General features: G+C 44.0%; 3 protein-coding genes across 3 annotated transcripts in view; 1 reads left to right on the forward strand and 2 right to left on the reverse strand.

Annotated features, from left to right (window-relative positions):
• Positions 1-6,163: 6,163 nt before the first annotated feature.
• Positions 6,164-8,447, reverse strand: slc61a1 (solute carrier family 61 member 1). The gene is made up of 2 exons (XM_076275694.1): positions 8,311-8,447; positions 6,164-7,901 (listed from the first exon to the last, which is right to left on the reverse strand). The coding sequence occupies exon 2, from the start codon at positions 7,785-7,787 to the stop codon at positions 6,327-6,329; it is 1,461 nt and encodes a 486-aa protein (XP_076131809.1). The 5' UTR covers positions 7,788-7,901; positions 8,311-8,447; the 3' UTR covers positions 6,164-6,326.
• A 3,108-nt stretch (positions 8,448-11,555) lies between these two features.
• On the reverse strand, positions 11,556-24,146 carry nr1d4a (nuclear receptor subfamily 1, group D, member 4a). Its single transcript, XM_076276678.1, has 8 exons — positions 23,484-24,146; positions 18,338-18,643; positions 17,620-17,708; positions 17,262-17,406; positions 14,542-15,155; positions 14,252-14,437; positions 13,920-14,130; positions 11,556-13,476 (listed from the first exon to the last, which is right to left on the reverse strand). Exons 1-8 carry the CDS (start codon positions 23,497-23,499, stop codon positions 13,280-13,282), a joined length of 1,764 nt encoding a protein of 587 aa, XP_076132793.1. The 5' UTR covers positions 23,500-24,146; the 3' UTR covers positions 11,556-13,279.
• Positions 24,147-41,744: 17,598 nt separating this feature from the next.
• Positions 41,745-56,805, forward strand: part of rarga (retinoic acid receptor gamma a) — a 49,899-nt gene continuing 34,838 nt past the window's right edge. Inside the window, exon 1 of the mRNA XM_076276679.1 lies at positions 41,745-41,983. The gene's annotated coding sequence lies outside the window, so the exon portion shown is untranslated. The remainder of the gene's footprint in view (positions 41,984-56,805) is intronic.

Here is a 56,805-nt window from a genome sequence, read left to right on the forward strand (position 1 = left end):
GGGGTATCGGAAATGTGCTACGGTCTGTGAATCAGTGACGCAACACTCAGTCGAGAGAGATCTAGAATTATTGTACTGCAGCAAGGCTGAGCAGCGTAGGGATGCTCGCAGAAGAGTTTGCATAGATCCTTGGATTATCCTTACAATCTCAAACCTTCTTATTGACCTTTCTGACTGGAACGGTCTCTGAAAATCATACTCATACTGAGTTAGTAACTGCTAATCTAAATAGCTGATTTTCTGTTATGATTATAATGAAAAAATGTTGTGCTATGTTTAGAATAAAAGGTATTTTTTATGTTCAAGGGTTTATAATAAATAATAAATATATGAGTAAATGAAAATATAGACTAGACAGATTGTAGATAGATAAATGAAAGTGCACATAACTATACACAGAAGCCATTTGTTTTTCAATGTTATCCAATGGCAAATCATTCAATTAGTTTCATATTATATAATAATAGCATCTTTTTTGTTTTAACTGGGGGGGGGGGGGGGGTGTTATTTCATGAAAATGTTCAGATTCAACTTTAGCCCAGATTTTCTAATGCTCCCATGTCTTGGGAATACATTGATGTGAAAACATTTCAAATCAAGCCCGAAACCCCCCCCCCCCTGAAAATTACTTTTTCAACCCTGAAAATGTGTGTTTTTTGCCAACTTTCAAAGTACATAGTGGATTTATGTTCATGCTGGGTCCTTTAAAGGTATTTCATGTGGCATGCAATGCTGTAAGAGTACTTTGCACTACAAAAGGTATAGTGTCAAGGTCATATTTTAGGTAAAAAAAAAAATGGCTCAAAATGCCTATTTTTTGCAAAAAAACACAATATTTTAACATTTTGTTAAGTTCAATGTAGAGAAATGTTCATTATGGGCCTTTTGATGGTCTATCATGTGATATGTCATGCCAGGAGAATAGTTTTCATTATAAAATATCCTATTTCAAGGTCATATTAAAGGTCAAAGGTCACCCAAAATGATCCAGAATTACATTCAATAAGAAACATTAAGCAGAGATCATTACAATGCACAATGTAAAACAAAGTTGACCTCAGTCATAATGTTCTGCATGGTTCACTTCAGCTTGAGCAGTGGAGATGTTTTACGAGCAGATATACGCAAATGCTGATAACTTCTCTATCACTGTCATTGCTGTCAGTGTCCGTGGCAACGCATACTTTTCTCCTTTTGGACTGGAGTTGCTCAGTTGCAGGATTGTATGTATCATCAAAGTCCTTTTAGGCAAGTCCCTCCACTCGGCGGCCATATTGCAATGCTTTTTGGGCACTCATTGGGCATCCTATTCGGCAGAAATGCGTGTGCGCAAGGCTTCACGACACCAACCTTGCTCCAGCGGCGAGTTCACAACACATGATTGGCACGATATCTTCACAACACACCATATGATTGGCTCAATGTATTCACATCACACCACATGATTGGCTCAATGTATTCACATGTTGACGTTTTGCCGAGGAAGGGGTGGGATATCTAGACAACGGCCATGTTGGCGTTACAAACTAACTCCATGCATTTCTATGGAGGATTTTTTGAGTGCTGTGTCTCCTCATTAGAAAGTCTCTGGTATCATCTGCTGTATTTACCTGCTCTACTATCAGTAGATGCAGTGGTGGTCTCTATGGTTGCCTCCCCCATAGATTCTTTGTATGTTGACCCAACCAATGCTGTATCAGCCCTCTTCTGTTCCTCTTCCTTGTTCTGCATGGCCTGCAGGGCCTTCTCCCTCGCATTCTTTCGTTCCATTGTTCGCTCCCACCTTCTATGAACCTGCTCCTCACAGTAACCTTTGCGGTCATTACGCATGAAATGCAAGAACTGCCATTTCTCATCCCCCATCTTGACCCCAAAAAGGTTTTTCTTGGGACTCTCGTGCCGATTTGTTCTCACAAAAAATGTCAACAGATTTTCCATATCCCCATTGTACTCCTTCATGTCAGTTTTCCATTTCTCACTTTGTTTGGACTGTGGCCAATTCATATTGGCGAGGAAGCCGGTATAACGGCTTCTACACACAGTTGCGTTCCATCAAGTGGGTGTTCCCGGCGGTAGCTATGCAAATTACTTGAAGTATAACCGTAATTTGATTGGTTGGTGCCGTCCGTCGATTGGCTTGATTGGCCGGTGCCGTCTGTCGGTGCAGCAACAGAAGTTCTCAACGCGAGCGATGGGAGAAACGCGACGCAATGGACCCTCAATTCAGTTCGGCAACGGATGACGTAAGCCCATGTAAAGTGAATGGGATGCGTCTCCAGCACTGCAACGCACGCAACTGTGTGTAGGAGCCGTAAAGGGCTTCAATTCTGCTGGCAATGTATTGCTCCCCATATATGTTGCAGAACAACCAGTGGTCTTTTAAAGCAGAGGCGAGAATCTTTGCCGCCATAGACCTGGTTCGCAAGACTTTACCGGCCCTTGCAGGGCGAAGAAGATACATCATGCATTCAATGATATCCTTCTTACGGGGCAAGACACCATGAGGGAGGTCAGATGCTTCCATATAGGCCACATCTTCAAGTTCCTTCTTGGATTTTGACCTTGCTCCATGAATACAAATCGCCATTGTTAATTTGTTTGTCAGTATTGGACATGCCCTTCAATTATGGTGAATGTGGGTTTTGTCACTGAATAAAAGCCACATCACATGAGACTGTTTTTTAAAAAACAAAATATCTTAAGTTGTATGACACTTAGATTTTCTGCCAGTACTGTGACACATTTCGACGAGAATCATGATTTGATAAAGTGTGGGAATGTTATTGATTTTTTGGGGAAAAAAGGCATTTCGGTGACCTTTCACCAGACCTTGACATTAGACTTTTCATTGTGCAAAGTACTCTTACGATATAACATGACACATGTGAGATCATTAAATGGTCCAACATGAAAATATTTATATGTTGTAATAGGCCAAAAGTGGAAAAGCTGTGAAATATGGCAAAAAAACACACATTTTCAGGGTTAAAAAAAAGTAATTTTAGGGGTGGGTTTGGAAGAAAATAAAAAAAAAAATTACACAGGAGTGCTTAAAACATCTTGTTGCATCAGGAAATCAGGGCTATTGTGGTATTTGGTATTAATCCCCCCCCCCCCCCATTTTAACAAATATAATGGCTAAATCCCCTGAATGGTATATTTGTAGGGTACAATATACTGACCAAATACTTCAGAGCAGCTGTGTAGCATTCAAGAATCTTTTACTTTTTCAGAGCGGGAGATGAATAAATGGGCATTGAATAATGGGCTAATCACAACTACTCAGGCAAGCAGTAAAGCTAATAACCACACAGATTCTGTGTGGAAATATATTTATATTAATGTATATTGGCAAGTAAATCTTAAACTTCCATGACTTTGCCCCCAAAATGATCAAATTCCCTGACTTTCCATGCCTGATATTCCAGAAATCCTATGAGCCGTGGGAACCCTGATTTTAACATCATTCATTTAGGCTAAAAGACAATAAGGGTGAAGGAAAAATAGCCTTGTCTACAATTGGGGTTCTTGATGCAATCAATTATGAAACGTCAAATTGACTAAAACTTAATTCAGCTTACAAATGCCATATTACTAATTACTTTTGAGCCACAAAATGGGGTGATAATGTATAAAAATGTCTGTAATTCCTAAACAGATAATGCAGTATTTTTGTTCAACCCCATTAATTAACACTTAAAGGTTCAGTCAGCGATGTACAGGAAGTCGCGTTTGCTTATGTTTATATTTAAAATTATTAGCAGATGCTTTTGTCCAAAACAACGCACATAATATTTTAACCAAGGACCCAACGAAACACACCAGAAAGGTAGCTCACCCCTCCCATCAGTATTCCCAGAGAAACTGCACACAGGTTTCGTTTTTGTTTGGGGGACAGGCTGCCCCTACTTTTTTGTCTCTAGAGCCTGGGCTGCTTCCAGAGACCGTTTTTTACAGTCTACTCACGGAATGGTCAGCTAGTGGATCGTTAGGAGATGATTGCTGAAAGTGGCAAAAAATGTTATGGGCTCGATATAGCGACGGTCGCTAACTATACCTTTAAGGGCCAAGGTGTCTTAAATTTGTGGTCTTGGGTCCCCTACAGGAGACAGAATAGACTGCTTCCTCTATTCCAGAAATATCCACTTGCCAAATGTTCTGCCAATTAAGACCTTTTGGGTTTAGAGAGGCAGCTGTCACCTGCCTCTCCTGTTGCTAGCTTAAAATGACTGACTTATAAAATTCTCTGTAGACAATGGTAAATGTGTGGTGAAACATTCATTGGTATTTAAATCCTTCTAAAGGTAGACAAAAACATTGCAAGATTTCCATTACAATCAATTGCTTTTAAGAGTGTGTCCATGAGAGGACCAGACGGGGGTGATACATGCTACGTCACCGATTTTGATGAAACTTGGACAGTTTGAAGGGTCCACCTAAAAACTCAAAAAGCCAAAATAGTACAAAATTTGAAACAACCTAGGGGGAGTTAGGCCCCCGTCCTTGTTTTAGGCCAAAAAAACTAAAAAAATTGCATAAAATGTTGACATCCCTCCTGCTGTCAGATTTAAACAAAGTAACAATTCAATTCATCAAAGGTGCATCCAAGGTTAGTTTAAAACTGGAGTTACAAGACGTAAGGTGTGACTGGTGTCAGTCCAGGACTGCACGTATCCACTATGTCACATGCCTTTTGGTGAATACCCCAAAAATAGCTATATTCAGACCTGAATATCTCCGATGAGCAACCTCCTTTTTTCAAAATTCTTTCTTCACATGAAAGTACTAGCTGTGTACTTTATAAATCAAAAGAAAAATGCTCGGCCTTTTTATTATTTTTGTCGCTGTAACCGCCTAAATAGTGTGATCCAGCCAGTGATTTCAAATACATATCTATTTCAATGATTGGTTGAAACATAATGTTTAGGTCATTTATGGTGGACAAATGGAGATATATTATCATTAATCATGTCTACTGATCAAATCCAAGCTAGATTTAATGTCCTGAGTGCAATATATTCCTTAAGGTAGCTCAAAATGACATCATTGGGTGACATACACCAGTATACCCGTAGGTCCAATATTTGCAAATGTAATATCTCCAACATATCTCAGGGCTAGAAACAGTCACTTGGATTCAAATAATAACTTGTAACATTTTGGTAGCCAAAGGTCAAGGTCACTGTGACCTTATGTATATCCCTTTGTGGTGGATAAATCTCAAAAAATCCCTGACATAATTTCATATGTGATACAAACATTCACACTGGCCCTTTCTGAAACCAATCTCTACCCACTCCCCTAAGTTATGGTGTGCACTCAGGTGGGAATCACCCTTACAGCTAAATCGAGTTCCCCATGTAAATGGGAAAATGTTGGAGTTCTTTTATCACTTTTGGGTGCTATAGGCAAGTTGGAACTGCTCACCTTAATGAACTATGCTAACAGTGGGTGCTTCAGACTGAGGTACTGCACGCACAGAGATGAGAAGGGTATGTATTATCTTAAGTCCACAGATGGCCCTGTGAATTTTGAAAAAAGGAGGTTGCTCATCGGAGATATTCAGGTCTGAATATTGCTATTTTTGGGGTATTCGCCAAAAAGCATGTGACATAGTGGACATGTGCAGTCCTGGACTGGCACCCGTCACACCTTACGCCTTGTAACTCCAGTTTTAAACTAACCTTGGATGGACCTTTGATGCCATGGATTGTTACTTTGCTGTGTTTAAATCTGACAGCAGGAGGGATGTCAACATTTTATGCAATTTTGGGCCTTTTTTTGAGTTTTTTTGGCCTTAAACAATGACGGGGGCCTAACTCCCCCTGGGTTGTTTCAAATTTTGTACTATTTTTGCTTTTTGAGTTTTTAGGTCGACCCAAGTTTCATCAAAATCGGTGACGTAGCATGTATCACCCCCGCCTGGTCCTCTCATGGACACACTCTTAAAAGTATATGCCCTGAGGACAATGCATGAACTATAATAAGCGATTATGCAACACTGTGTATTACTCTAGCTGTGTATCCAAATGTTATCTGAGTTACATTATTTGTTTGAAATCGCTCAGCGGGACTCTCACTGACATCATCTGTATATAAATGGAAATATATGGCATAACACTTGAGCTTGTAGAATAAAACAAAGACGGCTTTTCTGTAAGATAACAAAAAAGAAAAATCTTTAATGTGTGTACCACTGGCTAACAGAGGGAAACTCAGATGCAAAAATGTGTGACACCAATAATTAGCCGAAGTTCATGGTCCTCATCATCTTCCGCCCAGCAGTTCCTGCTTATCATAATGAGTGTAAGATCTGCTCATCATAATCAGATCTCTCCCTCCCCATGAGTGCCCTCCAGGCGAAGGTTTGCATCGTTCCTCCCTAGAGTGAAGAGGCTCACCACGGCCAGCAGGGCGGCTAGCATCATGCCAGCGCAGCCTGCAAACATGTGCCGGGTGCCCCCTCCTGCCTCCCCCCCTCCGGCTCCCGACACCTCCCCGTGCAGCGCCAGGAGCCCCAGGCAAGCCAGAAGGTGCAGGGGCAGCCGGAACCAGGCCAGCACGCCAGCGCGCAGCTCCACGGGAATCACGCGGCCCTGGAGGAAGCTGACCGCCGGGAAGTAGAGGCCGCAGGCCAGCTCCAGCAGGAGGAAGGCCAGCAGGGACTCGTGGGGCCGCGGCTGCCCAGGAGCCGTGGAGAAGGTGAGCATGAAGAAGGAGAAGAAGGCCAGCAGCACGGCCAGGCACAGCAGGTGAGCAGGCTGCAGCCGGTAGCGGGTGGACGTGGCCAGCCGGAAGAGGATGGAGCCCGCCAGGCCGGCCGCCATCAGACAAGAGAAGACGATGCCCAGCGGCGGGCCGTGCGGGTCCAGCACAGGCGTCCACAGGAACACGAAGATGTACAGCACGCTCTCGAAGAGCGCCTGCACGCCGCCCAGCAGCAACACGCGCCGGTCGGACAGCAGGCAGCGCAGGCCCTCCAGGCAGCTGCGCCAGAAGCGTGCCCGAGCCGACGAGCGTCCAGCGGCAGAGGACAGTCCGGCGTGGGGGGCGCCGAGCAGGGGCCCATTCTTATCTCGGCCCTCAACGCCCTCCGATTTCTCCTCCTGGCCCCAGTCAGTCAGCACCACCCAGCCGCAGGCTGCCAGGGCTGGGATGGCTAGCAGGAAGGGCGCCACCGGACCCAGGTCCAGCCACTCCGCAAACAGGTTGGCCACCAGCCCGGCACAGACAGCGAGGCCGTGGTTCCAGTTAGCCGCCTTGCCGAAGGTGGCCGGGATCCACTCCTTAGGGAAGTCATGAACATCCACGTGCCGGTGGATGTACCAAGACTCAAAGGAAGTGGTCAGCAGGGAGGTGGACAGGCCGCCTAGGACACGTCCGAGGATGAGCACAAAGTAGTCCCGTGACAGTTTGGTAATGCAGCAGGCCGAGTACACCAGGCAAAAAATCAGGCAGGTGCGTCTGCGGCCAAGGGCTTGTGGGAGCCAGCCGGCCACAGGGGCAAAAAGTACGCAGGAAGCAAGCCCACACACATACAGTATGGCTATTTGAGACTCCAGGAAGCTGTAGTGGCGGTAGAGCTTGTACAGGTAGGGGCCCTGGAGCCAGTCTGCCCACAGGGCCAGCAGGTAGCCCCGCAGGAAGAGAGACTGGAAGCGGCAGAATGCAGGGTTGGCGACGGTGGTTGTGGCTGCTTGTTGTGGTGACAGTCGACGAGAAGCAAGCTCTAGACCAATGCAGAGGCCAGCCAAAACCACAAGTGCCAAATAGGCAGTTACAAACATGCTGCCAGTCAGTGTCAGTCACTCAAAGAAAAAGGGATTCCTCAGATCGTCAGTCAGTTGTCTGTGTTAATCTTCTCATTGTCTCAATCTTGTTCGATGGGGCTCCATTGGGAACTGTGGAAGGACAAAACAAAACAGTTCTTCAGACAAGTGATATGAAAGTAATGTGAACAACATATCAATACTTTCTTAAAACTAATATAAAGGCATTATTCAGCCATGAGGGTCCAAGTTATCTATAACAAGGCAGCTAGTAGTAGCCTAATATCATGCGATGGTCGACAACGTAACGTTAGCCTACGTTACTCCACATTATGCCCTTTAGCCATCAAGTTTGCAAACGACTATGGGTTCTACTGACTACATACCACAACACCAAGCTTAGCCTAACTACATAAATGCTACATAAGCGAATGCTTGCTAGTAGTACTATATTACACAGCTACGTGGTCCTTGTGTTGTTGGCATGCAGGTCACTTCCTATCCTGATAACCTTATATTATCTGGGAGGAAACTGCCTTACCAGAAGATCTATCGCGAGCAGCATTTTTGCAGAGAACTGTAAAGAAAATCTTGCTTTTAAAACCCCATGTCAGGAACTACTGGTTAGAACAAAAAACGACCAACGGGTAAGACATTTGTGCATCCAGCAAGCTGACTTCCTGGAACGAGCTATTGCGTGATGACGTAGGCTATGGTTGGTCAAGAAGACGTGAATAAAAGTTGCTAGTTTTCGAGGGTGATTTTTTGGGGTCATTTTTGTTATGTGTTTTTCCTTATTATTGTTTACGTTCTTACATGTTCATGACGATAATAATCACTATAAAAAAAATTATTAACCAAATTTATTTACGACCATGTCTACATTTCACCACAGGGTGGCATCCTAACATCGTTGACTGCAGAGCCGGCTCTGGTTGACTGCAGAGCAGAGCCGTAGGCTCTTTTAAGGCTCTGGCTGGTTGGGTCAGTTTCTTGTTAGAGTATATGTTGAAGCTTTAAATCTGGTGATGGGATTGTAAGAGTAGCCGTTTAATGGTTTATTTTTCTGCTATCTTCACCTCAAGATAAAAGACGTGTTGATCAAGCAGTTTAGTGACAGGTTGGCATTTGTTTTCCAATTCAACTCTATAAATTATAAACAACACAATGACAAAATTCACTTGTTTCAGTTTACTTCCGGAAGTCAGGGGACCAATTCAACTCTAACATATTTTGAAAGGCTTACTGTAATATAGGAGTGGGATAATCTCCCAATATCTATCTATCTATCTATCTATCTATCTATCTATCTATCTATCTATCTTTAATTCTTGTCCCACTCCTATATTAAGCCTTTTAAAATATGTTATAGAGTTGAATTGGTCCCCTGACTTCTAAACTGAAACAAGTGAATTTTGTCATTGTGTTGTTTATATAATTTATATTTCTGCCATTTCCAAAGACTTTTTCTAGACCTTTGACTGTCTGCAGGCCAATTCCCCCCTTTCAGAAGCAAGATTACAGTAAATGCATTTATACTGACTTTTGACATATGTTTATGGGGCAAATAGCTTGGGTATCATCAAAATTAATTTGGATGACTATGTGAAGTACATGTTACACCTGGTTTCCACTGGCTATCTATCACCATATGAAAGGATGCTAGGTTGTCAGTATTGAATAACTTTTTTTGCATACTTTTAAGGTCAGCTTTTTGTTTTAGACCTGTTATGGGACAAAAACTGCAGTTATACTGCAGCTTTCCTGAAGTATAATGCAGTGTCATGTCTAAAATACAGCATCTCTGCAGTAAAGCACAGTGCAATGCATTTTTTTCATGTCCAAAATACTGCATTTCTGCATATGACCTGACCCCATGTTAACGTACTGCCAAATTTGCGATGGACTGTTTTAAGAGCACAATGTTCAGATGTTCACTGAGAGTCACCAATTTGCAATGCCCATGTATTTTTTCTGTATGTTTTGTAATTTGTGATTTTCCCCCCCAATAATTATTATTATTATTATTATTATTATTATTATTATCATTATTCATTATAATTATTTAAAATAAGTGTGCTGGGTTATGGGTAGGCTGGCGAGTCACATCGCTCCCTCCAGCACTTTCTTTTTGTTAGACTTTGTTTGTAAACTCAGGGCATTACTGTAAAAGAGCTTAATGTTCAGTCAATTTTCCCCTGAATAAACAATGCTTGATATGAGTTGCAAGCTGCAATTTTATAAAAAAACGCAGTTTAACCACTGCAGATATTTTTTGTAATGGTTTCTGCTTTACAGTATTTTAGGATGTGGGTTAATATAGAAAGCATAAAAGGCCCTTTTATTCCTCTGTGTATTAAGAACCCCCCCCCCCCCCCCCCCCCATTTCTTATCCGTTTCCTGTCACACCACCATTGGTGTCTGCATAATTCGTCATGTTCGGCACCATCTGATGTTTGTCATCAAGTTGCTTCTCTATCAGTCTCCTGCCCATTTCTCTCAATTTTATAAATTCAAATTTTGTTAAACTGATTATACTGTAGTTCAGTGGCTGACGTAGAAAGAAGAGGTTTGATGTTTTATTGCACTAGATTCTAGCTGAGCTGTGGGAGCTAATGTATGCTGGTATGGCAGCTCACTGGAACTCTCCACTATAAAGAAAAAGAGACAACCGATCTTTGCCTTTTTAATAAATGTAAAAATGTAAATCAGGTTTCTAGGCCAAGTATACTTGCGTATACAAGGAATTTGGTCTGTGCATTTATCCCATCTGTGAATTAGTGAACACACAGTGAGGTGAAGCACACACTAACCCAGAGCAGTGAGCTGCCTTGCTACAGCGGCGCTTGAGGAACAGTGAGGGGTTAAGTACCTTGCGTAAGTGCCACTTCCCTCACCCACATTTTTCCTACTGGCCGGGGATCAAACCAGTAACCCTTTGGTTACAAGCCCGAAGCCTTAACCAGTAGGTCATGCCTGCCCCCATATCAGTTATGGTGTATGTTGTCTGGTGTCATGTGTATTATTCCATATTTGAGTGGCCAGTCACACTGGGCTATTATAGGCTTCGCAGAACCTTTCTGTCAGATGACCTCTTGTTTTTTCAGCATTTTATCTGTCCCCAGCCTCTACCCAAGTTTAAACAGACCTGTATTCTAAAAATAAATGTGGACACTAAGTGTCTGTTAGTGTCCCATTTTTCTCAAAAATGGCCTTGGGAATGGCGGTTGACGACCTTCCAACACGTGCATGTGCATCCATCACTTCCTTCCCTTTACTGCTTGTCCACCTGTGTAAAGAGACTGTATTGGAGGGAAAGAGATTGTATTACAGGGACACTTTCCTAATATTTGATGATGATGCCATGATAATGATGTTGACCACTGAGTGTGCAGCAAGGTCCTTGGGGCAGCCGTGGCCTACTGGTTAGCACTTCGGACCTGTAACCGAAGGGTTGCTGGTTCGGACCCCGACCAGTAGGCACGGCTGAAGTGCCCTTGAGCAAGGCACCTAACCCCTCACTGCTCCCCGAGCGCCGCTGTTGAGGCAGACAGCTCACTGTGCCGGGATTAGTGTGTGCTTCACCTCACTGTGTGTACACTGTGTGTGTTTCACTATTTCACGGATTGGGATAAATGCAGAGACCAAATTTCCCTCACGGGATCAAGAGTATATATACTTATACTTATACTCCTCTTAAATGTGCCTGACTCTTAACTTCAGTTCCCACTCAACAGTATCATGTGAAATACCAATATATATAGGAAGAAACAATGATGCAATGGATAAGATAAAATTTCATCTTTATATGGTTTCTATGGAAGGACAACAATTTACAAAATGTACAATAGGATCAAATAACAATAATCAAAACAGCAAAAAAGCTGGTCATGACTGATCAGGTTTGATTTGATCATTCTTTCTCCTCTCTTCAGCCCCTTGCCTTATCTCATATATTTCAGTATCGTGGAGGAGGCAACGAAAGTGCTGGTGTTTCTGTGAGTTATAAAGTTGGAGAACCTTGTCATCTGATGATGTGAAAGGTTTCCTTCACACAAGAAGAATCATTGCACATTCAATAGCCTGCCAGACAAAAGCTTGAGCACTCTGCTTGACAACATGTTTTCCATGGTGTTCTATGCTTTACACGATATTCATCTAAAACAAAAAATACATGAATTGCATAGTTCAGTGTTTGAAGTGTCAAGATGGTAAATGTGATCATTGTGATATGACAAAGTGTTAGAACACTCTTCTATGTAAATTTTGTAGATATTCTGGGTTGGGAAAGCCACTAATTGTGTGAAGATTATCAACCAATCCATCTAAGACTTTCCAGTAAAAACTGAATGAATTAAGGTTCTGTATGAAGCGTAGACATTCATGAAGGACAATGCTTAAAGCAGATGTGCTCAAACTTTTGTACTTTAAATATGATTGTTTCCTTATCCACAAACAATGCCTATTCCAAAAGGAACACTGTTTGTCACTGAAATATTGGCATCTCATATCGTTTGTTTAGATTTGAAGGTTGAAACACTTAAAGTTAAAAGATCTTTTCCCCACCAAAAATATTCTATACAATTTTACATGCACAAGACAGATACAATGTTTGCTGGTTTGTTCTTTAAAGGGCCAGGTGCATTACAGGAGTAATAAGGAGACATCTCTTATGTGCTGAGACTTGAGTGAACACATGAAAAACGTTGGCATATTTCATTCCCAGCATAAAATGGCTCTAAAACATTGTGTGCTCTTCAGTGTATGTAAAAGTGTGCAATTTAACATTAGCACAACAGTGTTAATGTATGACACAGGAACATAGTGTATCTTATCATTTTTTAAAGTCTCTTATGTACAAGGTTCCCTTTCTCTTAAAATATAAGCACAAAGACACACGCATCATGAATGGTCCCTATGTTTCATAACTGTGCTCTTTTCCTACAGAAAGTGTTAGTGCATTAAATAGACATGTGGCATTAGGAATAGGTTGGAAAGGATGGTGACTGCATTCTTTTTTTTTTGGTCTTTTAAAGTCTCTTGGAGGGAGTGTGGTACCCTCCAAATTGTCAGTAGAGGATTTGAGAAGACTTAAGCTAAGGAGTGATAGCATGGAAATGTTCATCCCTTCCCATTGTTTTCAACATCAGCCCCCTTAAAGAGAGCTTGAGGTGATGTGTTTGTTGGAGGGTGCAATGGCGAGTCATAAGGGCAATGCCTTAAAGGATTAACGATATCTGAAGAAGCCTTGAAAATACAGATGTCTCTATGTGCGATCTACACACATGTCTCAAACCAGCTGGGACAGCAATGCAGTCGCTGTTTTTCCTGTCCTCCTTCTTGTTGACCGATTTCTCCGTGCTTCTCAGACATGTGCTTAGGGGAGCACAATCATTCTTGCCACCCTATCTTCAAGGAAAACAGCGTTCTCCCTTCACACCAGGGAAGTCCTGCCCCTGGAGAAGTGCTGAGCTGCCCAGGCACCTTGTCCTCAGCCCCTCTGAGTGGACTCATGGGTCAATGCGAAAGGCCAGCAGCTTGTCGGAGTGCAGGTTGTTGAGGGTGCGCAGGTCGGGCAGGCGCAGCAGCAGCTTGGGGAAGACGGCGCTGTCGTCAGGGCGACGCCGAGTCACCAGGGACCGCAGCGCACGAATGAGACCCTCCTGAAGCTGCTCCAGAGAGCTGATATCCTGGATGCCTGAGCGGTCTGCCAAAAGGAACAGCAGCAAAAAAGAAGAGGTGTTATTCATATGTACTGTACATGTATATAAGTGGAGATGTTTAGACTTCATAAAGTCATAGGGCAATTCCATGGAAAATTACGTTTTTTGTAACATCCATAACGCCAGTAAAATGTGATAGTATGGTACGATGTGAATGATTACATGAAATTTGAGCATTCGCTATTTTTGGCTGAAGAATGTACATGAAAAAAATGCACAAAAAATGAATGTTATCATTTACATCATACAAATGCCAAGGCATTTCACTGGCGTTATGGACAAAAAGTCCATTTTCTGTGGAATTGCCCTATAAGTCTTTATAAAGTGCATTTGAACCCTTTCGTCTACTAAACTTCCTGAGCATTGGTTTAATTCTAAGCAGAACTTGCTGACTGAAGCTCTCAGTTTTTGTTCTTTCATTTCTCACCTGCTGAGACCAGCACCACAGCCATGAAGAGAGCCATCTCATCAGCCTCCAGGCCCAGAGCTCCCAGCTTCTCGCTGAACTCAAACATGGCGTCAAGAAGGGAGCCCATGCCAAGTGCCCGCACAGTGGCCAGAGGGTACGTCTTCCCATTCAGGAAAGTCACTGTCCTGTCCTTTGGGTTGAACAGGGAGCAGAACCTCACCATGAGCACCTACAAGGAAGGAAAAAGAGTGTGAGGTGTGATCTGAAGGAGAAACAATCCCCATCCACATTAATAAGTAAATGGGGACAAATACACATGAAAGTGTATAAGATGTGCAAGTGTGCCTCACCTGGAAGGTGCCTGACTTGAGTAGCATGACCTGGTCGTGCTGACAGAGGTCCTTGAAGCCAGGGATCCCCTTGGCAAATTCCACCACCTCACGCACAGCTGGAGTGAAGCACTGTGAGAAGGACTCCCAAACCTCTTGACTAGAAGTGCCTGGAGCAGACACGGGGCATGCGTTCAGGGGACAGGCCTGGGGAAGAAACAGTAGAAAGGTTAGGAGATGGCACGTGGTAGGGGTCAGGGATAAGCCAAAGGGCAATGAATACCAAACAAAATACTCTTTGAAATACTCACCAACACTTTAGAGCCTGTGGCTAACTTCCAGGGACAAGTGTTCCCCTGCCCTTGGGGCTGTGCCGAGGAGTGGTTATAATGGTGAGGATTGGTTGCACTGGCTTGTTTGTGTGGCTCCACATTGGACGGGCAGCGATTCTGATTGGATGGAGTTGAGTAGCTGTAGCAACTGTTGTCCATGGAGGAGGAGAAGGGGCAGTTCTTGTCACTGGGAGCGACAGGACAGCGGGCAGCCGGGACGACGTACCCTACTGAGGCCGTGGAATGGAATGCGGGAGCTGAGTTGGCATGGCCATGGCGGTTGGCGTCCTGAGGTGCTGGGTTGTTCTGAGGTGCTGGGTTGTTCTGGAAGTAGGCTGGGGTGCTGTTGGTGCTGCCCAGCTCCACGCGCTTGTTCAACCGGTCCTGAGTGCTCACAAAGATGTCCTGGTAGGCGCGGGAGATGGCGCCGATAGCCTCCTTGGACTGGCTCTCTGCAGGGCTAAGTGGCGCCTCCTGCGCTGTGGAGGGCTCCACGTCCATGGAGGCCGACTCGTTCAGGCTGTTCATGTAGCTCTGCATCTCGTCCAGCAGCCTCTGTTTCTCTCTCTTTGGGATACGTCCAAAACGCACCGCTGTGGAAAAAACAATGACCACATTTAGACATTTCTAGTTTTAGATACTGTATCTCAAATACAAAGCCAAATAAATACATAAATGTTATTTCAACGTTATATGCTAGGAATTACAGATCAATAGAGTACTGCATAATGTGTTTAACTCCCATATGCCTCTCTTATGAACTGAAGGCCCTGAGGATGCACAACCACTGAGCACATAAGGATGCTTATTATCAGGTCCATTGCATGCATGTCTGTGTTCTTAACTGGATTGCGCAAGTCTAGTGGTGGACACCATACCCCCCCCCCCCTTAAGAATCTATCTGTCAGCTGGCCTGGATAAAAATAGCAACCCTCTCTCTTCCATATGCTGCATCCCCCACCATCCATTGGCCTTTCTCCTCCTCTCTCTCCTCCTACTGCACCATCTCCTGTCTAGTAAGTAGGGCAGTGGGTCAGCTTTGAACACTGGGATGGGGAATTAAGAGTAATGGGCCTTTCAGAAGCAGGGACTGAATGCAGCGGGTCAGGCAGTCAAGGGTGAAGCGCCAAGTTGGACACTGAAGCAGGCAAATGGGACATCGACAGAAAGAGAAAGGCACTGAGAGTTGGAGTAGACAGGTGCACGTGTAGGGTGACTTCTCGCTCTGTATGTGTGTGTGTGTGTGTGTGTGTACTCGGAGATAGAGATCCTGAATTTTGCAAGTGGGAACAACTAACTGCTTATTTACTACAGCCCAAATGTCTACATTTTCATTATTTATACTTTGTGTTTTCCCCTTCAAATGTTTGCAACATTTAGATTGGCCCTGTTCCACAATACACACTGTAACAACAACTGTAACAACAGAGGATCAGGCTCCATTGTGCCCATTGCTAGCAGGGTTACTGTTTTGGGGGCATCAGCGGAAACAAGAGGAAGCTGCTCCTCGACTTCACTAGAATGCTGCCCGTGGAAGTGAAACTGTGCCATCATGTCAACTGTCACTCACATCTGCATCAAAAAACTCAAATCTCAAACTCAAATCAGGGCGTCTTTCTTGTGGGTTGCTGGCAGTTGCATGAGGGCTTCCTGTTTTTGCAATGAGTGTAAGAGAAAAAGGGGTTTCTAGGCTGTGGCTTCTTGACATTGTTTTCTATGTTTCAGACGGGTGAAATAAATGCATGCCTCCCTTATCTGCAGATCTGGTTCGCCCCTCCTCGTCCCCCGAATGCACATTCATTGCCATCACTGTATCTGCACCAATGCTATGTGAAGTGTCTCGCCCACCTCTGTTTCCAAGGGCACACCGCTTTAATGCAGACAAAATGTGATGCACAGCTGATGCTGGGTGAAGTGCAAGCCATACTGACGAGAACAGGAGGGGGAACCAAACCACACAAAGTAGGTCACAATGTGCAAAGTATACTGGTGTCATTTGGTTTTGTTTTGTGTTGCTTTTTTGGGTCATTTTTTGTGTTGCTTTTTGGGTCATCTAATTTTTTGCTACATTCATTAGCAAAAGGGGATAATTTGTTGCACTTTTGTGTGGTGTCACAATTGAAAAGATGATGCACGGAGGGGGCAACACGAGGCAAGGAAACTGGGTGGATGTTTTAATATTTCTGCATCTCTTGCTTAATTGTTGGTATTAATTGCTTGAGATGCTATGAGGGCATTTGGGGTAATCAAGCTGCTAGATGCTCCAGTTTCCCAAAATAATCCCTGTGTTTGCTGCAGTTTTCCAGAAGACAGATAGCTTCAGGGACTGCCCACCTCCTACCCTCATACATCATTGTCTCAGAAAAGGCAGGATGGAAAGAGAGCTTGGGGATCAGAGAGAGAGGGAGGACAAAACAGCTGATGCAAGGTGGGAGAGGCAGAGGGAGAGAGAGAAAGAGAGCAAAGAGAAGAAGAGACTGCAGAGGGCAAAAGAAAGACAAGCGATGTGCCCAAATTAGCCAAAAGAACTTGCTAAACTGTGCTAACAACTGAGTACTGAAAGTGGGTTTGAGAGGAAAAGTAGAGAAAGCCAGCTGAATGCTGCACCCCTCCCCCCTCTCTCTGATGATAGCTACTGGCGGCTAGTGCTGGTTACTAGAGCAGCGACATATTAACATCCTCCCACCCAGAACTCTCACCATCTCGAGACATGCCCACACCAAGGCATTTCTTGAAGCGGCAGTGCTGACACCGGTTACGGTTCATGCGCATAATCAGGCACTTCTCGTTCTTCACACACATCTTGTAGTTGATGTTCTGCTGAATGCTGCGACGGAAAAAACCCTGCAGAGGAGAGAGAGAGAGAGAGAGAGAGAGAGAGAGAGAGAGAGAGAGAGAGAGAGAGAGTGTGTAAGATGAGAAACATTGGCACAGCCATAATAAGATCTGATGACAGATAGTGAAGGATAATGAGATGCATGAAACCACAATGAAAGAAAACTGTGTGGCTCTTGCAGTCTCTCTAACAGTGTCAGTCCATCTGCCTGCCTGTCTTACCTTGCAGCCCTCACAAGCGTGCACGCCATAGTGGAACCCTGAGGCAATGTCACCACACACTTTACAGAGCAGCACCATTCCTCCGGTCTCTGCACAAACCCAGAAAGAAATGCACCATTAGAGAACACTGCCATCAGTCAACCATACAGAAAGAATGGATACACACAGAAAACAGATCACGACAGGGCAAAAATGATGGCAAGTGAATCACAGAATGCAGAAAGCAGTATTATTAGTGGTATGACTCATGCTTGTTACAACATTACACTGCAAACAATCCTAGAATTTAAAATCTAAGTCAGATAAATAAGCTTAAATCAGGGGAATATATACTTATTTTTCGAATATTTGCGTATAACAAGACATTTTTGCACTTTTTTTGCACTGTTTTGACCTTGTTATAAGTGAAAATCTTCTTGTTCTGTTGACAAATCTTGCAAGTTTCTTGTTTTGTGGAAATACTACTTAAAATAAGCATAATTATCTAGCAAGATTTGCCAATAGAACAAGACGATTTTCACTCACTTCAGTGCAAGGCAAAAAAACTCAAATCAAGTGCAAAAATGTCTTGTTATAAGCAAAAAATAAGTACATATTCACTTGATTTATGCTTATTTATCTCACTTAGATTTTGAATTCTAGGATTTTTTGCAGTGTAGGTAAAACATGAGATTAGGATTATGACAGAGATGGAGAGGAGACAACATGAGGCACTTACTCGTGAAAGTCCCAGTGAAGGTGCATGACCTCTTGCTAGCAATTGGGTGGGAGTAGGTGTTCTGAGCAGGAGCCGAGCTGGGGGCATTGTTGTAGATCTCTGGGAACTGGAAGACCAGCTTGGGAGAGAGTGGAGGGCCCCCATTCAAACCCCGCTGCTTCAAGGCCCCAATCTCGGTGAAGGTGACCTCGTCTGGGGATGAGGGCTGGGAGTGGGATGAGGGAGATTGGGTCTGGTATCCACTGGAAGGGCTGCCAGGGCTGGGGCTGGAGCTGCCAGAGGAGCCGGCGTAAAGGATCACACTCCCTGCACACACAAAACGGAGAACACCACTAAATCACCATCTCCAAAATGCAAAATCAATAGCAAAGCCTACAAAGACTGAATTCACAGTAACAAAGACCACTTCCGAGATGGCATAAGTCAAGACTTCAGTATGGACTGTCGCCTTAAGCATTACAGAAGCATGGAAGTTGTGTTTTATGTCCAACTTAACAAGCATTTAATGATTTTGTGTCTCCTGGTCATCAGTTCCTTGGAGCAGCTACAGTCTTAGAATGTATTGTGTAAAATTATTAATAGACTGTGTAAAGAGGTAGACAAAACATAGTTGGCACTGGTGGGTCATTGAGGTCTTAAGAATGTTTAAGTGATATAATATTGCACAACCTCTGACCGGCAGGAGAGCAAATACTTTCAGCTTCATTGCCTCATGCTCGTTGAGTCGAAACGACTCGCAGTCTACTGCGCAGTCGCTAAAAATAATGTTGGAAGCACAGCAACAGAGCGCGCGTGTGCTCACGCCAACCAACTGCAGGCATGTTTCGCATTCTTTTTTTTTTATTTATTATTTGGTGAAAAGCCAGGTTTCGGTATTCACATGTTGCCTTAAAACAACCGGCTGCTTGTTAAGGTCTCCCGCAGTTTTTTTTTTGTTTGTTTGTTTGTTTGGGTACGCCGATGCCGCATCTTCTTCTTCGTGTCGCTGCTCTGCTCATGCGTTGTGGATGGGCTGAGACACGGCCTCACGTGTCTGCGAGGTCTGCTGCCTCCCTCGCTCCAATAATAGCTCAGCTCCCATGGCATACTGCCCAGCGCCAGCGAACAACATGACACCTGACCACTGCTTCACATGCACTCCTGACACGGTTTCCGCCTTACGAAAATCCGCAGTCTCGTGTTGTATACATCTTCTACAACAATCACAAGTCAGAGTTGTGATTACTGCCATAATACCAGCGGCACGCCCAAGGATGCTGTATTATTGAATACAGTTACAGTGCCAGGACTGAAAGAGACTAGAGTCACGTTTTGGGGGAATGTGCTTCACTACTTTGACTTTTGGAACAAACCCTGGCAAATTGGATAAATCCAAAGACTCCAAATCCAAGAGACACAGATGACAACGTTCCTCCTTCCCCACATTAATAATTTTCATATTTAATATATTACACTTAATTGCCTATAATTGTTTTTTAAAACAGTTAGCTTATTCATTCAGAGCCCTTCAGGCCATATACATATAAAAATACCTAAGAAGAATTTTACAATATGAAAACAATTTCCTTATTGTAGGAGTAATATTTTGACAACAAGTCACGTGCTCTTCTGTAGGCTATATAATGGGGAAATGCGTGCATGCAGTTGTTAACAGCCATTATATGGCATACTGCATTGCTTTTATTTGAAACAACAACATATTTTAAAACATTCAGGTGACTGTTCCACCCCTCCTCTCCAGGCTTTCCACGTGCTGCACATGGCATTTGTTTAGCTGAAGTGTTCGTCTAATCCTTCAGCCAGCACGTGGGAGGATTTATTATTGACACACTGAAGAGCTCAACTTTACAACAGGGGCATATCTGACTCTGATACTAATAGCCCGCCTTGCCAGAACCTATGACCTCGACTAAATACACAACCACACACACTGCCTCGTGCACCTGCGGAAGTCCATGTGAGATACTGTACTTTCAAGAGATTCTACGACAATAGCAATGCAGTAAAAAAAAGAGTGACCATGGAACGTTAGTCAATGAATGATAGTAGAGAGGAAGCCGCCTCGTTTACAAACACTATTTTTATTGGACTTGCCACTTACACAGGGCATGTAGTAGAGGCCATTTACCTATAAATGAATAACATTTAATGGGGCCTTCAGCTCTCAATAAATAACTGTATTCTGTGAAACTGGTGATTTTTGACTACAAGTTGGATGTGGCCAGGTGGTATAAGTAGTGAGCATGTGACTATTCCTACTGAGAAGACATGCTTGAGTGAATGCCTTGTGCAACCTCTACTAGGCTAACAGGATGTCTATGCTCAAGCCAGTGCCCAGCTGCACTGGAGCCAGTGAAAACAACTAGTGTTAATTGAGGAATCAGCAGATCTCAGCAGCTTAGTCTACCCATGCAGCCCGGTAATCTGACTCAGAGTAGAGGCAGGCAGAGGAACGTGAGGACTGCACGGGTGCAGTAATCCCCTCTCCCCCTTCCCCTCCACTACCCTGCCCTTGCGCTAGTGCATGCTTCCCAAGCCTCACTCAGACTTAACCCATGTCTCAAGGTTGCTGCTTTTTGCCCAGTCACATCACAGTGCAAAATATAGGGAGGATTGATAGCAACCTGTGAGTGTCTGGAACTCACAGTTTGTCCATTCATATCATGAACTGCTGCCCCAGTCAGACTTGGCACAATGAGTGGAAATGAGTGTGAAGACAAAACAAACAAACATTAAAATACAAGAGCACAGCAGTAAAACTGTCATAATTATCCCCAAATATCACTTTAACTTTCAAATCTGGACAATGTGTTCTCCCTGTTATGCTTGTTCAGGTCACTAAACCAAATTATGCAGTGTCATGCTGTCCAGAACTTTTGGATTTTTCTATAATTGCCCAGTTCATTAAGTTGATAATATATTCTACTGGCATCACATTTCAATAAGAAATTATGACCACTATATGTCGAAGAGAATATGGCTGTTCGAAAATACAACGTCCATAAATTCATGAAAATATGCGTCTTTATAATATACTATACTGGATAGATCATAAGCGAATATTGTTGAATGTAGCCTAGTCTGTGCCGGCTAGATGATGCAAACGTGATCATCTGCTTTCAAATCAAAACAAACTGCATGAGCCGGGGAAACGTGAGCTGGAGCTACTTTTAATACATGAAATCGCTGACCCACTGACCAACCTCCTACGTTCACATCACCGCGGGCGGCATGAAACACAAGTGTGTGAAAGAACCAATGGGGGAGGGCCGGGATATCACGCGCCGCACGCGGCAGAACAAGTGCATGCACGTGAGGGCGAATCTGCGTCTGTGCGAAGACATTAGTCTGCGATCTCACCAGCATCTGTGGTCCTTAGGCATACCCCAGAAAAACTGCTGCTGTTGTTAAACAGGGCAATTGAACAGTGCAGGATGTTAGATATAGGCAGAGATAAATGGGGTGGAGGTTGAATTGGTTTCCCATTGGTACCCTACTCATTAGGCATTTCCCCATAGCCCCTTATATTTATACGTTGTATAATCATGTGTAAACATAATCTTCTGTCTCTATTCTGCATGTCCTTCTCCACAGAAAATACGTGGTATTCTAACCTACATGCTGTAATGAATTGGGAATTATAAATGGATGAAAAGGTTAAAAGGTTAACTCTGCCTCCAGAGTTGGTTAGCCTACATTGTGATTGTGGGTCAACGCTATCTTTTACTTTTTGATAAGAGAAACTTTATCTAAAGTAGAAAATCCTTAACCTATGACAGACTTTTCCAATATCTTACACCACAAATAATATCTTGTTTAGGCAGGTCAGCTCCAGGACCGTTTGTCAAAACAGTTGTGCTTATGTGTAGCCTACGTGATAACAGCCTATGTATGAATGCTTGCTAAGCCATCATCATAATTGATTATACTTATATTATAATAGGCCTATTGTTTATTTTACTCCGAAATTTGTTTCGGTGGTCTGTTGGGTTGCAAACGCACTGGCATCACTGTAGCAAACGCACTGGAATCACATGTCCGGTTCAGAGTTTTGGTCAGTTCATCTGAGTGTAAAAGATGCGCCCAGTTCAACATGGGACAATATTCCAATCACCTGCGGAGGAACGTGACTGCAGCTCTTGTAAATGAACCACTAGTCAATTAACCCAGGAGCGCCCTAGGTGCACAACGCGTCAGCAGCCTTGGATTGCCTCCCATGGGAAACACTATCACGTAGCCTAAGCAGCTTGAATGTCGTACTTGCGACCTGAACAGCTTGCCTGAAGTAAGCTACATTAACCTACATGGCTGTTGTGACTTTGTCAGCCTCCCAGGAAAAGAGAAAGTTAATATGAACAGTTTCAAATCAAGTTTCCAATGGCTGAAAGTTAACGCGCCAACACCTTCACATATTGTACTGGCTGGAATGGCTGATTGAAATGGAATAGGCTATTAAACTAATATATATATATATATATATATATATATATATATATATATATATATATATATATATAATCAGCATCCTAGTATCGTTTATCAAAATAATTTCTTGTTTTGAACAGGCTCTACCTCAGAGCGTGCAAGTGTATAGGCAATGTTTGCTGGTCTGTGAGACTGGTCTGTGCAACACGTGAGTTTGTTTTCATGTAGAGACAGGAAGTAGATAATCCAAGCGTGCAGTCTATGCCGTCCGGGAGCAGTAGCCTAGCCTACCATTCAGACTGGAATCAAGGATTTGACAGCTCATGATTGCTCATGATTCATATAGGCTGCACCCTGTGATGCGTCAACATTTTGGATATCTAGCCTATAACTTACTTTGTCATTGTCACTAGGTTACGACACAAACACAAACTCTGTCCTGAGTTCTGAAATGCTGATTTTGTACATGACATTCTCCAGTGGGTTGTGAATTCAGCAGTCTTAAGCTACTGATACAGACCACATACCTTATGCCAGCCTATATAGCAATAATGAAATAGACACAAACCAAAAACCTCTCTAGTGAAGACAAACTGTCAAGAATGCATTCATGCTCAACATGACAAGATGACTATTAATCAGTAACAACAACAACAAAGTTAGGCTTTTAAAGGTGAACAATGATTTCAATAACAACACCATTAATAGCAGTTAAACTTACCAGGACTGTTATCCATCTTGTGCCTCGGATATAAAGTTCTTTATACGGTTGCTGATTTCAAAAGAGCAGTCTATTTGTCGCAAATGGCATGCAATGAAGTTTACTTGAAACAGGTGAGAATGTCATTAAATAGATGTGCATGAAACGCCTTCCAAAAAAAAGTCTGAAACAGCTTTGTGCACAGGGCATGAGTTAGGCGCGGCAGATCGCTGATATAGAAAAACGTCTCCGTGAATAGCAGAAACTGTGAGTTCAAAGTCGTGTCTCAGGTGAAGCCACCTGTGCCGCGTCTGCTCTTTGTCAACTATGAAATTCTGGAGGATTCGCGTTGAGGTGATGTAGTAGATGTAGTCTACTGCATATGAAGAACGACCGTTCGGTGCTTTGGCATCCAAGGTCCTCGGAGACTGAACTGAGCAAAAACACACACTCACCCTGACCACTATTAGGAAGTGACTGACTTGAATACCCCTTCAACTTCTGTTATCTCTATGACAGCCGGTTAACGCATTCACTTTAGGTAGGCTATCCCTTGAACTCCTCTGCTTGTCTCCCTCCCTCATTCTCTCGTGCATTTTCATTGGCCGGTGTCTAATGCCACGGTGAGCTAGACGCGCTTATTCGACCGTGGGACGTGTGCAGTAAAGCCCTACTGCATGTGCACTCTGCATGTGCCAGGGAGAGCGCTGCCCTACTGACACACATTTTATGCAAAATACGGCGTGCGATAAGGAAGGAGGAGGCAAGGGGGGCGGCGAAGCACATGTATCATGGGCGGAGCTCACCGTGACTGTCTCGTACAACCGCTGAGTTTTAAAAGTTCAAGTGCTGTCTTCCGAGGTATAAACATGTGTGGCGGTCATATCCCACCTTATCTCTGTGCCCCACGCACCTGTGCGTAAACGTCTTAAAATAGCAGAAGGAAACATATATGTGAAAATTTAGTGGACTATTTATTATTACTATTTTTATCGTTGTTATATAGCTTACAAAAAGCACATTAATATTTTGAAATGATTGGCCTACTGTAGGTGGATGATTACATTGTATAAGTGATAATTGAAATTGGGCATTCGCTGTGTTCGCCAACATCCACTCATACCAAAATAGCAGTCAGTCAGATTTAACCCTATGCTAACCTTTCAAAGCAAATTTCCACTTGATTGAATATATTTCTTATAAAGAATGAAACGCTGCCCCTCTGTGGTTGAATTCTGTTGTGTTGAACAGCAACAGGGTGGAACACCACTTGTAAATCAGTTATTAGAAATGACCTTAATAATCACAAAGGTAAAATTGGTCTGTTATAGCACTTATGACATATGCAGTGATCTTACTGAGAAAATATTTTTAGTTCAATTCTTCCAATAAGTCTAATAAACTCAAATTCCACCAATGGGCATAGTCATACTCACTTCTGTTTAGATTAGATTAGATTCAACTTTATTATTGTGCAGAGTACAAGTACAGAGACAACGAACGAAATGCAGTTAGCATCTAACCAGAAGTGCAAAAAAAGCAGAAAAGTGCAATGTGAACAGTGTAGACAGGTAGTGCAGTGTAAACAGTATAAGATATAGTGCAGTGTAGACTGTTGTACAGTTAAGCAAGTGGCATAGTTTACAGCAGGGATATGTGCAGTGTATTAACAGTAATATTATAAGAGCAGAATAAATATGGATATGCAGTATGGACAATATAGATAGTACAGTACAGGTATGTGCAGTAAAACAGTAACATATAGTAAAAATAAGTATACAGTATGTGCAGTATAGACAGATATGTACAGTTGACTAAGGAGTATAGTCTACAGTATGATACCATTAACATTATAAGAGCAGTAAAATATTGGTATGTATATGGTTACAGTGTGTTACAATAGTTACAGTTTGTACATTTTGTAAATATAAGTAGAATGCTAAGGGTGGGATAGGGTAGTGCCCCCTCTTTAGCTGGCTGGTTGTCACCGAGGTGCAGGGTTAGTGTTCAGTAGGGTGACAGCTGCAGGAAGCTTCCTCTGAACCTCTGCTGGTCCGGGTGCGGAGAGACCTGTAACGTTTCTCGGAGGGAAGTGGGGTAAACAGTCTGTGATTGGGGTGAGAACAAACTTTGATGATGCTGTGCGCCTTACGCAAGCATCGCTTGCCCTGGATGGCCTCGATGGAGGGGAGTGAGGAACGGGTGATGCGTTGGGCAGATTTCACCACCCTCTGCCGTGCTTTCTGGTTAGAGGCAGAGCAGTTGCTATTCTAAAACTTGTCATTTGTTTTTCTGTTAATCTGATAATGAGTCCTGAAGATTACTGGATTGCAGAATATTGCTATTTTTACCCCCTGCACAAAACCAGAAAAGTCCACTTTTTTAAGCAACGCTATTTAAAGCAACACTCTTTGATAGCTTTTATCAGGCAACTATTTGAATTCATAATGATGGTATATGGTCATGTAAAGGACAGATAGAATTGTTGTTTCATTCCTAACAGCCATCCGGGACATACACTATGCAGTTCTGCATCCCAGGCTGGAACATATACCGCAAAAAGAAAACCTCTCACAGCTCATTGCTGACTATATTGCCAAAGGACACATGATAGAAAGCTTCAGGCAGTGCCAATAAGGCTAAGGCTCTGGGTGGTATTTGCAAGGTTTTACCTGTCTTTTTGGCAGCTAGCTCACTAGCTTTACACCAAAACTAGTTCTGCTTTAAAAGAATCATTGTAATTTATATAATTTGCATTTTAGGTGTATCATGATATGACATATGACTACAGGCTGCTGCAGCCCTCAGATTCAGACAGATGTATATTTACAGTAAATTCACACTAAAGTATGTTTACTGTATTGTAACCTTATTGTAACGTTATTGTAAGCCTCTGACAAGAACACTGTCAAAATCTGTTGTGGAGAGTGGGAGCAAGGAGATGTTTTTTCCCCAACTACGGAATTTTACAAAAAATCATCTACATTCTGTCAAATACTGTAGTTTCTCCTAAAGAATTGTAGGAGAAATATCTGTGATTACATAAAGTGATACTTAAATTAAACAATAACATGATCACATATACAGTAGGTCTGAGCTAATAAAGGTCCATTTATTCGAACATTGAATAAATGTTCGAATTCGAACATTTATTAACACTGTAAAATTGCCCTATGGGAAATTTTTAATTGATGACAGGAATTTACAAAACTTGCAACATGGCATCATTTGATTCAAAATATGTAAAAAACACAAAGCTTCCCTTGTTACTGCATGTATATACCAGGCTACACCTGGCTATATCCCAGTTGGGATCGGCTCTTGCTGGTCTATTTTACTTAAACTGTTATTTTTATTGAACTACTTTAATTTAAATGTTTTAAAATGATAAAATATACAATTGTATATGTGCATAGGCTACAACCCCCAATTCCAAAAAAGTTGGGACGATGTGTAAAATGTGAATAAAAACAAAATGTTAGGATTTACAAATCATGCTAACCCAATATTTAGTTGAGAATAGTTCAAAGACAACATAGATAGATAGATAGATAGATAGATAGATAGATAGATAGATACTTTATTGATCTTAATTGATCAATCATATCAAACATCAATCAATCAACCATATCAATAAATCATATCAAACATATTAACTGTTGAAGAAGAGAAATGTCTAATTTGATGCCAGCAATACATTAAAAAATGTTGGGACAAGCACTGTGTTGCTTCACCTCTTCATTTAACAACATTCTGTAAATGTTTAAGAACTGAGGAGACCAGTTGCTAGAGTTTTGAGAATGTTAATGTTAACAAGAATGTTGTCTCATTTTTGAACAATATAGAATTTCAGCTGTTCAGAGGATACCAAGTCCATGATTTCCAAAAAGAATGACACATTTTCATAGATCAGGACCATTTTCCACTTACCTCAGCTTGGGCCCAGATATAACAACCGCATTTCTGTATCTCGTCTGAATACAACTTCTTCTTTGCATGGTAGAGATTACACTAGCATTTGGAGCATCAAACTGTGCTCATAGACAATGGTTTTCAGAAGTTTTCATGAGCCCATACAACGATTTCCTTTACAGAAAAAGGTCTGGTTTTAATGCAGTGCCGTCTGAGGTCCAAAAGACCACAGCCATACTGTTTGGCAGCCCTGTCCTTTGTCTTCAAAGATTTTTCTTGATTCTCTGAATATTTTAATGAATTATGTACTGTAGATGATGAAATCCCCAAATTCTTCGCAATTTCATGTTAAGAAGCATTATTCTTATATATTATTTCATTATTTGCCACACAGGTTTACACAGATTGATAATTACCTCCACATCTTTACTTCTGAGAGACTCGTGAAATGTTCCTCCTGTTGTCTTTATCATTACACAACTTTTCCAGCTTTTTGTTGCCCCTGTCCCAACTGTTGCTGGCAACATGTTCAAAAGGTGCTTATATTTTCCATGAAATTCCAACATATGATATGTTGTTTTTGTTCTTTTTGCAGCTATGGGCTTACGAGATTGGCAGATTATCACATTCTGTTTTTATTTGCAACGTCCCAACTTTTTTGAAATTGAGGTTATATATAATTGCTGCTCAAAAATACCAAACTTCACCTTGCACAATACAATCAACGTGGGAATTCCACATCTTTGCACAGGCATGCAGCATACCGGTGCAAAGATGTGGAAATCCCACGTTGATTGAGAAATGATGCTGTACTATGCAACTCATGCTAAAATCATTCATCTTATTCATTTACTCTAAATTTGTCATGAAATTCTTAACAAGACAGAGCTGGGCATAGCGAGTCATTTAGAGCCATCATTCCAATGTGCCTTTCCTGCAAAGCAGCTGTCTGACACACCTGCATTATTGCAGGAGATTTTCTGCCGGTTTCATCATGAGATCAAAAGATCATCACAGTGCAGTGATTTCTACTGTCCTTCCTATTTCCTTACTGGTTATTTTAGTCATCCAGCTAAAGTCATTAGTGGTTATTTTCCTCTTGCCTCTTTGGCCATATGCACTTGTACAGCCATTGAGATGAATGACCATCATAACCTGCTACAGAGACCTGGTTGGGGAAATGAAATGCCCTTTTAGGCAATAACAACATTTGTTGTGAGATAAAGGGAAACAGATAACCAGGAGAGCTATACACCTGAGATGGGCCGGTCAATTTATTTTCAATTCTTTATGTAGTTTAAGAGCCCTATTTTCGTGACGCAAAACCTGGTGGAAAGCAGATTATTATCCCAGCTTTATTCTTATTTTGCACGTTTATTCTCATCTTGCACATCTCTTTTATTGAGCTAGGCGCCAAGGGGTGTGGCAAATAACGACCTAAGGAGGGGTCTGGCGCATTATCTAAAAATCGCTATCATACACTACCTAAAACGCATTACGCCACTGACCAAGAGAAACCTGGTCAGAAATCCATGGCGAGTTGTATACATATGTTATTATGACCGCCGCGCAGCGAAGCGGCGGTCATATAGGTTTAGTCAGATTTTTTTTTTCTTTTTTTTTTTCGCATGTCCGAATTTCCGTCAAGGATTCCCGGGACACTGAAAGACCGGGGTAGACGAAACTGCCATTTCATGTATAGCGCCACCTAGTTAAACACAAAAAAGTAAAAATTAGGTGTTGTAATCGCAGGTATCTGTGACCTAGCATAGTCAAAACTGCACGAAATTGGAAGTGTAGGATCATTATGACACCCTCTGAATGCACGCCAAGTTTCGTGGAATTCCGTTCATGGGGGGCCACACAATAAATTAATTTATGTTACTATACACCAACTGGCCTGTAGGTGGCCGGAGACAGTTTTCTGTGAATATCTCGAGAACCGTAGGGCCTAGGAGGTCCACCTTTTTTATGTATGTTGGTCTTAAGGGGGCATGTCAACCCATCCCATTACCACTTATTTCATGTATAGCGCCACCTAGTTAAAAATTAAAAAGCAAAAAATGAGGTGTTTTCATCACAATATCTCTGGCTGACATGGTCAAAACTGCACGAAATTAAAAGTGTAGGATCATTATGACACCCTCCGAATGCATGCCAAGTTTTGTGAACTTTCGTTCATGGGGGGCCTTACAATAAAATAATTTATGTGTACATTTAGTGACCGTACACCAACAAGGATTCCCGGGACACTGAAAGACTGGGGTACACGAAACTTGGTGGGCATGTAACCCCACATGGATAGCATGGAACCATCGTTTTTCGTTTTGATCTGTAGCCCCCCCGCTGTACTGGACCCCCCGAAAGGAGGGTAGGGCAGACACAGTTTTCTGTGAATATCTTGAGAACCGTAGGGCCTAGGATGACCATTTTTTTTCGTATGTTTGCCTCCAGGGGTCATGTTAACCCATTCCATATGCACACATGTGCATAAACAGATACACACGCACACACATACATTCACAGTAATCATACGTATGACACATACTCACATAGTAGACATATGTACGCATGCATGCACATGCACAAACACACATACGCAGGCAAACACACAAGCACACACACACACACACACACACACACACACACACACACACACATAAACATAAACGTGTACACGCACACATGCACACAATTCAAGAATTTCTCAGAATTATGAACAGGCAAGATGGGGGTGGGGTTGTATAAAATGAATTTTACATGTGAAATCTATGAACTAATCATGTTTTGGTACTTGTTGTCTAGCAGATACCAGTGAGAATTGAGTGTGGATAATGCAATTTAGTGAGACAGTTAAAATCATATAGGCCTTTCAGCGTGATTTATTTTTGTTTATCTAGTTTTAAGAGCGCATTATCAACAGCGATATGGCCGGGTGCACAAAGCACCTTACTTCTCTCATCCACAAACCTGCACAAGCAAACAGTCATGCAAAACATTAAAAAATTACACAATTACAATGGGAAACATAATTAGAATAAAGATATTAAGAAATACATCTCACAATGAGTAGTTATTCACCATCATTTGCAAATTGGTAATGACAGATAAAAGTGATTATAGACGAGAGGAGAGAGGCAAATATGAAGCACAGCTGAAGACACACTGTCACGAGATGTAAGCAGCAACTCCTTTGCAGGATAAATGTTTTTTATTCAGTCATTCGAACATTTTGGGGGTAAGTGTTGCTTTTTACAGGCTATGTTTTCGATGGTAACCCATTGTCAGTCAATAGTGAAAGTAATTAACTGTGCATAACTGTTTTGTCGTTGACGGACACCACGTTGAAGTAGTTTCACTTTGCCAATGAGTTTAAATAATAGACAAATGCGTGTAGGCTATACTCTGCTAGGTTTTAGCAAAGCTTGGTTTAGTGGAATAACTGTTCCATACGGTCTCGTGTGCAAGCAGATTCCTTCAAGCCGCTGACTATCAAAAAACAAGCTTTTCGCCAGTGACCATGTGTTTTAGACTACGATAATACGGCCCTAAAACACTCCAACAGGCCACAGGCTAAATAAAAATCGCTATTAGTAGGACACAAAGCAGAATATTGAAAGAAGGGGGCACCAAGGCCACCGTGGCCTGTAAACCTATGATTTTCAAAGAGGCTTCACGGCCAACGCAAGGGGCTACGACGGCCATGGCCGTCGTGGCCTCCGTGAAATTCCTACCCTGCTCCCAATCATCCGTAAATTGATCTAAAGTGCATTTTACTCCGGATAATTCCTTTAATTGTTTATCGTTGTCTATTGCCCTTTCTCATGTTAAGTGGAATGTGGTCTATACCACAGGCCTGTAATGTGGATGGGTCCCTGTTGTGGTGTTTCAGATACTGTCTTGCCATGGGGTAGTTGATGTTGCCTGTTCGAATGGCATATTTGTGTTCTGCCAGTCTGTCCTGCAAGCGTCTTTTTGTTCTTCCTATGTAAAAGACTTTGCATGTAGGACATTCAAGTCTATAAGTGACAAAAAAACTGTTCAATGCCTCACTTAAGGGTAGAGGAGAGATAGACTTCTCGGCATAGTCTGTCTGCCTCTTCACCCCCTCCATGTTTGGCACTGTCCACTAGCCACTTGTACCACTGTCTTTATGCCTCACTGTTTGCGTGCTATATTAGCACATTTGCACATATGCATAACCCCCCCCTCCATGCCACAGCCGAACTGTGGCCACACTTATACTTTTTCTTAATAGTTCAATATATAGATATATAGACTTTACTTTACTTACTTCTGCATTGTTGCACTGTTGGTCTTACTCATTTGCACTATCACCATGACCACTATCACCATTGCACTACCACCATGTCACTCATTCACACAGAGCACCTTACCATACCTTACTATGTACAGGAAATCAAAGGATCAGTCCCTGCCTCAGTCATTGCCATTGCAAGCGCCTCTGATTGATTAATCACCACTATGTGGATACTGTTTTTAGAATTGATTTAGATTAAGTGTCAGTATAATTTGTATTTTTGTAAATTGTATTTTAGTATATTTTTATATATTGTATTAAGTGTCAGTTAGTATAATTTGTATTTTAGTATATTTTATTGACTGTCTATGCACAATTTCAACCAAATTTTGCTGCTCTTATTTTTTCATTATATGTGCCCTCTTATTTACTTATTTACTTACTTTTTTGTTTACTTGAATGTTATGTTTGTCTGTGGACTTAAAATTGGTAAAATATGTCTTGTCTCCACCGTGGGATAGTGAGAAACGTAATTTCGATCTCTTTGTATGCCTGGAACATGTGAAGAAATTGACAATAAAGCTGACTTTGACTTTGACTTTTTTGACTTTGATATTTAGCATATTCTTTATCTTGTACTGTCCTTATTATATTGCTTAGTTGTGTTTTTATATTATATACTTTAATTACTCTTTCTGCTGTTAGAGAATGTGTTTGTGTTGTATGTATGCTGCTGAGACCTTGAATTTCCCCTGGGGATCAATAAAGTATCTATCTATCTATCTATCTATCTAAAAGGATGTTTTAAAATGAATGAAGCGGTTAATGGTAAGCTGTTTTTGAGACCCAAAATCTGTAAATGTTTTGGTTTGCACTATTTGTACAGTGATTACAATGGTAACATTTGTAGGAACCTCTGGGCTTAGAGCCTAACCATGTTTGTTGGCTATCTGGTTTGAGATTACTGCGGACCAGGTTATCCTGTTGAGTGGGACATCTTCTGAAGCTAACTAGAGGTGGTTCAGGGAAGACTTGGCTCAGCACATCATCGCTTTCAATAATGCCCCAATTTCTCTTTATGATCTGTTTAATTTGTTGTGCCTCTGTACTGTATGTAGTGACAACAAACACTCTATCTTTTGTTTGTTTGGGTGTCTTTCTTTGTAACAGGGAAGATCTGTCCACGTGTTTGGCTCTAGTGTAAGCCTGGAGTGTATGTTTCTATAGCCCCATTCTTAAATACGTGTCACCATTTCCTTAGATTTGGTCTCAAAAACCTCCTCTTGTCACAAATTCTCCTGACCCGTTGGAACTGCCCAAATGGAACACTCTCTTTAAGCTAATTAAGATGGTGACATTTAGCATAAAGGTATTCCTATCAGTTGGTTTTCTATACTGACGTATGAAGGGATCCTTGATTGTCTTTAACAATAGGGGCAATTCCATGTCATGTCCATAATGCCCACTAAATGCCATGGTATTTGTATGATGCATTACATTACATTTGGCTGACTCATCTTTAGCCAAAGCGACTAACAACATGGTAAACAGTGATGTGAATGATAATCATAAGAGACTCTGTTGTATTGTGGGTCATGGGTTGATAAAACTGTGTTATTTAGCTGACGATAGGCCTCTTTGATATATTTTTGCCAGAGATATTGATCACTGCTCCGGTCCCCTGTCTGCCCCTTCACGTCCCCTCTTCCTCTGCCTCGTCCTTGTCCTTGTCCACGTCTCTCCCTCCTCTGGTGTGATGGGGAGGGTTTCCTAAAAAATCCTCCTGGGACGCCTGGGCTGCAGTGGGCATTGAGCTGTCCTCTTCTTCACTGCTGGTGAAGTTGAACGAGTTGACACTGGGCAAATAATCCAACAGTGAGGTTGCTGTTATAATCCGTTGTCCCTCTTCACGGGAATAAGAGAAAGTATTTTCCATCTTGAATTCAATACTTGGATTACAAAGTGTCGTCCACCCGCTGTATTCATCTGCGTTTAATGGACTGACAGGTTTCCTTCAAGAGAATAGGACATCTTCCCATGGACTGATTCCCCACAGGAGCGTGGTAGGACAGTAGGACAAAAGTTTTTTTCCTCCCTTTAACACTCATTTTTTTGAAAATTTGTTTTTACATTTTGTAATTAGATCCAGTGTCTACTTGAACACACAGAATATGCATATTCATATTCATTTATTTTATTATATTTTTTCTGATACATTCCGATTGTGATGATGACACTTACAGTAATACAATCCTATCTTTTGATACATGATCTGATTGGTCTGCTGTTGTTATTGTGGGTTTACTTAATGTAATTAAGCACTACTGCACAAACCTTAAAATAAGATACCCATGAGTGAATCCAGTGACAGATATTACAGAATTTACTTAATAATTCTTTATAATTCTTGATAACTTGATAATAGTGCTAAACCAGAGTCTGTCCGATAAACAGAGAAAACAATGAATGAATGTAATTAGATTTCAGTCTTCTTTGGTAAAGTCAAGAATCCTCTGGTTATGAACAAGGTAAAGTTCATATAAGTATATCTTTGATCCCGTGAGGGAAATTTGGTCTCTGCATTTATCCCAATCCGTGAATTAGTGAAACACACTCAGCACACAGTGAACACACTGAGGTGAAGCACAGTGAAGAAACAATGAGGTGAAGCACACACTAAACCCGGCGCAGTGAGCTGCCTGCAATAACAGCAGTGAGGGGTTAGGTGCCTTGCTCAAGGGCACTTCAGCCGTGCGGTCAGGGTTCGAACCGGCAACCCTCCGAAGCGCTAACCAGTAGGCCACGGCTTCCCCTAATAAGTATAAGTATATATAGTATAAGTATATACTCTTTTGATCCCGAGAGGGAAATTTGGTCTCAATCCATGAATTAGTGAAACACACTCAGCACACTCAGCAGTGAGCTGCCTGCATCAACAGCAGCGCTCGGGGAGCAGTGAGGGTTAGGTGCCTTGCTCAAGGGCACTTCAGCTTTGCCTACTGGTCGGGGTTCGAACCAGCAACCCTCTGGTTACAAGTCTGAAGCACCAACCAGTAGCCTAGGCCATGGCTGCCCCTCCTGTGGTCCTAATCTGTGATTGGGCAAGTGTACATGTTTGTGTGTTACTGTGTAGATGTGACAGTGAAGGTGTCCTATGTAACGTTCATGAATGTGTGTGATTATGAATGTGTCATGATTGACAGGGTCTTTATAGACCAAAGTTTTAATATGTGAAGACAATATGGTTTTTGGAGAATGTGCCGAGTTCGTGACAGAAGGATCTGAAAGCAGTTCATTAGTTCGTCACTAGAGGTTAGTATTGCGTCAAAAATAAATTTCTGTAGCCACTCCAAACCATCTTGTGAAAGTGACCCCAGATGTTGAGTTCTAAAATTCGGTCATTCTAACTTATAGATGATTTGCGCTTCACTCTTTTGGTGGACATAGCACATAATAACGTAGACTATGGTAGTTCCATTCACAGCGTTTATTTGGCGCTGTTCTGTAACCAGCTCTCGTTTCCTCGTTAACATTGGTTACTCAACTATGATGTTTATGTGTAATGACGCAAGTAGACAATACCAAAGGACAAATGCTAAACCAAACGTAAATTAAAACAACAAAAAATGATTGATGTCTTGTCTAAACGTCAACTTTCAAATTATACACAGCAAAATACAGTGTTCAAAACCGTACTTTGCCATTACGTTTTAGATTAAATTATAGACGCCTTTTAAGCAAATATTACAGGCGTCTTGACTGTGACATTCTGGTTGTTGTTGAGCTGAGATGTAGCCTGTGCTTGAACACGTTGTCTTTAGTGGCCATTCCATATGAAACTGCTTACATAAATGCTGGCGTAGTGTTTTGGCAGTTGCCAGAGTTAATTGGGTGTGTTAAATTTAAGATTCGTTCAGCTATGAGTCTATAACTTTGGGCGACTCGAACTTTGGCAAACATGTTATGGCAAAGCATGCTGATAATTACAGAGTGCGCACAGTGTTTGGGAACTGAACAGAAGTTGCTGCCAATAGACACACCTGCAAAAAACACCTTAAGCCTGGGGCTAGTAAGACAGCCATCACTGTCTGTCATCCCTCCCATGTCTCGCACCCTCCATACTTACACACGCACACTCTCACATACTCTTTTGTTGAAAGAGCACTTCATATGAAGTGATGCCAGTTTTGCTGTAGGTGATGAGCAATCTCAACAAGTTTATACCAGGCTGGGCCTCTCGATTTGTTTAGATAGGTTTGCCAGATCACAGAGGAAATTAAGTACAAGAGTCATACAGTCATGGTTGTTCAAAAACACAGAGAGGCTACAAATGTGTCACGACTTGCATACTGGCGAGGCTACAATTGAGGGAAATGTCCCACAATATTCTCCAATAGGTCTGCACAGTTGTTGTACTGTACTCTTGTAAAACTGACTGCCAGAACATAAACGAGGCAAAGCTCCATAAATACAGTTTATGATGAGTACGCAATGGAGTTTGATTGGATTTCGTGACAATACCCTACCCTTCTTTCAGACAAGAGCCATTCTCCTTGCTAAAGAAAAGGCATGGAGAGGGGAACTTTTCCTCTCTTGAGCTCACAGATTTGCCGTAATTATGGAATCACTTCCACATGTGAATTTAGATGCTTTCTCTCTGTGCACCCGCCATCTCTTCTCGGCTAGCGTTCATTCCTTCCCCAGTTTTTCTCCTTCTTTTAGCTGTTTGCTCTTCCTGACTTGTTTGTTCTTTTCTCCCTCCCCTGCCCTTACCATCCTCAGCACTGCAAGCAATTTTGAAAAAGCCACTGCTTAAACAAAGTCTATCTTAATCAGAACATCCTGGCACATTTGGCAGTGGCCTGTACTTGTGGTGATTCAATTAGACTGAAAGCCAGAGAGAGAGCGAGAGAGTCCGAAAGAGAGAGAGAGAGAGAGAGAGAGAGAGAGAGAGAGAGAGAGAGAGAGAGAGAGGTGGGGGCAAGAGGGAGAAAAGAAGCAAATGAAAAGAAGAAAAAGAATGTGGTTTCACCGAAAGAATTCAGGGAAGAGGGAGGCTGCGTGGTGAGAGTACGAGGGAGAGGTGGAAAAGAAAATGAGGCGGGGGAAAGAGAGAAGGAGCGAGAGAGTGAAGGAGCGAGAGAAGGAGAGAGGGAGCAAGAGAGTGAAGGAGCGCCAACGAAATGTTTTTTGACAGTGGTGGGTTCAGAGAGGGTTCATGGTGACATCATGGCTGATTTTTGAGGAAAGTATAGACAGGAGAGCCATTCACCTTTCATTGGACACACATGTTTTGGAACAGGCAATGTGTTCATTTTCAAGAGTATATTGGCACTCTGATGAATCTGTGGACAGGCTCATTCCAGGCTATGGATTCTCTCTCTCTCTCTCTCTTTCTCCCTCTCTTTCCTTTTCTCTTTCTCTTTCTGATTCACATGAAAACACAGGGGCGTATGCGCAAGCAGGCGCACACATGTGGTGGAGTAGGCGCAGAGACAGATGCTAAACTACAAATGGGCTTTTTGTTGGATTGCAGACGGCTGTGTGGCTCGGCGAGAGCGGCACGCACCCACACTGGGGCCTTTCGCTCTCAACTCTACCTCTGTGTTGTATTCCTCTGTGTATGTTTTTACTTCATGGCAGCTGGAATTAAAATGTGTACATTTTGCCAAGCAGAATGAATGAGCCCCTTCATAGCTCAGGATGTGCATTGCACTCTGTAACTGAAAACTGACACTTTGTAAAAAAGTCTGTGTGTGTGTGTGTGTGTTAGTGTGTGTGTGTGTGTGTGTGTGTGTATTTGTCATGGAAAAGCAGGGCTTCTGCATAGCAGTGTGCTTGTTTCTTTCTGTGTACTGTGTGTGTGTGTGTGTGTGTGTGTGTGCACGTGTGTGCCTGCCTTGCGTCCTCCGCATGTCTCAGTGCGGCACAAAACTTCACATGACATCAATCTGAAGGCAGGGAAATAGTGATCTCATTACAGGCATCTTGTTCCTGATTAAAACCTGCCGTGGCCACTGGCTCTTCTCTCCCCTCTTACCCCCCCTCTCTCTCCCTCCTTCTGCCCCTCTCTCCCTTCTATCCCCCCTCTCTCCCTCCTTATGCCCCTCTCTCCCCTCTTACCCCCCCTCTCTCCCTCGTTCTGCCCCTCTCTCCCTTCTATCCCCCCTCTCTCCCTCCTTCTGCCCCTCTCTCCCCTCTTACCCCCCCTCTCTCTCCCTCCTTCTGCCCCTCTCTCCCTTCTATCCCCCTCTCTCTCCCTCCTTCTGCCCCTCTCTCCCCTCTTACCCCCCTCTCTCCCTCCTTATGCCCCTCTCTCCCCTCTTACCCCCCCTCTCTCTCCCTCCTTCTGCCCCTCTCTCCCTTCTATCCCCCTCTCTCTCCCTCCTTATGCCACTCTCTCCCTTCTATCCCCCCTCTCTCCCTCCTTATGCCCCTCTCTCCCTTCTATCCCCCCTCTCTCCCTCCTTATGCCCCTCTCTCCCCTCTTACCCCCCCTCTCTCTCCCTCCTTCTGCCCCTCTCTCCCTTCTATCCCCACATCTCTCCCTCCTTCTGCCCCTCTCTCCCTTCTATCCCCCTCTCTCTCCCTCCTTCTGCCCCTCTCTCCCTTCTATCCCCCTCTCTCTCCCTCCTTATGCCCCTCTCTCCCTTCTATCCCCCTCTCTCTCCCTCCTTATGCCCCTCTCTCCCTTCTATCCCCACATCTCTCCCTCCTTCTGCCCCTCTCTCCCTTCTATCCCCCTCTCTCTCCCTCCTTATGCCCCTCTCTCCCTTCTATCCCCCTCTCTCTCCCTCCTTCTCCCCCTTCCTTCTCTCCACATTTTCTTCCTTTTCCACTCAGATCCTGTCCAGCTTTTAATTCCTCTGAAGCAAATAAATATAACTACTGTAAAGGAAAGATGTTTTTTCTTTCTGTTCTTTGTACTAATTTTCAAACTAAAATGAGTAATTTATGCAATGAGAATTTAGCCACTGAGTCGAGCGGAAAGATCCAGATGAGTATCAAGCTATCGCTTCTGCATAGGACACCGGTGGAGGAAAACAGGAGAGGTGGTAGATGTCATATATGACCTTTAAGGCAACATTGATGTCACTGCCACTGAAAAATGATATCTAATGATTCATTGGTAATGACGTTAGAGAGGGGGAAAATGAAGAGAGAGAGAGAGAGAGAGAGAGGGAGAGAGAGAGAGAGGGAGAGAGAGAGAGAGTGAGGGAAAGAGAAAGAGGGAGAGAGAGGGTGGGAGAGAGAGGGAGAGAGAGAGAGGGAGATAGCACTCTGCTCTATCTTCATTATCCAGCACACTGCAGTTGTGCCGACACAAAGTTCATAAATCTCAGCCCTCAGCACACTCCAGTGACACCGAAACACAAACACAAGTAACCTTTGACCTTCCTGCTGCTACTGGCACACACACACACACACACCACACACACACACACACACACACACTTACATTAGAGTGCTACTGAGTCTGCAACAGAGCTGGGCCGGAGTCCTCTGTCCGCTGGTGTCCCTAACAAATCTCAGGCATGACACACTTATCACACACATATCCCCATCCACACACAGTCTCTTTGTCTTCATGCATAACTTCAAACCATGTTTCTCAACACACAAGTGGCTTGATAAGGCATTATGTCCTATCAGATCTGAAAGACCAATAACCTTTTCCATATTTGGACAAACATATTTTTAGTTGTGTGTACAGTTTTTTACCATAAACAGTTCACGTTTCTTTTGTGCTTTTTGTATCACTGCATTTGAGATCTTAACAGCTCTGCTATAAGAAACCACTGTTTTACTTTGCACATGCACACTGGGCTTTGAAAAGATAAACTTGCCATATCTACATTGTTGGTCTGAAAACCGATTCCTGTTGACAAGATAGTACCTATGGCTATTAGTTTTGTACTGGCAGTTACATCTTTGCTGGCCTGGACCTTAAAGTGGCAGTATGAAACAATATGTAATTTTATGGACCATGTTTTTTCATTCATAAGAATCTAGTACCGGAATCATCTGCAAATTAATTTCCATGGTATGTAGTTATAAGACAAACAGGTAAAAACACCTTCCAATGTGATTAACTGCTTAGGCTATACACAGTGCTGTTCTGTGGTCTGGATCCCCAACCTACAATCGGTAAAAATCTTTACAGTAATACTTTGCTAAATGTATTGCCAAAAGACATGAGTTAGCATGCTAGCATGTTTATTAGTGCCAACCTTGCTGTTTTAGTGTGTGCAAGATTTTTGCATTCATGTCTAGTTTTTGACCAAAAAGAAAACTTCAGCTTTCATGGTCAAATCCTGATGACATTTTCATGTGATTATTCTTTCTCCACTGTAAGGTGTGATTTCTGAATAATGTTAGATATTCCATTTGCAAATGATGTACTGATGTACAGTAAGACAGGTAGAATTGTATTTTTAAAGGCCTATTCACACCAAAAACGATAACGATAACTATAACCATAACGATAAAAGCTTTCACGATAAACAAGAAAAAAAAGTCTCTCCTTGTGTTAATGAATGTGACGGTTAAAATTCAATGGGTTCTGATTGGCTATTAGCTTTTTATCGTTGTGAAAATCGCTCTGAAAATGATCCCCAACGAAATCGTTCTTCATGTCGTTTTTGTTATAGTTTATGTGTGAACGTCGTCATTCATATTAACAAGAACGATATTTATTTATAGCTATCGTTATCGTTATCTTCTTGATGTGAATGGGCCTTAAGACTTAATATTTAATGCAATTCCTGATTGCATTGTTTTTTTTATGATTAGGATAGTGATGGAGATCTTTGTGAAAATTTCAAGGGAATTGTAAAATAGTGATCAGTTATCATGAACATCTAATCCACTGTTATATATTAATCAAAATGAAAATAATGTGGTTCCAGAGATGGAGACATGGTGCATGCCCATAACTGTTCTCCCCTCAGCTACTTCTGCTGAAATGCTAGATGCCAGTTTCAGAGCCTGTTAAGGTGTGGTGCTCTGAGGTTTCGGGTGGTTCTTAACCAAACCAATTTCACATCATCAAACTCAGAAACAGTAACAGGCACACACCCAGAACCACAGAGTAGCATACACGCACACACACACACACACACACACACACACACACACACACAACAACAACAACAACACAACAACACACACACACACACACACACACACACGCACACACACACACACACACACACTCTCTCTCTCTCTCTCTCTCTCTCTCTCTCTCACACACACACAAAACAAAACAAAAAAACACAACTGACAACACAAAATCACAAATCAATGATAAAACAGTCAACCACAAACACAAATGGAGAGAGGGTACAACTCACGCTGCCAGGGCGGGACACACCCTGCTTTCTTTTGACCACATCACAGGTGATTTTCTGTTGGCCGTTATCTGTTGTTTACTCAAAGATTTATGGGTAAAAAAGATGTTGCACATAAATAACACCCTTTCAATATTATAGGGTTTTGAATATTTGGTCCCTGACAATGCAGTTGATAGATTTTGTAACACATACATACATACCTACGGGTAAACATGTTAAAACAGAGATCTCTGCTGTACCCTTTGGGTTTTAAAATGTATACTCATCATTCTTTTTCATCCACAGGATATAGTACATATTTAATGAGGAAATGTACCCAAAGGAACAATTTGAAACTTTCCCTAGGCATTTAATCAAACGGTGTTTGTTTATGCACAATTGTAATGAGTTTCTCAGTGGTTCTCTCTCTCTCTCTTTCTCTCTCTCACTCACTCACACACACACACACACACACGTGCACGTGCACGCGCGCGCACACACACACACACACAATTGACAGAAAATGTGATATTTTAATGTGAGGCAGACAAGAGGGGGAAAATGGGGGAAGCAGAGAAGGAGAAAGGCAGAGAGGCAGAGAGAATTAAAAGCAGAAACGTAAGCTTTCTGTGCCTCTTTTTCTTCCCTCCAGGCATTTTGTGGCTTGTGAAAAAATGTGCTGTATATTTGAAGTGTTGGGTCACGTGACACCGTCTGGGTTTATGAATCAGAGAGCATAATTATTTCTTAGTGTGAGAGAGAGACAGAGCGAGGGAAGGAGAAAAAGAGAGAGAGAGAGAGAGAGAGAGAGAGAGAGAGTGCATGTGGCAAGAGGGAGGGAAAGAGAAAGAGGGAAGGAGAGAAAGAAAGTTAGGAGGAAACAGATCGCTCGCTACTTTGCCGCTGTAGCGAGAGCAGGCTTGGAGGAACGCACACAGACCTCCCCTCTACTCCTTCCTCCGGTCTGACTGTTTGGGCAAGTCTTCCCCCCATCTGGCAGAGAGGAGCTGGAGAGGGTGAGTTTGGCTTTTGAAAGAGAACAGTTCTTCACCAGCGCCTCCACTAGTTCTGTCCTTTTCATCTTTTTTCCTCCTTGCTCTCTGTCTCTTTTCTTCTCTTTTCTTGAGGTGGACGAGTGGAAAGCTGATACAAAGAGAGAGTGCTGTTGCGTGTTGTGAAGGAAAGTTACCACATACAGCTGACTTTTAATTGAAGTCAGAGACTGAAATAGAAACGGAGACAGAGAGGAGAGAGTCAGAGAGAGAGAGAGAAAGAGAGAGAGATATATAGAGGAAAGTAAAAGTATTATTCTATCACAGTGTGTTTTTACTTTTCTTTCCTGATGAGTGCTTTCAGCGTGTGTTTAGTTCCTCTTAAGCATGTGTGTGGTTGATATGCATGTGTGAACATATGGCTATCCTGTGTTTGTGGGTGGTATGTCTGTGTCAGTCTTTGCTTTTACTTAGAGAAAATAGAAAATAGTGTTTTGATCATTTATGTTCTTATACAAGAAAGGGATTTCTAGATGTTTTTTTACATATAGAATGGTGAATGTGAGAGTGCCCTGTCTTATACTGTATACCTAAAGGTGGACAAGCATGTGCCATAAGCTTTAGGTGTGTCTTTGTAGAATCTCAGTTGTGTAATCACATTGTCTAAAAGCTGTGTGTCAGTGAGCCTTTTATACATAAACATCAACAGTCTGGGCTAACTGGTTCCACTTGTTGCTGCTAGGTGCTGTTGTGCAGGCACAGAGCATTAGCCATGTGTAACAAAATGGGATTTCCAAAGGTAGTATTCCACTCCCAAACACAGTGAAATTTGGATGTACAACTCTGGAGGTCAGTGTATTGAGGTGAAGGGTTAGCACAGGTGTGGCTGTGTGCGGTTTCACTGATGTGATCCAAGTGCAGTCACCAGGAATACTCACCAGTTTTGATATCACCAAGGTGATGGCACTTCAGCTGTTCATATTCACTGTAATGACAGAAAATGGGGTGTGTTTTCCATTGGATATCCGACATGAAGGCAAAGAGGACATTTATATTCACACGCTGGTAGTTTTGTTTTCACGCTTCCTCACCAAGGCAGTCTGAATTCCGAGAGCACACCACCTCTGCCAGGTTTTCTGTGTTTAGTAGATACAGGGCTTAAAAAAATGGGTGTAAGTATGTGAGTATGCAAGCTTGCTATTGTGACATGAAAAAATGCATTTAATTTAGACATGATTAATCAAGGGGACTATAATGACATATCTTAGTTTCATTGATCCTGGACTATTACCAGTGCCATCAGCAAGCTCTGCCATCTGTATGAATACATAAACATGCAGTGAGATGGTTGAGCTCAGACGCATTGCTGTGACTTTCCCCACGGATCAATTCCACATTTAGTTTTATAAAGCTGGTGGAATGCTGCAGTTAACACATCCACTGGCATTTTTGGGACTGAAGAGGTGCCAGAGGGGGTGAATTGAGCAAGCAAATATAAATAATACAAATAACAGGCCAGGAAGTAGGACATGTCCACATTAGGACCACTACAACATCCTGCTGGATCTGATTCTCACCAGAAGGTGACGTATCGAACCACGTATCGAACACTCTTAACTAGGATCATCACATCAGATCAGGAAGATATCAATATTGCATTCATTCATTCAAGATTTTGTGGTTTTGACTCGTATGAGAAAAACTGATATTCTTTGAACAGAATTCTTGTAAATTCGGAGTGTGTCTGTCATTATCTTTTAAGATAGCCCATGCACTGACTGAAGAAATTAAAAAGAGGCTTACAGAGAGAGATAAAAACCGACCATCCACATTCACAAACCCGGTTGCTCTGCCCAATTAGATTGTGCCATAATTACAAATTATTGATTCTAACTGATTCTATCGAAGTATTTAATTGACATCAAAAACTGAGACTGAAAGGCACTGATTAAACCCTATCAGCATCCAACTGATAGTCAAATGAGAATGAATTGTAACTTTGTGGAATGATATATTGTTATAGGCTTTAAAAAATGTTGTTTACAAAACAGTTTCAATGCTTCACCCGAATTTAACTACACCTTAATTGCTGAACTGGACCACATAAAACACAGAGAAACATATGTTTCCTAACCCTTTCCAACTGGAAATATAAAGTGAGAATGGTACTTCTGATCATGTATACAGGGTTGGTACTCCAATGCACCTAAAGTTAATCCATCCACCAGACCTTGTTTGATGTACAAGCGTCAATGTGTTATAACCCAATATGTCATACAGAGCGATTAGCCTGTCACTGGTGGGCTGTAAAGAGAACAACATAGCTTTCTCTCCACAGAGATGACTTCTCCTGTCCTTTGTCCATCCTCAGACCTTCACTCCCTCGCTTCTTTCACAAGGGATCCCTCAATGCTGGTGTTCTTTTCTTTGAGGCATAAATCCAGGAGCTGAGCCCGGTCTCTCTTAGGAATTTTGAGGCAATTGAGCACAAATGCCAGGGAGGGGCTGGACAGGTGGTTGGAGGGGAAGTGAAGGAAGGGGGGGGGGCTTTCTCCCTGTCTGTACTCTATAATTATGAAGGAAACCATCAGATCACTATTTCCCTTGTATATTTTTGCAGGTGTGCTGGGATATGTGGCCCTGACGAAGTGTGTACACAGACTTTTGTTCTGGCACAGGAGCGTGAGAGAGAGAGAGAGAGAGAGAGAGAGAGTGATGGATAGAAAGAGAGACAGGAGAAGGAGTCTTTGACTATACATACAGTAGGTCTGGATGCATGTGGTCACAAATGCCCAAGTATGAATGAGTCTCTAGCGCTGCGCGCCAGTGTTTACTCTAACAGTAAGTGTGAATGCTAAGCCTGTGCCTCACGGGCCTCTCACAGTGTTATGCTGCTGTGTGCAGCCTTCTCCCTTAAAACAAACTCTCTCCAAACAAATGGGCCCTTCTCAATATCATTTATTTTTATGGGTCCTATTTTGACACTAATCACTCTGCTGGATGAGCCAAATGCCTGAGTGACCATGGACCTCTGTCTTTGAGGCAGTCCTTCACTGGAGCTCAACTACTGTGAGGGTGAAACTCCCAGTCCTGCTCAGACTCTTCATTCGTCTCTCTCTCCCTCCCTCTCTCTCTCGTTTTCTATCTCTCTTTCTCTACATCTCTCTCAACTTCTTCCTCTTTCCAATTCACCTGCTGATCTCATGCCTTCCACCAACCAGGCTTTCCCGTCAGGGCTGGTGGCTCTCTCATGTTCCTCCTTGAGCATCATGGAAAGGTGTCAAGTCAGGGTCCCCTCCTCATGGCCCTTCACGCTCCACACCGACAGTCAGGCCAACACGCCCTCATGCTCTCCACCTTCACTCCTCCTCCGCCGCCTCCTCCTCCTTTGTTATGTCTGTGCAAGTAGAGAACACACACCTACCTTGGAACCAAATATAGAGTCCGTCTTACAAAGCTCGGCCAGTTAGGCCCTTAACCTCCTACTCTATTAGAGCAAAGTGGTTGCCCTGAGGACAGGGCCGTACACAAGCGACAAACAACGTCCCACGCCAGTGACAAATGAAACGTGGAAGGCAGTCGTTAAAGTTGGCTGATAGTTAGGGTGAGAGATGGGTTCTGCATGATTAATGTATCTGTTTGCAGTTGTGGGGCTTTGGTGTCAAACTGGTCTGAATAGCTTAGGCAATACATTGATGTGGAGGTGTTCCCATCAGTCATGGGTTAATCGGGGAATGTCTCACCCTGTGTTGGCAGAGGAATTCAGATGCGCAATTTGGTAATTGTCCTCCATAAATACAGGACTCTTTATGACACATTCCTCAGAAGTACGTCTCTAATGACAATGAGCCGAGTTGTTTACTTTATGTCATCATTTCATCAAGCAGCACCATATTTCAGTGCTATTGTGAAAGGCACTAACAGATCACAAAACCATAAATCCACAATTACAGTACATTTAGCTGGATGGCAGACAAAAGTCTCTGCATGTGTTGTTTTTTTCAAGAAAGGAAAGTAAGAGAAGTCTTAGAGAAAGAGAGAAAAGACGTCAACACTGGCGACAATTAAGGCATCAAATGAGAGGGAGCCAATGCAAAAAGGACTGAGGTCAAGAAATAAAAAAAGAAAAGGAAGAAAAGAGGTAGTATGTAGCTTGAGGGAGTGAGAAAGGAGAGTGTGTGTTAATGAGACTGGCCTTTGTGCCTGGCCCCTACTGGCAATGGGCTGTGTTGACCCTCACTGTGACCACTTGAACTAAGATTTGCCCCAAGGCTGCAAATAGAGCCAAACGTCGCGGAGCACGACTCCCATATGCACATATGCACACACTCACAAGTTTTATGAAGGGATCTGGCTTGTTATTCTGTTATGATTTCATCATTGTCTTATTCCAATCTCCTCTCTGGCAAAACATCTGGACCAAGCCATTGTTATTACGATACATTTAGGTGGAAAAAATGCCTAAAAGACATGTGTTTTTCATAGTTTCATAGAAATACATGATGGGACATTTTAGAGTTTGTCTATACAAAACTGGATTGCATTAAGTAAATGTTTTAATCTGATGTTTGGCCATGAGCGCCTTAATGAAGCATTCATAACATATCTTCCATTGAACGTTGAAAACAGTAGTTGCAAATGTGCAAATAACAATGTGCTTGAGATGTGCACCAGTGCTGGCCAAGATACCTTATTCACCCCTTGCAGACACGTGACTCAAGTCACGTGACGGCTCCATGCTGGACGGCAAAAAGATAGGAGACGGAGGGCAAATTACATTATGTCATAATGATTATGATGAACTGAACACCATTACTATAACATCTTTGTAGTTCAATGTATTGCCCATAAGTATTTCTGGACTAAAACATTGCAAAGCGATTTGGTTACTTTATTTGTCTTGCTTTTATCAGTTGAAACATAGTCAAAACGTTAAGAATGTCATATCAGAACATGAAATAACTCAGCTGCCACACTTAGAAGCTAGCTATTCTAGCTAACGTTTATCGTAGCAGTGCTAGCTGCTAGGGCTAATGTAACTCGTCAGTTTGTACGTTGCCCAGCGAATAAACTTACTTCTTACATGTCTTAAGTTAAAGAATTGAAAGAAATAGGAAATAAAAAAATATTTGAAAGGTATTATCTGTTTACATTCAGATCTTGCCAAAGACTTTGCCTAAGTGCTATCTGCCATCCTGTTCAGAGTCTATGGTTGCTATAGCAACCGCTGCTGTGCTTCATACACTGAGGAGATAAGCATGCAATTGTGGTTGAAATGCTCCCGAAATACAAAGAAAACAAACCAAAATATATCTATGCAAGAACATGGGATGTTGTTGTATTCCAAACAATAAGCCAACAGTCGTGGAAGGGCATTACTACGGTTAAATCTCACTATAATCTCCTAGCTGTGCGATATGTCCCATTACAACCCATTGATTTGATTCGTGTTCTTGCCGTCCACTAGGCTATTTTGCTGTGGCGCGAACAAAACGTGACGTCACTTGCAAGGGGTGAATAGCAGCCTCAGCCTAATTTCCATAAGTGAAAGGTGCTAGGCTAGGTCTACTAGCTCTCCATGGAGGACAGTTAGGGCCTGTCCACACGGAGACGCTTTTTAGGTTAAACGCAGAGGTTTTGCTTCGTCTTGGCCGAGCGTCCAAACAAATCCTGTAAACGCACTGCCCGAAACCGCACTTTTCTGAAACCTGGTCCCAGAGTGGAAAAATCTGAAACCGTAGCCCGTTTGAATTAGTTTAGACAGCGAAACCGCACATCCTGCTTGCGTATCGATGATGTCATCGCCACACCTCAGCTGCCCTGGACTTGCACTTATAGCAAAGATTGTTAAGGCGGAGCAAGATACTTCATCAGGAGCCACTTCCGGGAACCCGGATCGCACGGGGGGGGGGGGGGGGTCAAAATCCCCCTTTATGCAGAGCAGAGGCAGCGACTGCTCCATTGAAGTCTATGGGCATAGCTCAGAATTTTACCACATATGCTAAGGTCTTAGTTTTATAGAGTTAGGAATGTGAATTTCGGGCACGTTTTCATGATCCTCAAACCCTTGTGAACATTTCAGGTACATGTTTAGCATTTTTGAGCATTCCAGTCTGGAGAAAATCGACTTTATATCAGGTGTGCGCCGGTTATTTATGCCGCTGCTGTTGGCGGTTTGCAACGTACGCTCATCAATACGTCATCGACACGCCTCTTTATGCAGACAGGATTCGATTCCCATTTCGCGCCAATAGACATGAACTACGACGAAGTATCTTGCTCCGCCTTAACAATCTTTGCTTATAGTATTGCCTACAATACTAGTTTTCATACATGACATTACCTACGATTACACTCTGTAAGATAAATATCACAACTGGTGCTGCGCAGCGCCGATAGCTTATGACTTGGTGGACTGAACACTGTTTTTCCCGGTGTTTTTTTATGCATTCTAACTACTGTCAGTGACGCGAGAGAACTTAAGTTATAGACTTCTCCAGAATATATCCCGCCTCCTAACTTCCGTATCCATCCAACTTCCGGGCGTGGATTGTCTATGGGAAATAACATGGCGTTTTGAAAGATCGTACCTGTCAAACTCTGTAGGTGACAAAGTAGAAAAAGCTGCTGGGCAGATTGGCCTACACACTTCTGCCATCTAGTTTCCACTGGATTTTTTGATTTTCGGTGCCGTTTAAGTAGTATAGTCTATAGCAGTGTTTCTCAAACTTTTTCAGACGAAGGACCACTTAACCAATAAAAACTAAACACACGGACCACCTAGCTAAAAAAAAACTACTTCAACAGTATATTAGCCTACACAATAGGCCTACTCACTGAACCACCTTGCTTATTGTCTGTGCGCCTTGCTTATTGTGTCAGAGGATTCATATTATTTAAACTGACATCTCTTTTAGACAGTGTTGCAGAACTGTTTGGATTTACATACAAGTTGGTTCAATATTGCAAACAACTCATCTATATTATATTGTACCAAGTTATATAATCTATATTATATTGTACCAAGCTCACGGACCACTTGGAATAGCTTGCGGACCACCAGTGGTCCCCGGACCACACTTTGAGAAACACTGGTCTATAGTATACTACTTAAACGGCACCGACAATCAAAAAATCCAGTGGAAACTATATGGCAGAAGTGTGTAGGCCAATCTGCCCACCAGCTTTTTTTCAACTTCGCTACCTACAGATGTTTTACCGGTATGATATTTCGAAACGCCATGTTATTTCCCATAGACAATCCACGCCCAGAAGTTGGATGGATACGGAAGTTACGGAGGCGGGACTTATTCTGGAGAGGTCAATTAGGAAAGTGCGGTTTAAGTTTAGGCTACATTAATTTGTGCGTAGTGCCAGTGTCATTAATTTATTTTACATGTCTTACAACATATATACATGCATTCACAGTCGAGTGAAATCAGATATAAGCATACAAAGACGCTTAGAACTCACGTTAAGCCGATGGTAGCACACTGAATGCAAATGCGCGATTTGATGCAGGCAAACGTATTGACTGTTACTAACGAAGGTTTTATAGCAATATTATAAATGTGGCGACAGAATAGCCTAGAACTTGGGTAAGCCTTGCGTTTAGTAGCCTAATTGCGGTGATAGCCAAAACTAATGTCCGTGAATCACGGACTATCCTACAACCAAAGAAAGTAAAGGTGATTAGTAGGCCTACCTGCGTTAGCCAAATAAAGGACGGGACTGCACCCTTCACAAACCGTAAAATAAAGTTTATTAGTTTTACAGTTGACAGTTCACCATCAGTCCACACAAACAATTCTGGTTTCCTTGCACTAGCCATTTCGTCATAGCCTATTCTGTCTGTTTGTAAAGCGCAAGTTTTGGTCAATTTCTGTAAAGAAACAGTGCCACCTATAGGCCTGGGGTATGAAGTAACGTGTTGAGTTGTGTTGAGATGGATCCGCTTGGACGCAAATATTCTTGATACGGTTCCAGGGAAGACGGAGGGAAAAAATCGGTTTGGTACGTGTGGACTAGGCCTTAGTGTCCCCCCATATTCACAGCAGATGTGTGGCCAGATCCTGCTCAGGCTACACTAATGTATAGAAGACACACCTATCGGATATATGGCGGAGATATGTCATGTGTAGCATGTGTAGCATACAGTGTATCTTTCCTTCTTTAAGAGTCACTTTGCATTGCCCAGATCATTCAGAAGTGTGCGTGGACATAAATAGGGGACTTCATTTGTTGATGGGTCTTCTCAGTTAGCCTAGATAGCGTTTTCATTGCAAGCCATTTATTCACTACAAAACTTAATTAAATGTAGCAACTATAATTGAAGATAATCGAGAATCCCTGGCAAAAAAAAAAACAGAAATTATATCGATACAATAAATCGGCATTGTAGGCTAATTTACTGGGGTAAAATGAAGAAAAAGAAGAAGCAAAGGAAATGTGAAAAAAGACTTATGAGTCATTATTTTCATATTTCTTTTTCTTTCATTTTTCCTTTTCATTTTACAGGCTGGTTGAAACCTGTGGGTAAAACCAAGAAGAGCTATGACTATGACAAGTATGACAGCAGGATTAAGAAACGTAGCCTAGGCCTACCACCAAATGGAACAGATCAGAAGTCACTGTCGATTCTCAAGACAACGCAGGTTAAACGTCCGGTGGTTGCATTTGCGGAATGTTCAAAGTGAAAAGTAAAACCACCAAGTCAAAATTCTATGGGTTGTGTAATGTCAGGTATGGTTGCGATATGCATGAATTCTCGGTATTGTCTCACAGGCGCCATCGCTGTGTCAGGTTTCACCAACATTTAAGTAGCAATTGTTTTGGAGAATTTGATAGCCCCGCTTTTGAGAGGCTACAAGGCCTGTGGGAAACAGTTCCTCTTTTTTCCACTCAAAGACTTTATAAAAAGATCCTTCACTCCAAACACGTTTCTCCCCCTGGCTCTGTGGCGAAGACCGCAGGAGTGCTGAGGAACTCGGGAGTGCGTCATTCTGTAGCACTCAAATCCCCAGGCTACATCAATCACACACACTGATGATACTAGGTAGGTAGACTTGCCCAGCAACCACATGCCAAGCACATTTACCTCAGTTTAGCTAATAAGTCTCGGCATGCATTAGTAATGAAGTGTTGAAAATGTTTGTTCTCTATCACATTAGAGGAAAAACCAGAGGCGGGCAGAGAGTGTAGTGGAGCAAATGGGAAAGTCCCAGCTTGTAGCTCTGCCGGTAATCCCACCCAAAGCTGGCCCTGCTGCTGCCTGTCGGCTGGGTGCCCCCTGGGTCTGAGGGAGGTGCCAGAGACGTTCGGGCTCGAGTGGGATTCTGTGTGTATATGAGCGTGAATACGTGTGTAAAGAGCCACTTCTTTTAAATTTGCTGTACATTTGTTAGAGTGCAGAAGCACTATGGATGTATAAAGATTTAGATGTGTGTGTATGTGAGCTAGTGCCTCATGATTCTGTGTATATATGTGTGTGGGTTTATGTGCTCTTCCATGTATATAGGCTACATGCTTGTGTTGTGTGTGTGTGTGTGTGTGTGTGTGTGTGTGTGTGTATAGTGTGTGTAGTCAGTCAGTGATGAGCTCACTCTGTGTGTAGCCCCAAACCGCCCAGGCTGCCAGTGGAGCCAGGCAGGCCCCACACGGCCGCCTGAGAGCAGCAGCAGCAGCAGCGGCAGGAGCAGGAGCAGGAGCAGGAGCAGGAGCAGGAGCAGGGCCCAGTCTGAGCTGCATGGCTGATGTGACTCATTAAATGGCACTGGCGCCAGGTCCTTTCATTAATATATTATTGTGTTCAGGGGGTGGTTGGGTCGACAAAAATATAGGCCTCTTAAAACATTCTCCTGATGTGCTTGTTAGTCCTATTTTTGTGGTCTCCTTTTCTTTTCAGCTCCTTTCAACCCTCGCCCCTTTCTTCTGACTTTTTCTTTCTTTGATATTTCTTGATTTATTTCTTTGTCTTTATCTGTGTCAGTTGTTTTCTTTCTTTTTACCGCCCCCCCCCCCCCCCAGCTCCCCCACCCCCACCCTCTCCACCCAAAGTAAGCAACCCCACAGCACCACCAGATGTATTTATAGTACGTGGAAATGGAATCCCTGGCTCTCCGGGAGAGTTCTGGCATGTGAATGGATGTGCCGTTGGTGAGTGATGGCGGACGCTCGGTGCGGGAGCTCTGGTCACTGGGGGTGCCACTGCTGGGTGTCACGCAGGGATGTTTGTGTCCGCCAGCACGCCTCCACTACACACGTCTCAGGGATTCTGGAGCAACGTCATTTATCAGACTGGACAGTGAGGCTGTTCTTCATCTGTGGCCTGCACTCCCCGATAGGAAGTTTGTACAATCATAAATTAGGAAGTAAATGGGTGCAGGTGTACATGTGGCCAAAATCTGATGTCTGAAGGACATTAATAGATACAAAGCAAGAGTTTGATGTTGCACTGTTAACACATACAATATAAAAATATCTAGTTTACACAAGGAAACGCCCGTTAAAGGTACATTAGCTTAGCCTGTGTGTTTGCTTGCCAGCATCAGCACCCATCTTTAGAGTGATTTCAGGGAAGCAGGGGGGTGTGAATGAGAGAGCTGAGAGTCAGAAAGTTGGCTGACCGCAGGCGTGCAGATGGCCTTCATGGGGTCACGATAATAGCTGTATATGTGGATGAGAAATAGATTTCAGAGTGGACCGGGGAGTGGTGGTTGAGGGGGGGGACATAGGGTGAGGTCAGGGCCTGCGGAGAAGAATGCGAGTGGCAGGCGAGGTGGTTTGGGATGGCGGAGGAGTTTAGGGGGCTAAGGGGACACGCAGCCAGCCAGCCAGCCAGCCAGCCCGGCCAGCCAAGCAGAGAGCGGATGAATAACAGACCCGGACAGGAGAAAGAAAAAGAGGCTGCCGAGGAGGGAGGGAGAGGGTGAGGGAGGGAGGGAGGGAGAGGGAGAGAGAGGGAGAGGGAGGGAGAGGGAGAGAGGGTGAGGGATAGGGAGAGGGGGAGGGAGGGAGGTAGGGAGAGATGGCAGGAGTCTGTGGTGGCAGTGCGGGGGCGGGTGCCTATCCTCTCGGCCTCGGCTTCCTGAGACGTGGCCACCCGAGCGGGCCGGGGCGCTGGACACATGTGGAACAGTTTACTGTAATGGAACTCTAAATTAGTGGCGGTTTGAAGCTGCCTCCAGCAGGAGGGTGTAATTAACTGGCTCTGCTGAGAGAGAAAGAGCCAGAAAGAGACGCAGTGGAGAGGGGGAAAAGAGAGAGAGAGAGAGAGAGAGAGAGAGAGAGAGAGAAAGGGAGGGAAAGAGAGAGCAAGTAGGGGGCAGTGAGTATGTGAGTGTGTGTGTGTGAGAGTGTGTGTGTGTGAGTGTATGTGTGTGGAAGGGTACGTATGGCATATAGAACTGTGCTTGTGCTGTGGTTTCTTGTCTGTGTGGGGAAATGAGTGTATTTATGATGGTGAATGGACCGAGAGCATGACAGAAAAGCAAGAGAATAGTGAGTAATGAAAAGACCATGTGTAGCATTTATGTGTGTGTGTGTCTGTGTGTGTGTGTGTGTGTGTGAGAGAGAGAAAGAGAGTGTGTGTTTGAAGTGTGTGTTTGAATATGCAACTGGAGCCTCCATATGGACTGAAAAAAGTGGTGGTGTGTGAGTGTGTGTGTGTGTGTGTTTGTGTATAAGTGCTGGCTTTCATGTGTGTGAGAAGTGTGTGGATCTTGGCAGGAGTTTCCTGCCTGCTCCGGGCCGAGCGCCACCCTTAGTGCCCCCCAGTGCCCAGACTCCATCACTGTTTTCCTCCGAGCACTCTTCTCTCTCTCTCTCTCCTCCTCCTCCTCTCTCTCTCCTCTCTTTCCTCCTCTCTCTCTTCTCTCTCCTCCTCTCTCTCTCTCCTCCTCTCTGCAGTTCAGCAGTTCAGCTCTTAGATCTCTCCTCTTTTCCTTTTTTTGTCTTTGTTTATGTCGAACTCATTACCAAGATTTTCCCCCTAGTTCCCCCCCCCATCCCCCCCTCCTCTGTCCTCCTCCCCTCAAATTCATAAGCCACAGCAGTTCCAACAAGCACTGAAATTCTTTGGCTCTAGTTGTTTTTGAGAAGGGGGGGGGGGGGGCGTTTTAAAAAACAAGCCACTGACACCACCCACTCATAAAATCACTCAGGGGAGTGAGGGATCGAATGGGACGCCACAGAGCTGGGGCCAGATAGAGAGCTCCTTCTCTCCTCCGTGCTGGCTCCAGAAAGCTCTCTCTCTCTCTCTCTCTCTTTCTCTCTGTGTGTGTGTGTGTGTGTGTGTGTGTGTGTGTGTGTGTGTGTGTGTGTGTGTGTGTGTGTGTGTGTGAGAGAGAGAGAGAGAGGGTGAAAGAGACCAGAGGAGGGAGAGCTCTAATTCACAGAGATTCCCCTGACTGACAGGGATGGCAACACTTGATTGAATTAATAAGTTTGTGTGTGTGTATGTGTGTGTCAACAAGCATGAAATGAATGACAGGAAAGGAGCTTTCACCTCTCTTTCTGCCCTTTTCTCTCACTCCTCCCTTCTCTCTCTCTCTCTCTCTCTCTCTCTCTGGCTGTGTGTACCCTCTGCTCTCGAACCCGTGTCTAGGCCTCAGGTCCCAGTGGGAGGGCGGTAGAGAGGTGAGGAGGCGAGAGGGAGGCGAGAGGGAGGCGAGAGGGAGGTGAGGAGGCGAGAGGGAGGTGAGAGGGAGGCGAGGAGGCGAGAGGGAGGCGAGGAGGCGAGAGGGAGGCGAGAGGGAGGTGAGAGGGAGGCGAGGAGGCGAGAGGGAGGTGAGGAGGCGAGAGGTGAGAGGGAGGTGAGAGGGAGGTGAGGAGGCGAGAGGGAGGTGAGAGGGAGGCGAGGAGGCGAGAGGGAGGTGAGAGGCAGGCGAGGAGGCGAGAGGGAGGTGAGGAGGCGAGAGGGAGGTGAGAGGGAGGCGAGAGGGAGGCGAGGGGAGGTGAGGAGGCGAGAGGTGAGAGGGAGGCGAGAGGGAGGCGAGGAGGCGAGAGGGAGGCGAGAGGGAGGCGAGGAGGCGAGAGGCGAGGAGGCGAGAGGCGAGAGGGAGGCGAGGAGGCGAGAGATGAGAGGGAGGTGAGAGGGAGGTGAGGAGGCGAGAGGGAGGTGAGAGGGAGGCGAGGAGGCGGGAGGTGAGAGGGAGGTGAGGAGGCGAGAGGGAGGTGAGAGGGAGGCGAGGAGGCGAGAGGGAGGCGAGGAGGCGAGAGGGAGGCGAGAGGCGAGGAGGCGAGAGGGAGGTGAGAGGGAGGCGAGGAGGCGAGAGGGAGGCGAGAGGGAGGCGAGGAGGCGAGAGGGAGGCGAGGAGGCGAGAGGGAGGCGAGAGGGAGGTGAGAGGGAGGCGAGGAGGCGAGAGGGAGGCGAGAGGGAGGCGAGAGGCGAGGAGGCGAGAGGGAGGCGAGGAGGCGAAAGGGAGGCGAGGAGGCGAGAGGTGAGAGGGAGGTGAGAGGGAGGTGAGGAGGCGAGAGGGAGGTGAGAGGGAGGCGAGGAGGCGAGAGGGAGGCGAGGAGGCGAGAGGGAGGCGAGAGGGAGGCGAGGAGGCGAGAGGGAGGCGAGGAGGCGAGGAGGCGAGGAGGCGAGAGGCGAGAGGGAGGCGAGAGGGAGGTGAGAGGGAGGCGAGGAGGCGAGAGGGAGGCGAGAGGGAGGCGAGAGGCGAGGAGGCGAGAGGGAGGTGAGAGGGAGGCGAGGAGGCGAAAGGGAGGCGAGGAGGCGAGAGGTGAGAGGGAGGTGAGAGGGAGGTGAGGAGGCGAGAGGGAGGTGAGAGGGAGGCGAGGAGGCGAGAGGGAGGCGAGGAGGCGAGAGGGAGGCGAGAGGCGAGAGGCGAGGAGGCGAGAGGGAGGTGAGAGGGAGGCGAGGAGGCGAAAGGGAGGCGAGGAGGCGAGAGGGAGGCGAGAGGGAGGCGAGGAGGCGAGGAGGCGAGAGGGAGGCGAGAGGGAGGCGAGGAGGCGAGAGGGAGGCGAGGAGGCGAAAGGGAGGCGAGGAGGCGAGAGGGAGGCGAGAGGGAGGCGAGAGGCGAGAGGCGAGGGGCGAGGAGGCGAGAGGGAGGTGAGAGGGAGGCGAGGAGGCGAGAGGGAGGCGAGAGGGAGGCGAGGAGGCGAGAGGGAGGCGAGAGGCGAGAGGCGAGGAGGCGAAAGGGAGGCGAGGAGGCGAGAGGGAGGCGAGAGGGAGGTGAGAGGGAGGCGAAAGGGAGGCGAGAGGGAGGTGAGAGGGAGGCGAAAGGGAGGCGAGGAGGCGAGAGGGAGGCGAGGAGGCGAGAGGGAGGCGAGAGGGAGGCGAGGAGGCGAGAGGGAGGCGAGAGGGAGGCGAGGAGGGAGGCTGCAGGGCCGGGCTGGCAGGGGGAACACAAGGGCCCTTTATTGTGGAGTTCTGGTGATTTAAATCATATGGCATAGCCTGGAATCACTGCAAACGCCTGGAAGCCTTTCAAAAGTGTAGAAACAAGAGCCCCCCTCTTTCTTTCTTTCTTTCTCTCACTCGCACTATGACTCTGTCTCTCTCTACCTCTCTCTCTCTCTCTCTGCGTTTTCCTGCCCTGACTTTTTCCTAACCACTCTTTTATTTTCCCTTCCCTCCCTTCACCCATTTTTTCCCTCATGATTTTCCTCTTTCATTTCTCAGCTCCTCAGCTTTGACATCTCTCTCTCCCTTTCTGGCTCCTTTGCACAAAGCCACAGCACACACAAACACACACACACACGCACACGCACACGCACACGCACACGCGCACACACACACACACACACACAAACACACACACAAACACACACATACACGCACGCATGCACGCACGCACGCACGCACACGCACACGCACACGCACACGCACACGCACACGCACA

Source organism: Alosa pseudoharengus, unplaced genomic scaffold (genome assembly GCF_046254945.1).
Source record: "Alosa pseudoharengus isolate Yale_2024_CS ecotype anadromous, Long Island Sound unplaced genomic scaffold, YU_APseudo_1.1 YU_APseudo_1.1_scf_9, whole genome shotgun sequence".
Classification (NCBI taxonomy): domain Eukaryota; kingdom Metazoa; phylum Chordata; class Actinopteri; order Clupeiformes; family Clupeidae; genus Alosa; species Alosa pseudoharengus.

Bases quoted from the DNA above. Each gene is read 5' to 3' on its own strand.
- slc61a1 (XM_076275694.1), bottom strand. From the start codon at position 7,787: ATGTTTGTAACTGCCTATTTGGCACTTGTGGTTTTGGCTGGCCTCTGC.
- nr1d4a (XM_076276678.1), bottom strand. The intron at 15,156-17,261 runs GTGAGAGTTCTG...TTTTTTCCACAG, and splicing joins TGTGGGCATGTCTCGAGATG to CGGTGCGTTTTGGACGTATC. The intron at 14,438-14,541 runs GTGAGTATTTCA...TTTCTTCCCCAG, and splicing joins CCACAGGCTCTAAAGTGTTG to GCCTGTCCCCTGAACGCATG.